General features: G+C 37.7%; 3 protein-coding genes and 1 long non-coding RNA gene across 6 annotated transcripts; 2 read left to right on the top strand and 2 right to left on the bottom strand.

Annotated features, from left to right (window-relative positions):
- The first annotated feature begins 1,222 nt into the window (after nt 1–1,222).
- Nucleotides 1,223–10,702, top strand: LOC137168361 (uncharacterized). The gene is made up of 8 exons (XM_067570906.1): nt 1,223–1,277; nt 1,372–1,686; nt 2,957–3,271; nt 5,161–5,454; nt 5,596–5,889; nt 7,282–7,605; nt 9,230–9,364; nt 9,492–10,702. The coding sequence occupies exons 1-8, from the start codon at nt 1,223–1,225 to the stop codon at nt 9,878–9,880; spliced, it is 2,121 nt and encodes a 706-aa protein (XP_067427007.1). The 3' UTR covers nt 9,881–10,702.
- Nucleotides 10,703–19,324: 8,622 nt separating this feature from the next.
- Nucleotides 19,325–32,028, top strand: LOC137201114 (uncharacterized). Of its 2 annotated transcripts, XR_010932123.1 has the most exons (5): nt 19,325–19,374; nt 25,725–25,779; nt 26,803–26,921; nt 31,027–31,158; nt 31,253–32,028. It is a non-coding gene; the product is annotated as an uncharacterized lncRNA (long non-coding RNA). The 2 variants fall into 2 exon arrangements; XR_010932122.1 differs by lacking the exon at nt 19,325–19,374 and having other exon boundaries at nt 25,452–25,779.
- Nucleotides 32,029–36,567: 4,539 nt separating this feature from the next.
- LOC137201113 (all-trans-retinol 13,14-reductase-like) lies at nt 36,568–47,794 on the bottom strand. The gene is made up of 12 exons (XM_067616008.1): nt 47,231–47,794; nt 45,417–45,599; nt 43,413–43,551; nt 43,121–43,223; nt 42,045–42,240; nt 41,756–41,953; nt 40,729–40,848; nt 40,444–40,582; nt 40,033–40,142; nt 38,776–38,942; nt 37,967–38,126; nt 36,568–37,877 (listed from the first exon to the last, which is right to left on the bottom strand). Exons 1-12 carry the CDS (start codon nt 47,394–47,396, stop codon nt 37,750–37,752), a joined length of 1,809 nt encoding a protein of 602 aa, XP_067472109.1. The 5' UTR covers nt 47,397–47,794; the 3' UTR covers nt 36,568–37,749.
- A 4,807-nt stretch (nt 47,795–52,601) lies between these two features.
- On the bottom strand, nt 52,602–71,748 carry mpp2a (MAGUK p55 scaffold protein 2a). 2 transcript variants are annotated; one of them, XM_067615994.1, is made up of 14 exons: nt 71,190–71,748; nt 66,210–66,258; nt 64,582–64,682; nt 64,219–64,374; nt 63,879–64,049; nt 63,526–63,633; nt 62,731–62,850; nt 62,509–62,640; nt 60,393–60,495; nt 59,775–59,843; nt 59,415–59,576; nt 58,418–58,620; nt 56,881–57,009; nt 52,602–56,722 (listed from the first exon to the last, which is right to left on the bottom strand). In XM_067615994.1, exons 2-14 carry the CDS (start codon nt 66,238–66,240, stop codon nt 56,546–56,548), a joined length of 1,662 nt encoding a protein of 553 aa, XP_067472095.1. In that variant the 5' UTR covers nt 66,241–66,258; nt 71,190–71,748; the 3' UTR covers nt 52,602–56,545. The 2 variants fall into 2 exon arrangements, with proteins under 2 accessions (XP_067472095.1, XP_067472096.1); XM_067615995.1 differs by lacking the exon at nt 71,190–71,748 and adding an exon at nt 66,532–68,178.
- Nucleotides 71,749–72,089: the final 341 nt, after the last annotated feature.

Here is a 72,089-nt window from a genome sequence, read left to right as displayed (position 1 = left end):
TGTTAGAGCAGACAAACAAACTCTTACATTGCTCTTTCAGTTTTTGCCTTTGGAAAGGATGAAAAAAGAAACCTGTGGTGGCTCTGAGAGCTGCAACATAGAAAACACCAATTTGACAACACACATAACATTTAGAAAAAAAAGAAAAACAAACCAAAAAAAAAACAAAAAAAAAAAAACGCTGCAAATTGAGAAAACACAGCCAAAAACAGAAAAGTGTTACAAATACAGAAAGTTACCTGAATGACAAAAATGCCTAAAATGACTTCTTCTTTTGTAGTTCACTTTTGATGAACAATCGCTGTGAGTGCTAATTGTGGTAACAAACACATTGTGTTTCCTGTGGCTGTTTCTCAATAAAAGCCAAGTTGTGTTTTGCCAGTTGAACACTTTTAATGTGAAGCAGCAGCAGTAGGAATATATATTATTATTACTATATTAAAATAGCTCTGATATGAGACATACACAATAATGCTGTTATTAATGAGATAAACTTGTGCTTACATACATGCATTGTTTACTGTGAATCCCTCATGATATTGCCTCTGAATCCAGCGCTGCCATGGCAGACTACACCAATACCAATAAAAGCCACTATATAGAGAGAAAATCTCTGAATTTAAATATATTGAATGGCTGTTGCAGAAAAAAATGCAGTCCATAAATAGTATCAAAAATGAGGTTTGACTTCATTACAAAAATCTTAAGCATTAAAACTTTAAGTAAATATACTGTATAGTAAAAATGTGGAAGAAAAAATACACAAGACATAGGTAATATCTCAGAAGTATAGTGCTTGCTTAAAAGTGAGTTTTGTACACAAATGTGTTGCTTGAGTGTTGCAACTTTTGTTCCTTGCACATTATGGTTCCAGAATATTTAATGTGAGAAGAAGAAAAAAAAAGAAACAAATCACCAGAAAGAGACAGAGGAAGTGATCCAGGAAGGACAAGCAGTGTGAAATGTTTCTGTACAACGCGTTTTATTGTTCAGTTTTCTGTTGTCGGCTCTGTCTTTGTACAGAGAAACCGTTGCTATTTGACCCTGATGCATTTTCTAAAATGTCGTTCTAAAAAACTGTTTTTCTGTATACAGATTTTAGAGGAAGGAGGACTTTTGGAATTCACTTTAAAGTTTCTTGACTTTGTTTCATCAAAATAGGAACCTAAATCAGAAAAAGGGCAATTTTCATCTCAGCACTTTTCAGCTTATATAATGAGCCATGTCGTGTTTTTTCTTTCCTATAGTCTATCTTCTCCTCACCTCAACCGCTTCAGGTCAGTACATTCCTCTGTGTGATGCATTAAATCCTTTTTTAAGAGTTTACTTCATTTGTAAAATTTTGTGTGTTACGTCTTTTGTGCCTGATAGGTGATCAGATCAGATTAGCTGGGCCTGGGTCCACTTGGTGCTCTGGAAGAGTTGAAATCTATTACAACAACACCTGGGGAACAGTCTGTGATGACAGCTGGGACTTAAATGATGCTGAGGTGGTTTGCTGGCAGCTGGGCTGTGGGACGTCACTGGAGGCCCCTCAATCAGCCCACTTTGGTCAAGGAACAGGACAAATCTGGCTTGATGATGTGCGCTGTTCAGGCAGTGAATGGTCTCTAAATGAGTGTCAACACAGAGGATTTGGGACACACAACTGTGGACATGGTGAGGACGCTGGTGTCGTCTGTTCAGGTGAGAAAACTTTGGAATATAGCATTTAGAATAAATGTAAACCTTGATTTATAACAGTTCTGTCATCCAGTCGGTGTGACTTGTGATGTGTGTCAACACCATTTAGTGGTGAAAAACAGCTGGTAACCACTTTCTGCAGCATGTTTTCAGCATTGAATAGCAGAGTAGCAAGTGTGAAATGTTTCTTAATCTACTGTTAATCAAACTGTGATGTAAGTGTGGATCGAGCATTTGATAACTGTGAAAAGCATTATATCTTACTGGCAGTTGTGACTATAGTAGTTTGTTTCTTCAACAGTCTGTTTGAGTGATGCCAAGCAGGAAAATTAATGACAAGTTTTGCAAAATGTTTTCTACCAAAATATTTTCAGTCATGTACGTAGTACATACAGCCTGCCTCTCTCCTTTCCCACCAAACCAGACCTCAGGCTTCTTCACCTCTTCTGCTTTCTTCATGCATCAAGGCTGTAGCATAAGATGTGAGTGTGTGTGAAAAGAGCATCTGATAGCACAAACAGGACTATATAAGGAAACTCCCTTGCTACTTCTCTACAAATCTGTGGCTCTGGTCCCAAATACTGTTCATCTCTGACATGCTTGTGCCATATGAGCCTCCGCACATCTGGGGCTGGCCTACTGGCTGTCTCACGTGTTAGAACAAAACACGATGATCTTTCTATTTCACTTGATTTGAACTGCACTGGTTTTTAAGTACTTTGTCTTTTTTACTTTATCTTTTATACTTTTTAAGTATTTTATCTTTTGTATCTCTTGTATGTGCATTTCCACATTTTGATTGTAAATCTTTTACCTTTACTGTATTTTTATTACTCTGTAAAGCACTTTGACTTGTCCCAGTGTATGAAATGTGTTATACAAATAAAGCTGCCTTGCCTTGCTTTTCATTAGAGCCTCTTTTCAAAGCCCTGCTGGTTCAAGGCTTCTGACATAAAAAAAAACAAGTAACAGTGACTCCGACAGTGTTTCCCTCCAAGATTCACCAAACTCTGCCACAAGTCTCAGAAAACCAACTTGTGAAATGGATAATATAATATCATGTATTGGAATCGTTTGTGCATGTTCATATTACTAGTGGTTGGTTTAGTGTTGATAATGTATCTGCATGTATCACTTTTTTTTACTGCTAATAATGTTTGCTGTCATTTAATAGAATCAATAATAATGGTTTTGGTAAAACTGCTCCAAGATACACACACAAGAGATACTTGTTCTATCCAGCATTAATTTGTCTTCTGTGTTCTGTGCCTAGGTGTTCAGATCAGATTAGCTGGGCCTGGGTCCACTCGGTGCTCTGGAAGAGTTGAAATCAATCACAACAACACCTGGGGAACAGTCTGTGATGACGGCTGGGACTTAGTTGATGCTGAGGTGGTCTGCAGACAGTTGACCTGTGGGACAGCTGTAAGTGCCCCTAAATCTGCTCTTTTTGGTGAAGGAACCGGACAAATCTGGCTTGATGAAGTGAGCTGTTCAGGCAGTGAAAGGTCTCTAACTGAGTGTCGACACAGAGGATTTGGGACACACGACTGTGGACACAGTGAGGACGCTGGTGTCGTCTGTTCAGGTGAGAAAACATTTTAATCACTTACATGATATACTGTATGTTATGATAATATAAAAACAGACTGATTGGCAGTCTGAAGGGCCATGTGACACAATACTGATCACTTTAATCTCAAAGTGTTACATACAAGGAGACACATGGTTGCAAAATGACTCTTTTCTAATTTAGCAGAAAAGCTACACTGACAAGATATTTATAATGTCTGCACAATGTTAAGCTGATGTTTGGGAAACCAAGCAGTTTCCCGAAGTGGACGAATATAGAAAGTGTTTTTCATTGTTACTGTTAAGAGACACTGTCAAAGGAATTCTCCACTGACAGTCTATCCTTGAACTATCACCCAAAGAGCATTTTCTCCAGTGCTGCAATTTAATTAAAATAAAGTAATAAACAGTTTGAGACTCAAAGAGGAAAATTTCATAAAAATTTCATAAAAAAGTAAATATTCAAAAAGTTCAAAGGTACATATTCTGCTTTTTGTGATTTTCTGTTATTTATATACTGTTGTGGGATGTTTATGTTAAACATGGTCAGAGTTCCAAAACTGATGAACATAAGTAAAAAATACTCCCTGTAAGTCAAAAGCCAGGGCTTCAACCTGCCCTGAACACTTCGTCTGCATAGTTACCTCTACTTCCTCCTCATGATGAGGTCAGACTTGCCCACAAATGGCTGTCTGTACTGTAGCCTTTCCAATGTTACTGCTAAGGTCTTTTCATGTGTTGTTTATGTTGTCCACTCTCATATTTTGGAATCGCATTCCAGCTCAAACAAGTATGGATGTAATTGAGAAGTTTCCATTTTGAGTAAAGAACGAGAAAAAGAAGTGAAATCCTACTACTACTACCACAGCATGTGTATAACCTCATGAACCACATGAAGTCAGTCAAGGCACAGTTTTTGGGAGCTAACCAATCAGAACAGAGTGGGCTCATTGGGAGGGGACCTTAAAAAGACAGAAGCTAAAATGGCCTGTTTCAGACAGAGGCTGAAGTGAGGGGCTGCATAATCAATCAATCAATCAATCTTTATTTATATAGCGCCATATCACAACAGAAGTCATCTCAAGGCACTTTTCACATAGAGCAGGTCAGTAAAGGGTCAGTATGAGATAAATTTTAAAAAAAGAATATGTACAAAAAAGAATATGTACAAATGCTTCCAAAAAGGGTCAGTGTAAGACCTTTTTAAACTGTAAATCATGCAAAGATATTCCAGGAGAGCCCTAGAATATAAATATAGTATGTAGTAATATGTCCCCTTTTAAAAAAAGAAAGAAAAGAATATCATTTGTGTGGCAGAACTTTGTTTTTTCTTCTTTCCTCTCCCGTTAATCATGCCATGACCCCTCAGATTTATATGATGACCTATTGGAGGGGGCTGACCCCTAAGTTTGGAACCACAAGAATAAATTACTTAAATGTGTGTAAAGTAGATAAAATTAACTGCTTACTTTAAGTACATGTACTACTTGTTTAGTTTCACTGAAGTTGGATTTTCAATGCAGGACTTTTACGTTTTATATGTTTTTATTGTCACTGTATATAAAAAGTAAATGATCACGACTCCCCCAGTCAGAACTTGTTAAGAGGCTGAAATATAACAAAGCTAAAAGAGAAGGTAGTGCCTTATACATATGCTTTTTTTAAATTATTTTTCATAATTTATCATGAATCCAATTTAAGGATTGGATAAACAAAGCTTGTGACTTGGTGATTTGTTAGTTGATGTGTGTCAAATTCTGCCCACAATAGTTGCCTCATGCTAGTTGTGGTTGTTTCACCACTACATGCTCACTGAGCTCTGAAATAAAAGGAAAAGCAAATGTGAATCAATGATGTAACACTGAATGCTGTGACTCACATTGATTACTGTGCTATTTTTTTCAGTGGATGTCCCAAAGCCCAACATCTCCATGAATCCTACTGGTGAGGTTAACTGGGGTCAGAACGTCAGCATCACTTGTTCAGTCTCAACTCAGCTTTCAGGTGGAACATTCATTCTGAATAATAACTCAAGTTCATTCAGAAAGAATCAAACATCAAGTACCAACTCTGCTACCTTCAACATGACTAATGTGAACTTTGATGATGAGGGATCGTACCAGTGTCAGTATGAGACAAGCATTTCAAATCAATCATTCAGTTCCTCCCCGAGTGACTCTGCCACACTCTCTGTTACTGGTAAGATCTAAGTCCTGCACTTGATGTTTTATTCACTTGTTTATAATAAATGGAAATCAAGCAACTTCATAAGAGTGCAGAATATAAAGCTCAGCTCAAAGGCAACACATTTAATACTCTAATATTGTGTTGATTTTCCAGTGAGCTTCCCAAAGCCCAGCATCTCCATGAATCCTGCTGGTGAGGTTAACTGGGGTCAGAACGTCGGCATCACTTGTTCAATCTCAACTCAGGTTTTAGGTGGAACATTCATTCTGAAGAAGACCTCAAGCTCATTCAGAATGACCCAATGGTCAAGTACCAACTCCGCTACCTTCAACATCCTTCAAGTGACCTTCAGTAATGAGGGATTGTACCAGTGTCAGTATGAGATAAGGGGTTCAAGACGAAACTTCAACTCCCCTCTAAGTGACTCTGTCAGACTCTCTATCACTGGTAAGAAAAGCAAATTAATCAATACATTAACTCATAAAACAAAACAAAAATCACACAACAGTAGTGCAGTGACACCATCAAATCTGTCTGAAAACATCACAAGATAAAAGGCGTTAGCGTCATAACAAAACAAATTATGATGCAATTTGGTGTGTTTTTGCTGTCATGTTTAAAAATTGTGTTTCAAAAAGTTATTGTTAAAAAAACTCAAAAATACTATATAACCAGCACTACAAGTAATTAGTATTAGTAAGAGTGAAGACAATCTTAAAATCTCCCCTCAAAATATTTTATGTAGCTGCTGAAAAACTAAAGTGACATGTCATTAAAAATATAAAAACCTAAAGAACAAGAGGAAACGGACATGTTTTAGTATAAAGTGAGAAGTCAAACTACAACTGGAATATCGCTTAAGTTTCAAAATAGAAATCTTAACAAATAACCAGTCAAATGGTTTCCAAGAAGGTTCATTGTTATTCTTCATTGCTTTGTTTTCTGAGGTGACCCCAGAGATTTCACTGTTTTCCATTGATAAGTGGCTCCCTTTCTGTTGCACATTGCAATATGGAACAATAATGTCCATAAACACCACACACACAAAATCGCATTGTCTTTGTCTGCATTCTGGCAACAATTATATTTGTTTTTTTACTGTTTTGAGTTCAACGAGAAGACTGATCTCATTTTCACCTCTCTGTACAAAGACTTGGAAGCAGTCAAGCTCTATGAAAAGCGATAAAAAGGAAAATTCTTATTCTTTATTTTGATCCTCAGTAGCTGCCTCTAAGGTAGCAGCTATATACCTATAACACATAGTTATTTAAAAAACTAAACATTACAACAGATCAGGTTGGTTAATTATTATTAGAAGAAGGCATGTTAGTAAATGGAACAGCAAGAAAAAATATAAAAGCCCTCTGAATATGTTCAAAAGTATGTTTTTTTTTATTAATTCTGTCAATTTTTTCTCCTTTCATTATTTTATTAGAATAATAGTATTGTAAAATTCTTAATTGGCATTTAAATGATAATTTTAAGATGTTTTGCCAATATTTATGAATACATAAGCAAACTAATTTTATTTAACATCATTTATGTCTTTCAAAGCAAATCAGTGTATCGAATAATAATAATCATCAACTAAAAAGTCTATAATTATTCCAGTGCTACACCCCAGCTCCAAGTGAAAATCATGGTATCATCACTTATCCTCGGTTCTTTGTTTTTACCTTTATTTTTCTTTCATTTTTAGAAAAATGCATTGAGATTAGTCCTGTGAAATGTTTTTCTAGAATAATATAGCTTGAATATGCAGAATTCTGAATAAATCTCATCTTTGCTGATTTAAAAATGTATATTTTTTAAATCCTGTGTACCCTTTTTTCTACCCAGTGAGACTGCAGCAGCCCAATATCTCCCTGACATCTCCTAATGGAGAGCTGGTCTGGGGTGCTGAGGGTGCAGAGGTCACCAGGAGTTCCAGCTTTGTCTTCACTTGCTCCATTAACTCCATCTATCGTGAAGGCCATTTCTCTCTCATCTTCTCTGGCTCCAACGTTAATTACACAAAGCCAGCAGTCAACCTCTCAGCCTCCTTTAACTTCCCTGAGGCTGAGTATGAACACCAGGGCAACTACAGCTGTGTGTATGAAGTCACTCTGTCTGGGCAGAAGTTCAGTTCAACAGAGACAGCACCGATTACTGTCATCATTAAATGTAAGTAGACTGTAGAATTTAAGCTATGCATTGATATATTTTATGAACAATAGCTGAATGATACATTTGCCAATGTACTAGAATCACATAAGCTATTTATATTGTTAACTTAAACACAACTAAATATGACCCACTGGTGCTAATTACTCTCCTTACCCTTTCACTATGCACACTGGAAGATAAAGGTTGTGGGTTCACATACATACTGTAATTATCAACCACCGAAGTTTTGGTTCAGGCATGATCTCCTTCTATTTATCCTCCCACCACACAGAAAAGCCTCGATATAAATTAGAGACCAACATAGAGACACACACGCACAGAGAAACAGGAACACACAAAACAGAGCGTGGGCGAGCATAAAAACTAAACTAAACAAGAAACAGAAACTGAACTTATGTGGTCTGCATTCTATTGTGTTTACTTACTAAATTAAAAAAAATACAAATAGACCTTTCAGCAAACAACTGGCTTTATACTGATTTCATGAACTGCTGCGTGTGTAAAGATGGTGGTGACAGTTATTGTTGTTAGGTGAATGGTTGAGTAGTGATGAGAAAAAACGCAGACTGTGCCATGTTCACTGAACCTGGGATAGAGGGTGTCATGTGCTATACAGATTGTAAAGCCCTTTGAGGGCTGACTTTAATTTACTTGACTGTAATGTTACATAATTGTTTTTCATTGTTTTTTGCCCCAAAACCCCAAAATATTATTTCCTTGTGACCTGGTTGCAAATGTTTGATGGTCTGGCACTGGTCCATGGCCGGGGGACTGGGAGTCTTAACATCATACATAGTTTCAATGAAGAGATAAAACAGATCGGGGACCCTTGGTCAAACTCTTATTTAATGGAGGTCCATGGTCTATTTTGTGTCAGTTTAGGGGTGCTTGACAGCAAAAAGTTTGAGAACCACTGGTATAGAGGACCTGCCTGCAGACTGTTCTGGAACTAAAATGCAAGTGTATGCAGAAGATGTAGTTTTGTATAGTCATGAAAGAAGGAAAAAAGAGCAAATAAATACCATATAAAATATCTCTAAATGGTTGAGTGCTTCCTCATTGCACCCAAACACTACATTACATTAAAATTTTCTAAATGTAGGCCTATGTATTGTTGTTAAGGTGTGTTGACATACAAAATGAGTTTTAGACGTGGTACATTGAATACAGTGTCAATGGAAAGATGTGAGTGGATGCAAAAACATGCAGGCTCACTTCATGCAGCACTAATACAAGCAAAGAAACTCAGTTCTACAAAAAAAAAAAAAACAAACAAACAAACAAAAAAAATCATTCATATACAACTGTGTGAATGACCCAATGTGTTCATCCTGAAGAGGGTTAATGCCTGGGACTCCCCCCAGTCAGTCAGAACTGAAAAAGTCTTTAGGATGAGAGATGATTGGTTTTCAAGAATGTAAAGCAAGTCCAGTTGCGTTTGGATGACTGAGAATGTTGACAGACAACTACAGGTGAGCCAAACAGTAGTGAAATACTCTCATAAAAAAGTGTTTATCTTAAATCTTGCAGCAGTTACTTGTGGAGTAAATTATACTTGTAAGAGTATCAGGTATGTTTTGAAGAACGAACATAACCTTGACTATGTTTTGTCCTCCTATAGTGCCGTTGTTGCTGCTGATGTCTTCAGTAGCTGCTGGGAGTCTGCTGCTGCTCCTGCTGGTCTTGTTGGTGGTCTGTCTGGTCCGCAGGAGAAGACGACAAGCCAAACAGCCCATAGCTCTCGCTCTGACTCCAGGTCTGTACTCACCAGGATACACAATTTCTCAGTTTTCACTACACACTTTCAACCAAAGAATTTTGTGCTTTTAACAAAATGATTTCACATTCATGACACATTTTTGTTCCAATGATCGGGTTTCCAGTGGCTTTCAGTGTTAAGAATCATAACGGAGATGATGAGGATGAGGAGGAGGAGGAAGACTATGAGAACGTTGAGCCAGTGAACACCAAGATGAAACTCAAAGAGCAAGCAGGCGGAATGGAGGAAGAGGAGAGTGATGATTATGAGCAGCCAGAGAGTGATGAAGGTCATGATTATGAAGACGTGGACAGTGATGTGAATTACATAAATGCCGAGGAGTTCTGCCACAGTGTAGAGGACGAAGGTCATGATTATGAAGACGTGGACAGTGATGTGAATTACATAAATGCCGAGGAGTTCTGTCACAGTGTAGAGGACAATGGAGAGGAAGAAGATGAAGAAGAAGAAGAAACCAGTGATGATGAAGATGACTATGTAAATGAAGGCTAAGCCAGTCATTTTGTGAACAAACTGTGGATATTTACAGAGAACAGCAGAATATTTATCAAAATTTCTGAGGTTACCACAGGTCAACATTATTACAGTGGTTACTATGGATAAAGGTTGAAGGTTGAAGTGCACAGACACTGAGAATGGACTTTTCAGTGAAGCAGGAGACATCTTACGTGCAGCAATTAAACCTTTTGAAATGAAATATATTTGCATATTCATTGATTGTGGATTTTTCAATGAGAATGAAGGAGTAGATGTAATTTTAAGGATTTTTTAACATGGTAACTGAAAAGTTTTTGTGAACAAAACATGACAATTTATTATTTCAAGCCCATTAGTATTTTTATATTTCCTCCTCAACATGTCTGGGGGGGATCTTTAATCTTATGTGGAATTGCTTGTTACTGTAATTATTGCGTCAAATGACATTTTTTTTATGATGCATGGCATGATGTTATTAGGGTTTCAGTTTGAGGTGTGGAGAAGTGGATCAGTAATAAAAAAGTGTTATTGTTTTTTGTTTTTTTTTGCTGGGGAATATCTTTGTTGTTGTTTTACACCATTTGAAGACATAGCAGATGGTCGTCCACCAAGAGCTGGGTTCTGCTTGAGGTTTCTACCCGTTAAAGGGGAGTTTTTCCTTACCGCTGTCGCCAAGTGCTTGCTCATGGGGGAATTGTTGGGTCTCTGTAAATTAAAGAGTACGGTCTTGACCTGCTCTATGTGAAACGTAGCTTGAGATGACTTTTGTTGTGATATGGCGCTATATGAATAAAAATTGATTGATTGATTGATTTATAATTTACATACATAAATTGTACATTTTTATTTTGAAATATTGTTTTAAAGGCTACATGTAAAGTGATTAATGTTGAAAACATAGCTTACTTATAGATACGTATTTCATTTAAATAAATTTCTTAATGAAGTCATTTGTTTTCTTGCCCATCTCTTTGCACATGCAAATACTCACACATAACCGAGATATAACCATGGGGAGTCTTAAGCAGGATGGTCTCATACAACCATGAATACTGACCAGACTGGGTGGTGTAATAATAGTCCAATAATTTATAGCCGAGGAAAAGGGCAGCCATCTTGAACCTCCCTTTCTATTTCTGTTCCTGGCATCCCTTGGTTCACTGACACACTTCCTTATTTTTGCAGTAGCCCTCTTGATGACTCAAAGCTGACTATCTATCTTTTCTTCAGATTGATGATGTCGTTATCTGTCCCACTTTAGTCAAAATCTTTGTATCCACATCATGACCATAAACAGATTCCAGTACAACTAAAACACAAAGGGCCCTGTTTTAACGATCTAAAGCGCATGGTCTGAAGCACATGGTGCAAGTGCATTTAGGTTGTGTCCAAATCCGCGTTTGCTATTTTAACAGTGGAAAAATGGTCAATCCACTAGGCGCATGGTTCAAAGGGGTTGTCCTTAGTCTCTTAATTAATCATGGGTGTGTTTTCGGCATAACATGCAATAAACCAATAAAAGTGTCATCTCCCATTCCCTTTAAGAGCCAGGTGCACTTGCACCTTGGTGGATTGCTATTACGATGGTGCATTTGCCAAGTAGTAAGAAGGAGTTCTCTGCAGAGGAAACAGATCTGCTTGTGCGCAAAGGGAAAGCGCACGATCCATAACGTGCACACTGGCCCCTGCTGCTCCTGAACCCTCCCGTGGCCAGCCTCAGACCACCAGTTTAAGATCCTGTTCATTAATTTGTTGAAATTTATTTTCATTTGTTTTTTGAAAAGGTTTATTTATTTAATTACAGCTTTGGCTTCTTTAAAATCGTTTTGCTAAGTCATGGAGTAACAGGTCAAATCAGAGGGGTTTTAATTGCTGAAAGTATGGAAACCTGATCACTGTACTCTCAAAAATGTTAAAGAATATTTGTTAAATATTGTTTATAAATTAAATCATTAATTTTAATCATGTTAAGAATCATCAACAGTTATCAGGACTTGATGAGCTCTCCAAGGTTCTGATCCTGCTGCTGGCAGCAGCTAGAAGCTGTGATGTAAAATTACATTCAAATTACCCTCTAACACCCATTAACGGTATCTTGAAAGCTTTAGGCTTTTATTTTATGTGATTATCCAATCTATTTACAGTAAATGCCTGGTAAATGTTGGTTTTATACAGTAAACAATAGTTTACACAAACATGATTTTAATAATCATTATTTTATATAAACATTATTTGACAGTAATTACAAGCAACTCTCCCAGTATATTTACAGGCTTTTCCCATAAATGTATGGGGTATACATTATATAAACATTTTTCGACGGTAATTAAAATCAACTCTCCAATATATTTACAGGCTTTTCCCATTAATGTATAGGGTTTACTTTATATAAACATTATTTGACAGTAATTGCAAGCAACTCCCCAGTACATCTTCAGACATTTCACCTTAATGTGTGGGGTTCTGAAAGTACAAAAACCAGAAGGTCTATGTAAAAGTACCTTTATATCAACTTCTTTTACACTGAATCATTAAATACATTTTTCTACTGCCATTTTCCAATCCATTCAATGCAGATCCCCATTTGAGATGTTTGAGATTTCAAGATGTTTAATAACCAGAATGTATCGTAAAATTACCTTACTTACTTTACAAAGTAATTTACTATTTTTACAGTGTTATCCTGTTATAAGTTTCAGAATTAATGAACCAATAAACGTAAATAAAAAATAAATGTGGGTCTGACGCTGATCAACCCAATAAGAGCTCAAACAGAATACTTTACTAGAATGTATTTATTTTTAGAAATTCATACATGTTGTTCCCATGCTCTAAGATGGTTCAAAATGATTGAAAATGACTTGAATGTATGCAAAATCTTGAACAGAGCAATGTACTTGAATGTGTTTGTCTGAGTTCTGTCTTTTGTTTCTTCCATCGTTGACATTAATTTTATAAAACACTGGTAATTTGTTTTTTTTTTCAGATCCTTTAGTTATTTTATATTTATTTTGGTAAAATGTCAGTATAGGCAAAGATAATGAATACACTGAGATAAAACAGAAATATTATCTCAAAAAGCACAGGCTTACCTCATGCAACTTTTCATCCTTTTTCAGCATTCTAATTGTATTGTATGACATTTTCACAGCATGTGAGTTATTACATAAAAATGTTTGGTCCATGCTGAAATGATACTGAGAAGACAATGACTTTATACCTGTTGTAATGGCCTTTGCTCAACCATTGTGTTATCTCTCCCTGTGTGTGGCCTATGAACCATTGATAGGGGCAAGTTTATGCATGTGTATGTACTCTGTCACACACACACACACACACACACACACACACACACAGAGGACCAATTTGAGTTTTAGACCTGTGTGTCAGTGCATGTGTGAAGGTGTCTGTTTTTGTGAGGACCAATTAGAGTCTATATATCTGTGTGTGTGTGTGTGTGTGTGTGTGTGTGTGTGTGTGTGTGTGTGTGTGTGTGTGTGCAGGAAGGTAGGTAGGTGTGTTGCCTTGTTCGTTCTGTCAACGTCACGTTATTAACTAACATTTAGATTTAAATTGATTTTTGACATTTGTGAATCAATGCAGAATAATCCATGTCCACATCAAGTTTCCACACCTCCAGAACTCACCAATAGTGAGTTACAGTAACCAGGATGTAATAAAAGCCTGAATGACAGTTTCCAAACTGTTTCTCAAACTAATATTTCTAGATATTTTGAAGGTGCAGAAAGCAAGACTGAAAAACAGACTTCACCTGGTGGTTTGATGCAAGAGGACAGAGAACCTAAGTGGCGGGAAATGTGCTCATTGGAAGAGTCTGAACCTATGATAATAGCTTCTAATTTATCTGAGTTTAATGGAAGAAACTTCTGAGAGAGCCAATTTTTAACATCTGTAAGACAGGATTGTATTTTGACCAATTGTGTTGTGTTGTTGGAGTCAAAGGAGAAATAGATCTGGGAGTCATCCATATAAAAATAGAAACTGATATGGTACTTCTGAAAGATTTGTCCTATAAATGGACAATAATAAAGGGTCAAGAGAAATGGGAGGTGGAGGATTTATTTATGTCACATAAATACATTGTTCTGAGTAGTTGCGGGAAGGAATATTGCATTTTTTGCAGGGTCCAACAAAAATATAGATATAGCTGGGGAGGATCTTGCATCGTTTTAATAAAGTGAAATATAAGATTCAGCCCCCCTCCCAACCCCAATAACTTTCGTACTATCCCTTAGAGCTTGAGAGAATGGTTGATACCTGAAAGATGACTTTGGGGGCATCCCAAATAGTGCCAAATGTGAATTCATGTCTTGGGCTGTTGAGTTAAACATTGCAGCTGTTCTGGAAACATAAAACAAATTCCAAACTCTACTTAAAATCTATTTAAATCAGTAACAGAGCTGACAAACTCCATCATCTGCGCTTTCAATACAGAGATAGTTCTGAGATGTTCTTAATTAGTTATTTTAAAGATTATTTTAAAATATTTTACTGGTGTGATTTGGTATAGATTGTATACTTAGATTAGATTATAGACTAATTTATGTTATATGGAGTGGACCCAAATGCAGGAGACTGCAGGCTGAGCAAGGCTGAGGATTAACTTTATTTTAGGCTCATGCAGGCAAAAACAATACTGGCAGATCTGGAGTGGCTTGCATAATAAGGCTGCATGAAACAACATAAATTGAACTAAAAGACAACTGCAGCTCTGAATAACATAACTAGTGCTAAAGTGAACTTTAGCACTAGTTATGTTAGGTGGAGTATTAATATTCATCACCTGAGTTTTGAAAGTGTTGAGGAGACGCTTAGAGCTGGTGGCATTATAATACACAGACATCATGCACAGCCCGCTGGAATCAGCACAACTTATTCTCTCCAGTGAGAGAAGTGTCCTAGTCATCATATTTAGTGAGATGATGATTGTAGTTTGTATATCCATGGTTACAGTGCAAACAGAAAGTGCTAATAGCTCATGCAGCATCATTTTCTATGATGCAGATTTGCCAAAATTAAAAGGTGAAAAACTAGCAGCTCAGGTGAGGCCCACACCTACGTCACCTGCTCCATGGCACTTCCTGTTTACATCATCCGAAGCATGATGGGATAACGGATGTTATTATAGATAAACTGTCAATTGTTCTTGTGTTTCTTATGTTTCAGTGACTGTCAGGAACCATTGTGAAGATGAGGAAGACAAGGATGAGGGAGTCTGTGAGAATATTGAGCAGGAGGAAGCAGAGGAAGCAGAAAGAAAAGCAGGAAGAGTAGAGGAAGAGGAGAGTGAGAATAATTATGTAGAAGCTGAGGAGGTTTTTGTTACTGTTGACAGCAACAGACCAGAAGAAAATGATGAAAGTGACTATGTAAATGTTACCCAGCTTTTAGCTGAACAAACTGTGGATATTTTTTGAGAACATCAGAATATTTATCAAAAGACTTAGGTGTCTTCATGTCGGGCGACGTCCTTTCTACACTGTTATCTATTTACATTCTTTGGTCATATCAGCAGCTAAGCAAGTACATAATGTTCAGTGAATGAAAACCTTTTGATATAATCTGGAAATATACCAAGACAAAGGAAATGAGTGACAACTAACCAGTCAAAGGAATCAGGCAGATTTCTGTGTTTTTGAAATGCTGAATGATGTTGAAGACAAGACAAGGTGCAACATGAGCACAAAGTTTTGTGAGCCTCAAAAGTGTTCCTAAGATGAAAATTGACACACGAAGCCCTAAAAAAGGAAACATGCACCCACCAAAACACAACATCAACAAACTTCTCATTCAGCCCACATACAAAACAATTGAACACTAACAGGGTCACTATTCACCTGCTTTTAGCACCGACACGTTTCACTAACCATGCGTTCCCGACGACATCAGACATTAATTAACACTTTTCACTATTAACGCCCGGTCACATGCTTTTACGCGATCAGCCATTTATAGCAAATAGTGATCCTGGTGGTGTTCCATTCAAAACACAGAAGCACACCTGCACTCAAACAGAAAACAGAAGAATGTCATTTTACATGAGATCAGAGAGTTGTGATAGATCTCAGATCTTCAGGCTTGTCATTAGGTTTACTACAGAAAAGCAAAATAACGAAAAGCATCCTCACCAGATGTGAATCTTATACAGTGTGTACAGTTAGAAGACCATCACTTAATGAATTGTAGTCTGTTAGCTGGTAGGAAATGTACTGAGGAAACAAATTTTAATTGCTAGAGACTATTATTAGAAGTTTGAACTGGATTCATTTATTGCACTCTGAGCCAGTGTTGTAGTGCTCCAGTCCAACTCAAGTCCTAATTTTCAGGACTCGTGACTCAACTTGGACTTGAGCACTGATGACTCAGACTCGGACTTGTTAATTGATAAAGAAGTAAAAGTTTTTTTTGTTTGTTTGTTTATGTTAGTTTTTTACTGTAGCTTTCTCACCTTGAACCCTAATAAAGAATGTTTGTGTTTTTCAGTTACATCAGACACTGAAGGACAACGACCTGAATAAAGACATGAAGCTGATATGGAGGAAGCAGCCTGATGGAAAGGTTTTCCACATGGAAGGAAAAGAGGAGGGGAAGGAGAGCAAGGAGTTCAGCTGCAACCTTACATGATTTTTCTTTTCAATTTTGTGTGATTTAACTTTTGATTTAAGTATTTTTCAAATAGCCATGACATGTTGGTCATTGTCCACATTTATTTCATGTAGCTTGAATCTGGTAGGTGTGCAGTTTTGGTGATTAGCAAATGAAGACCGAAGCACTTTGATTGATTTGCAGACTTTAATAGTGCAAACAGAGTAATAACGCTACTGTGTCGTCATCAGAGTCAAGATGGACAAGACATAAAGCAAACATATAAATGGTGCAAGTTTGCATTTGTCATGGAATTTCATTTAGCTGGTATCAGAGGTAAAAGTTGAGGTAATTTGTGTGTTCAAGACAGTTATTTCTGGGCTTAAAATAGTAACTTGTGTGAATAAATTATAAATTATTAATTTGTAACATCATGTATATGAAATTTGATTAACTGCAGAGGCAGAAATACAGTAGTTCAGGTGAACCGTAAGATACCCAGTTTTTTGGGATTTGGTTTGATGATTGATATAATTTTCAATGATTTATTTATTTATTTATTCAGTGTCTGTTTTGAGTTACTGTTTGGTCTTTTCTTGTTCAGGTTTTTTACTTTTTAAAAAACTTTTATGGGTCCTTCTTGGTCTCAGGAAGTATGGTTCTTAAAGGGGCCCAATGGAACTTTCTTGTAAACAAACAAAACACTGTGTGTATCATTGAGATCTAACAAAGGTATTGTACAAAACATAAACAACATAGGGACCCCCTTTTAAAAACATTGCTCCATAGCGCTACTAGTAGTCAGAAACTTCACAGGGTGCCTTTAAAGACATAATTTTTGTTGTCGTTACGTGATAAGTAGTGTTAAGACAGCACAATATTTATGGTATCTAATTTATTTTCTTCAATCTGTTACTCACAATTCATTTGTTTTCATCTTGTGTTTGGTTTTATTTAATGACAGCTTTTTAAAGGAAAACTACAGTTTATTAAAAACCAGTGTTTTATTTTCGTAGCCGTGATAATACTGTACGTACCAAAGTAACTGAGATCTCAGAACACCACAACATTGCTTAAAATGGTCTAACGTGATAACTGGTGCAACAATTATAGAATTCAATGTGTGCTAAATAGAGTCCCACAGTCTCAAAATGCAACCAAAGAGAACAGGAAGTCCCTCTGAATAAGGAAAGGCTCTGCGTTCACACCACATTCCACTAACTCTCATCATGTTAATTCTTTGAAATGGAGAAAGGGGAAGGCTTCTTTAGCTTATTTCATTTTCTCAGAAGATAGCTTGAGAACTTCATCTTACCTCACATGACCCTGTGCTGTGACACTATGAAATATACTGTATTACTGCTGTATGTATAAGAGGCTTTACAGAGTGATTAAAGCAGATGGAAATGGAAAAGTAGAGATACTATATATATTTATGTAAAACCAAAACATTAGTGAAGTCATGGGTGCATCATTTGGTTATGCTTTATCTTATTGGTCCATAATACTTGATAATTTCCTAGTAAACATATTCAAATGAAGAACAAATGTTTACTTGGGTGTAAATGGAACTTTTATTTCACAGTAATTCTTCTGGAAACCAACAACTGCTTTTAAACAACAAAAAATTACAGTCTCAGAACATGATGTCCCTTTCCCTGTAATCAGACGAAATTACGTGGCTTTTTTCTATGAAACTTCTAAGAAATTAAGGAAATAACAGACCTGTAAAATAAAATGTTGCCCATAATTTTATCAGATTTGGTAATGCAGTCACAGAAATGATGATGAATATGTGTTTGTTATCATTAAGCAGAAATAGAAACACTGTGTGTATTACTGCATGTCTAATCTGTCCCTGCATGCTGTATCTGTTATTGTTGGAGATATTGTAATTATCAATTAATTGTGAGTTTGATGATTGTGTGTTTGATGATTCGCATAATTTTCAATGATTTGTCTGTTTGTCTGTCTGTCTGTTTTTAGTTACTGTTTGGTCTTTCCTTGTTCAGGTCTTTTACTTTTTAAAAAACTTTTATGGGTCCTTCTTGGTCTCAGGAAGTATGGTTCTTAAAGGGGCACAATGGAACTTTCTTGTAAACAAACAAAAGTTATGTTTACATTTACTCACCAAAAAACACTGTGTGTATCATTAAAGTCTAACAAACGTGTTGTACACAACATAAACAACATGGGGACCCCCTTTTAAAAACATTGCTCCATAGCGCTACTAGTAGTCAGAAACTTCACAGGGTGCCTTTAAAGGCATAATTTTTGTTGTAGTTACGTGATAAGTAGTGTTAAGACAGCACAATATTTATGGTATCTAATTTATTTTCTTCAATCTGTTACTCACAATTCATTTGTTTTCATCCTGTGTTTGGTTTTATTTAATGACAGCTTTTTAAAGCTGTCATAAAGCTATGGTATCTAATTTATTTTCTTCAATCTGTTACTCTCAATTCATTTGTTTTCATCCTGTGTTTGGTTTTATTTGATGACAGCTTTTTAAAGGAAAACCACAGTTTATTAGAACCAGTGTTTAGAACCGTGATAATACTGTACGTACCAAAGTAACTGAGATCTCAGAACACCACAACATTGCTTAAAATGGTCTAACGTGATAACTGGTGCAACAATTATAGAGTTCAATGTGTGCTAAATAGAGTCCCACAGTCTCAAAATGCAACCAAAGAGAACAGGAAGTCCCTGTAAATAAGAAAGGCTCTGCATTCACACCACCTTCCACTAACTCATGATGTTAATTCTTGAAATGGAGAAGGGGAAGGCTTTGTTGGCTACTTTCATTTTCTCAGAGGATAGCCTGAGAACTCATGACCCTGTGCTGTGACACTACGCAATACAATGCTGCTTGAAAGTTTGTGAATCCTTTAGAATTTTCTGTATTTCTGTATAAATATGACCTAAAACATGATCAGATATTTACACAAGTCCTAAAACTAGATAAAGGGAGCCCAATTAAACAAATAAGACTAAAAAAAGTCTTTTTTTTTTTTCATTTTTTTCATCTATTTATTGTGGAAAATTATCCAATCTTACATATTTGTGGGAGGCGAAAGTTTGTGATCCCTTGCTTTCAGTAATTGATGTGACCCCCTTTTACAGCAATAACTTCAACCAAACATTTCCGGTAACTGTTTAGCAGCTCTGCACATTGGCTTAGAGGAATTTTAGCCCATTCCTCCTTACAGAACAGTCACAACTCAGGGATGTTGGTGGGCTTCTCAACATGAACTACATGCTTCAGGTCCTTCCACAGCATTTCTTTAGGATTAAGGTCAGGACTTTGACTCAGCCATTCCAAAACATTATCTTTCTTCTGCTTTAACCATTCTTTGGTAGAAAGACTTGTGTGTTTCGGGTCGTTGTCTTACTGCATGACACACTTTCTGTTGAACTTCAGTTCACAGACAGATACCTTGACATTTTCCTGTAGAATTTGCTGGTACAACTCAGAACTCATAGCTCCATCGATGATTGCAAGCTGTCCTGGTTCAAAGGCAGCAAAGCAGCCCAAACCATGATACTACCACCACCATGTTTCACAGATGGGTTAAGTTTCTTATGCTGGAATGCAGTGTTTGCTCATCGCCAAACATAACGCTTCTAATTCAAGTCAAAAAGTTCAATTTTGGTCTCATCTATTCACAGAACATTGTTCTAATCACCTTCTGGCTTATCCACGTGGTCTTGAGCGAACTGTAGACAGCAGCAATGTTCTTTTTGGAGAGTAGAGGGTTTCTCCTTGCAACTCTGCCATGCACACCATTGATGTTCAATGTTCTCCTAATGGTGGACTCATTAACATCGACTGTAGCCACTGCAAGAAAGACTTTAGTTTCCTAGACGTTACCCTGGGGTCCGTTGTGGCCTCCCGGACTATTAAACACCTACTCTTGGTGTGATCTTTGTTGTTCGATCACTCCTGGGGAGGGTAAAAATGGTGTTGATTGTCCTCCATTTGTACACGATCTGCCTGACAGCTGACTGGTGGAGTCCAAACTCTTTCGAAATGGTTTTGTAACCCTTTCCAGCCTGGTGAGTATCAGCAACTCTTCTTCTAAGATCCTCAGAAATACCATTCGTTTGAGCCATGATACACTTCCACAAACCTGTGTTGTGAAACTCAGAGTTTGACAGTGAAGACCCAGATTTTTCTTCATAAAATAAGTAAGGCCTCCCAGACTCACACGTGATTGTCATCCCACTGATTGAAACAACTGACTGTAATTTCCCCTTCAAATGAATTCATAATCCTAGGGTTCACATACTTTTGCCACACACAAATATGTAACATTGGATCATTTTCCCCAATAAATAAATGAACAAGTGTAAGGTTTTTGTCTCATTTGTTTAACTGATGTCTCTTTATCTAGTTTTAGGGCTTGAATGGAAATCTGATCACGTTTTAGGTCATATTTATGCAGAAATAGAGCAAATTCTAAAGGGTTCTCAACCTTTCAAGCAGCACTGTATACTGTATCACTGCTGTATGTATAAGAGGCTTTACAGAGTGATTAAAGCAGACAGGCAAATGGAAAAGTAGAGATACTGTATATATTTATGTAAAACCAAAAACATTTAGTGAAGTCATAGATGCATCATTTGGTTATGCTTTATCTTATTGGTCCATAATACTTGATAATTTCCTAGTAAACATATTCAAATGAAGAACAAATGTTTACTTGGGTGTAAATGGAACTTTTATTTCACGGTAATCCTTCTGGAAATCAACAACTGCTTTTAAACAACAAAAAATTACAGACTCAGTACATGGTGTCCCTTTCCCTGTAATCAGACCGAATTACATGGCTTTTTTCTATGAAACTTCTAAGAAATTAAGGAAATAACAGACCTGTAAAATAAAATGTTGCCCATAATTTTATTGGATTTGGTAATGCAGTCACAGAAATGATGATGAATATGTGTTCGTTATCATTAAGCAGAAATAGAAACACTGTGTGTATTACTGCATGTCTAATCTGTCCCTGCATGCTGTATCTGTTATTGTTGGAGATATTGTAATTATCAATTAATAGGACTGTGTGAGTTTGATGATTCGCATAATTTTCAATGATTTATTCAATTATTTATTCGGTGTCTGTTTTTAGTTACTGTTTGGTCTTTCCTTGTTCAGGTCTTTTACTTTTTAAAAAACTTTTATGGGTCCTTCTTGGTCTCAGGAAGTATGGTTCTTAAAGGGGCACAATGGAACTTTCTTGTAAACAAACAAAAGTTATGTTTACATTTACTCACCAAAAAACACTGTGTGTATCATTAAAGTCTAACAAACGTGTTGTACACAACATAAACAACATGGGGACCCCCTTTTAAAAACATTGCTCCATAGCGCTACTAGTAGTCAGAAACTTCACAGGGTGCCTTTAAAGGCATAATTTTTGTTGTAGTTACGTGATAAGTAGTGTTAAGACAGCACAATATTTATGGTATCTAATTTATTTTCTTCAATCTGTTACTCACAATTCATTTGTTTTCATCCTGTGTTTGGTTTTATTTAATGACAGCTTTTTAAAGGAAAACTACAGTTTATTAGAACCAGTGTTTTATTTTCATAGCTGTGATAATACTGTACGTACCAAAGTAACTGAGATCTCAGAACACCACAACATTGCTTAAAATGGTCTAACGTGATAACTGGTGCAACAATTATAGAGTTCAATGTGTGCTAAATAGAGTCCCACAGTCTCAAAATGCAACCAAAGAGAACAGGAAGTCCCTGTAAATAAGAAAGGCTCTGCATTCACACCACCTTCCACTAACTCATGATGTTAATTCTTGAAATGGAGAAGGGGAAGGCTTCGTTGGCTACTTTCATTTTCTCAGAGGATAGCCTGAGAACTCATGACCCTGTGCTGTGACACTACGCAATACAGTGCTGCTTGAAAGTTTGTGAATCCTTTAGAGTTTTCTGTATTTCTGTATAAATATGACCTAAAACATGATCAGATATTTACACAAGTCCTAAAACTAGATAAAGGGAGCCCAATTAAACAAATAAGACTAAAAAAAATAATTTTTTTCATTTTTTTCATCTATTTATTGTGGAAAATTATCCAATCTTACATATTTGTGGGAGGCAAAAGTATGTGATCCCTTGCTTTCAGTAATTGATGTGACCCCCTTTTACAGCAATAACTTCAACCAAACGTTTCCGGTAACTGTTTAGCAGCTCTGCACATCGGCTTGGAGGAATTTTAGCCCATTCCTTCTTACAGAACAGTCACAACTCAGGGATGTTGGTGGGCTTCTCAACATGAACTACATGCTTCAGGTCCTTCCACAGCATTTCTTTAGGATTAAGGTCAGGACTTTGACTCAGCCATTCCAAAACATTATCTTTCTTCTGCTTTAACCATTCTTTGGTAGAAAGACTTGTGTGTTTCGGGTCATTGTCTTACTGCATGACACACTTTCTGTTGAACTTCAGTTCACAGACAGATACCTTGACATTTTCCTGTAGAATTTGCTGGTACAACTCAGAACTCATAGCTCCATCGATGATTGCAAGCTGTCCTGGTTCAAAGGCAGCAAAGCAGCCCAAACCATGATACTACCACCACCATGTTTCACAGATGGGTTAAGTTTCTTATGCTGGAATACAGTGTTTGCTCATTGCCAAACATAACGCTTCTAATTCAAGCCAAAAAGTTCAATTTTGGTCTCATCTATTCACCTTCTGGCTTATCCACGTGGTCTTGAGCGAACTGTAGACAGCAGCAATGTTCTTTTTGGAGAGTAGTCGGTATCTCCTTGCAACTCTGCCATGCACACCATTGATGTTCAATGTTCTCCTAATGGTGGACTCATTAACATCGACTGTAGCCACTGCAAGAGAGACCTTAGTTTCCTAGATGTTACCCTGGGGTCCGTTGTGGCCTCCCGGACTATTACACACCTACTCTTGATGTGATCTTTGTTGTTCGACCACTCCTGGGAAGGGTAAAAATGGTGTTGATTGTCCTCCATTTGTACACGATCTGCCTGACAGCTGACTGGTGGAGTCCAAACTCTTTCGAAATGGTTTTGTAACCCTTTCCAGCCTGGTGAGTATCAGCAACTCTTCTTCTAAGATCCTCAGAAATACCATTCGTTTGAGCCATGATACACTTCCACAAACCTGTGTTGTGAAACTCAGAGTTTGACAGTGAAGACCCAGATTTTTCTTTATAAAATAAGTAAGGCCTCCCAGACTCACACGTGATTGTCATCCCACTGATTGAAACAACTGACTGTAATTTCCCCTTCAAATGAATTCATAATCCTAGGGTTCACATACTTTTGCCACACACAAATATGTAACATTGGATCATTTTCCCCAATAAATAAATGAACAAGTGTAAGGTTTTTGTCTCATTTGTTTAACTGATGTCTCTTTATCTAGTTTTAGGGCTTGAATGGAAATCTGATCACGTTTTAGGTCATATTTATGCAGAAATAGAGCAAATTCTAAAGGGTTCTCAACCTTTCAAGCAGCACTGTATACTGTATTACTGCTGTATGTATAAGAGGCTTTACAGAGTGATTAAAGCAGACAGGCAAATGGAAAAGTAGAGATACTGTATATATTTATGTAAAACCAAAAACATTTAGTGAAGTCATAGATGCATCATTTGGTTATGCTTTATCTTATTGGTCCATAATACTTGATAATTTCCTAGTAAACATATTCAAATGAAGAACAAATGTTTACTTGGGTGTAAATGGAACTTTTATTTCACGGTAATCCTTCTGGAAATCAACAACTGCTTTTAAACAACAAAAAATTACAGACTCAGAACATGGTGTCCCTTTCCCTGTAATCAGACCGAATTACATGGCTTTTTTCTATGAAACTTCTAAGAAATTAAGGAAATAACAGACCTGTAAAATAAAATGTTGCCCATAATTTTATTGGATTTGGTAATGCAGTCACAGAAATGATGATGAATATGTGTTTGTTATCATTAAGCAGAAATAGAAACACTGTGTGTATTACTGCATGTCTAATCTGTCCCTGCATGCTGTATCTGTTATGGTTGGAGATATTGTCATTATCACCAGACAATCCAGTAGTTTGGGTGAACTATTTCAGGACTGTGTGAGTTAGATGATTCGCATAATTTTCAATGATCTATTTATTTATTTATTCAGTGTCTGTTTTGAGTTGCTGTTTGGTCTTTCCTTGTTCAGGTCTTTTACTTTTTAAAAAACTTTTATGGGTCCTTCTTGGTCTCAGGAAGAATTGTTCTTAAAGGGGCCCAATGGAACTTTCTTGTAAACAAACAAAAGTTATGTTTACATTCACTCACCAAAAAACACTGTGTGTATCAAACGTATAAAGTCTAACAAACGTGTTGTACACAACATAAACAAAATGGGGACCCCTTTTTAAAAACATTGCTTCATAGTGCTACTAGTAGTCAGAAACTTCACAGGGTGCCTTTTAAGACATGATTTTTGTTGTCGTTACATGATAAGTAGTGTTAAGACATAACACAATATTTATGGTAACTAATTCATTTTCTTCAATCTGTTACTCACAATTCATTTGTTTCCATTCTGTGTTTGGTTTTATTTAATGACAGCTTTTTAAAGGAAAACTACAGTTTATTAGAACCAGTGTTTTATTTTCGTAGCCGTGATAATACTGTACGTACCAAAGTAACTGAGATCTCAGAACACCACAACATTGCTTAAAATGGTCTAACGTGATAACTGGTGCAACAATTATAGAGTTCAATGTGTGCTAAATAGAGTCCCACAGTCTCAAAATGCAACCAAAGAGAACAGGAAGTCCCTGTAAATAAGAAAGGCTCTGCATTCACACCACCTTCCACTAACTCATGATGTTAATTCTTGAAATGGAGAAGGGGAAGGCTTTGTTGGCTACTTTCATTTTCTCAGAAGATAGCCTGAGAACTTCTTCTTACCTCACATGACCCTGTGCTGCGACACTATGAAATATGCTGTATTACTGCTGTATGTATAAGAGGCTTTACAGAGTGATTAAAGCAGACAGGCAAATGGAAAAATAGAGATACTGTATATATTTATATAAAACCAAAAATGCAATTATCAAATAAAAGTTGCATAGTTTCAACTTGTCAATCTCTTTTTCAAGTCAGCTGTGAAGTAAGTGATTTCAGTTATCAGTTATCAGAGGGAGGGAGGGTACTAAATAAAAAGGGTCTAACCGCAGCCATTTTCTTAAATCCTGCGTCGACATTGGCAGAGTTAAGCCTGACATGACAGCTGGAGCAGCCATCCTTCAGAGGTCTTCATTCCAGGTGAGAATAAATAATTTAAATAGCATACTAAGGAGGATAAAATCTGCTTACACCCTGACCTTTTGCCTTAAACCTTTTGTAGCTGTTTATATCACACCACTTTCTCCATTGCTGTTTATAAAGAACAGTCAGTATTTGTGCCACCAGATAAATCCTTTTTCAGGAAAATGTAAAAACACAGAAATAAGACTACTCTATTACCACGTTCAATAACAACATTCTTTAACATCCAATGCCAATGTTTTTGAATTTTTTTTTTTTTTTTTTTACATTATCTGTGCACGACAATTACAGTATGATTAAAGTTAGAGAAATATTGCAGTTATGGCAAATATGGTTAAAGTTAGGCAATTAACACTTGGTTAAGGGCAAGGAAATTACATCTATATAGTTTTGTTTTCCAGATTATGTCAACTAAGAAACATAATCTCTATTCGGATTATTTTCACAGGTAATGTTTTTTAATGAATAAAGTGTTACATTTACTGTATGTACACCACTGAAGTTGTAAGGAGGCCAATACAACAATTTTTCCCAATCTTAACCAAGTGCAGTGAGTGCCTTAACATAACCATAACAAAGTTTAACAATGCTGTAGTTAGCTGTTACAAGTGCATGTTATATTGCAAGAGCAGATTTTTTAGGTAAAACAAATACACTGATACACTGATATATTCAGTATTGACATTTTGCAACTTCCCAGATACGTTTATTAACAACGTTTCCTCATTATGTTGATAAAAAAAACATTATCTGTGTGGCACTGTGTTTCCTCCATGACATTTTTGCTGGAAGATTGTAAAGTTGCTATATAAATGCAGTCCATTTACCATTTACAATTACAGTCAGCCAACACATCAGGCGAATGATTCCGGGTAATATGACACTTGGTAAAGTATATTTGTATTTTGAGGGTGATAGGTAAAACTTACACCAGTTACTTTTGCTATAGTGGTTTTACAAATTTAGGACCTGAAACCCTCAGTGAACTGATCACTGAAGCTGTTTCTATGTTGTATTTAGAGTGAGCTACAAGGAGCCACGGTGTGTTTGTCTGCCGTCATCTGATCATATCTGATCATCTGTGCTCAAGAGATTCCTTCATCTGCCACAGTGAGAGACACCAGTATCTAACCCTTTTGGTAAGAATGTTGTTCTGACACAGAACGCCACAGAAAAGCTAGTTACGTTTTACAGAAGTGACAACATCAATCTGTTAATGAGAAACCTGTCTAGTTAACATGGCAAATAATTCAGTATTGGTTAATATTGGTTGACATTTAATTTAATAAACTACAAAATCACAAGACCTGATTATTACATGATTTTAAGCTCAGCCAAGTCCAACGTTTGGTGTGCTGTCACTACTTGCACACAGTGTAATATAAGACAGATTTGAACACTGTCTTGTTAATTTTTTGCAACTTTGATGAAGTAGTAAAAACTTTTGAAAACAATCCACCTTTTTTTAAGTGCTAATTTTGTTTGATATTCTTATTTGTGAGACAAGTTTTGCAGAATGTGGCATTGACTGCAGCCTAAATTTGTATATCCTGCAAAACCAGAGCTTCTAGCAGGTTGACATGGACAGCCAACGATTCGATATAGACATGTGGAAGGCATCAGCCTTGATTCTGCTATGATGTAGATTACTACATGGAACATGAAATGCAAATGGTATCTTTAGCATTCAAAGCGGAAATCTGTCACTTTTTTAAGTTTATCATAATCTATACATCTACATATTCCTAAACCTAACCCTAAACTTGTTCACCATTCATCCATCTACCCCACACTATATATATATAGATGTATACATGTATGTGTGTATATATATATATATATATATATATGTGTGTGTGTGTGTGTGTGTGTGTGTGTATAAATATATATATACACAGATGTGGCTGAAATTATTGTATTTTAATAAAATAATGAACCATTTGCCCTGAACAGTGTTAAGTTAAAAGATATTTTATCATCAGTGCATGTCTATGTTTGGTTTGCAGGGGAACAAAACAAAAAAGTTGTTAAAACAACTGAATTCATGCTTATTCCACAAAGACATTCTAAAATAGCCTAGACAAAATTATTGGTAGCCTTTAGAAGTTGTAAGAAATAATTGATTTGTAGTGATACTTTAAGCAGACTATTGTGTTTTAATTAGTATCACAGGTGTTTTCAATCTTATAATCACTCACGCAGCCAGGAGAAAATTACTCACTCTGCTGTTTTGTGGCACACATTAAACATGGAAAACAGAAGAAAAACTAGAGTGGTCTGAAGACATTAGAAAAAAGGTAATAGCCAAGCATGGTCAACGTAAAGGTTACAAGACCATCTCCAAAGAGCTTGACGTTCCTGTGACCGCTATTGCAATATTATTAAAAATTTTAAGGCTGATGGAACTGTTGCCAATATCTCTGGATGTGGTTGCAAGAGGAAAATTGGCCCGAGATTGAAGAGAAGGGTTGCTCGAATGGTTGAGAAAGAACCAAGAAAAACTTCAACACAGATTCAAGCTGATCTTCAAGTTCAAGGTACAATAGTTTCAAGTTGCACCATCTGTCACTGTATGAATGTAAATGGGCTCCATGGTAGAAGACCCAGGAAGACTCCACTTCTAGTAGGGAGACACAAAAGAGCCAGACTGGACTTTGCCAAAATGCATGTTGACAAGCCACAGTCCTTCTGGGAGAATGTGCTTTGGACAGATGAAACAAAATTAAAGCCTTTTGGTAAATCACACCAACCCTATGTTTCCAGAAGAAAAACTGAACATTGAACTCAAACCCACTGTGCTGACTACGCCAGCAGACACACTCTGTTTTAAAATGGTATAATTTGGAACAGCATTTTTTAAAAAAAAAAATCATGCAAGCTTCAGTGACAAATTTCCACCTGGCTGCAACCTGAGGAAGAGTAAGAGCTCACTACTCTTATTAAATACCATGGAATCATTGCACTTAATTTTTAGCTGCGTCATTGTACAAAGAGCAACACAGGATAACAGCACGGCAGGCTGTAAACATTTATCTCAAAAGACTCAACTACAAAACTAACTGTAATGGCAGAAGGGACGGGTAATGGAAATGAAGGGAGGTGCGTCTTGTTTCTGTTTGCTGCTATTCACTGGTACAACCTTGAGTGTGTGGATGCAAGTAAAGAGGGGGTTGGTTCTGGGATGCTTTTTCTTTGGTAAGACAGGTCAAGGGACATTATCATGAAAAACCTCTCATAACAGAGTGATAGTGGAACTAGATACACAATCTAGTACCAACTATCTAGTTCCACTAGATAAACACTGGTTGGACAACTGAGTGGGCCATGGCATTCAGAAGAAGCTGCCCATCAAGCCTAGATAAGCCTAAGCAGATCTAATGTAGATATCAGGTCAAGCTGCTGAGCATCGGCTCCAGCAACCATAGCCAATTTACTTAGATACTAGATACTAGATACACTATATCTGCCAAATATATATAGTCCTCATTCTAAAAACCTTTTCTCTTGTAACGTGTAAAAAGTGGAAATTCAAAAATAGAAACAAGCATATAAACTAAGCAGACAGATTAGAGTTACAATATGTTAAAAGAATTAATAGTCTGATTTTACATTGTTATCATACTTATGATTAGGTTTTACTAGCTCGAGGCTATACTACAATACAAGAACTATGCTTCGTCTTTTGCATGAATCATCAACTGGTGACGATACTACTTTTTTGTCAGGGAGATGTTTTTTTAGTACAATATCATGTCCATCAAGTGCATATTTCAGACCCTTTTACAAGAATCTCATTTTAAAGGAGTCAGCTGGAAACATTAATAAACAGTAATAAGGTGGAGACAGCATTTTCAACCAACTCATAGAGCTAACATTAGCTTAAGTAGCTACATAGTTTCAGCTGATAAGTGGCTAAATGTCATTTCAGCTGGTAAAACTGATGAGTGTTGACTAGAAATGAAAAGCTTGCTTTTTTCAGCTGAAATCAAGGATCCATTGTTTCAAAAATGACTACGAATTTTGAGTGGTAACTGCATATGTGCTGTGCGAGAACCATATCAGTTAAGCATTCTATTCTGAGCACTTTATTCTGGATTTCAGAGCTTGTGTACTTTTCATTCAGTAATTTCTTCTAAAGTAGTTTTAAAAATTACACTTGTAAGAATCAGCAGTATCTCCATGACTCATCTGTGCTGTTTTCAGTGGCAGTCAATAGGAGAACATTTGCAATTGATTTTATACATTTGAAATTGTCTTCTACCCTGTTTTTATGGTTTAAGATCATCAGATCTAATATTCATGAGTTACTGTTGATGGCTCTGACAGGGCTTTCTGATATTGTATGAAATCAGTATCTAACTGACTGTAATGTAAGGCACTTTCAGTTGCACCTAGCAGGGAAAAATGCCTATAGGTATAACAAAATGTTGTGTCCTTGCCTTGAGTAGTCTAGCCCTGAATTGTCTGAGCTACCATGAGTTAAAATACTAAGTGAACATATAATTACATCTGCTAAACAACATCATGTTAACATGTCATTGTGAGCATGTTGACGTTAGGATTTAGCTCAAAACACTGTGTGCCTGGTAAAACTTCACAGGGCTGCTAGCATGGCTGTAGCTAGACTTGTTATAGTCTTGTTATAGTTTGTCACAATGAGTGACCTGTAGTCATTTGATTCAGTGTTAATCAACAAGTCAGGAAGAAAATTGTATGTCAATTACATGATGATTCATCAATTTAGTATCTTACAGTCTGTTCTCTAGTAACTCATTATCTACTATATACAGTACAGTCCTCAATTTTTTTTTTCAATTATTGATTCATCAATTATCAGGTCATTACTGATTAAATCCTCACTCATTCCATTCCAAGTTTAGTGTATTTATGAATGTCATTAATTTTATTCAGAAAATGTGTTCTACAACTTGAACCACTATCTGTGGTGTCAAAGTTATTTGTTCGTAAAGGTGAACCACCAACTCAAACCTCCACTTTAAGAGTTTGGGGATGATATAACTAAATCAAACTATGTCTTCTGTTGCTGCTTAGAGAGAGCATCCATTATCCAAACAACCGCAAGAGGTTATTTTTCAGTAAAAAAGTGATCATACTGTAGCATTTTAACCGTGTGAAGAAATGAGCAATGCTGTTGTTTTTCTGCTTGATGTAACACTTTCTGTTGATCTGTTAAAACAAAACTTAAGGGATCTACTCTGTGTCTTTGAACTGATCTTCTTCTAGCACAGACATTATGGCTGAATATCTTGAGACGGCAGTAACGGTCGGTGATGCAATTGCTGGACTTGCTCCCACACATCGCCAGTGCACCATTGAGATTAAGAATGAATGCGAATTCAGCCTTTGTAATCCCAGGTATTTTGCACATTTTTTCACACATCTATCTTAAGATAAATAGTCAACAAATATCTTCAATTCATAAGGACTGTTCTGCTGTTCCTATAACTAGGACACACATTGAGCGTGGAAGCTGTGTCATGCCTCTGCCACCTTTCATTGCATCTTCCAAATGTGGCAAGGCGCAATTCAGCAAGACTGCTCACACAGCATGTGGATCTGTTGGTGTCTTCACTTATGATGTCCTGGAGAAGGATACAGACCAGCCCACTGAGAAAATAGCTGTCATGTTCTCTGTGCCCTATGACTTCAATATGTACTCAAACTGGTACGCAGTGGGAATCTTTGAAAAGAGCAAAGAGTGTGATCATGATCTTTATTATGACATGTATTATAACACCAACCAATCATTTGTCAGAGGTGAAGCGAAGGGCCCATCTCTCAGTCATAAGGGTAATCGTGTTAAAATCATGGCAACAATGTCAGACTCCTACCAACCTATCATTAAGGTGCAAGTCATGGACTCAGTGACTAAATCGCAAAATGTCAATCAACAAACCAGATAAACCAGAACTGGCCCACATCCAGAATACACATACTTAAGAGCACCGCATCTTTACAAACAAAGGCCCACATTTGATTTGGGATATATGGGCCATATTTGCTATTTTACATGTGGGCCATTTCAGGCTCACATCCATTTTGTCCGGGCCAGAAGAAGTCTAGCAGTGCCGCATCATTGCCCACTTCTGTATACTGTCTGGGTATAGACATACAGTATGTAAACTGCAATATTTGCAATGTTTTTAATATGTGTGTCATGCATGTACATGTATGTAACTTGATTTGGATACTGTGAGAGACAGGCATCGAGGTTCAGCTGTTTAACTTTTTAAAAATAAAGGTTTTCAAAACTATTGTCACTGCGAAAATTTCTACCTTTTATGCACAATTTATGTGTCAAAATGAAGATCAAAGACATACTTGAGCTTCAAAGTGAAGTAAGGCAACCACTTCATTTACATCAATGTTATTGAACATATTTCATAAAAACATGTTCAAAAGAGTCGGTTAGCGCTTGTTCAAGTGGTGTTGTTTTCCATTAAAAACACAAAATGAGTCAGCACTTTTCTCCCACTGGAGCATTTAGTAGTCAAAAGAAATTTCAGCGTTTTTCAGCACTTGCTTCCTCATTGACCTCCAACTTCTTTCACTTCTTTCAAATCACCCATCCATTCAACTGCTTTAATTACTTACACTTCAACTGCCATTTCAACAGCCTCCAAAGATTTAACTGTTATTTTGATGAATGCTGTCATCTCTTTTACTTCACTTGAAATTTAAACATCATGTCTTCTTCAACTGACAGATCAACTACTTTCAAAGTTTTCACCTGTTACATTTGAACTGCAATTTCAAATGTTACTCTCAAACTGACAGTTCAGCTGCTCTCAACAATTACACCTCAACTGACATTTTATATGCTTCCAGTGCCTACATGTCAACTAAAACATTAACTATTTTTTACTCTCAAGCTGAAATGTCAACTAATTTCTGCTCTTACACTTCAGCTGTCAGTGTTGACTGAAACATCGGCATCTTACAATGCACATGCTTCATCTTCAATAGAAATTTCAACTGCATTTAGCACTTACACTTCAACTGACAATTCAACTATTTTGAGTGTCTACTCATCAGCTGAAACTTGAAGCATCAGACACTTCAACTGACATGTCTAATGCTGTCACTGCTTACATACCAACTGACACTTCAACCATTTACAGTGCACACACTTCAACTATCTTTGGTACTTCATTGTTTACAGTGCAACGGACAATTCACCTGCTGTCAGCTCTTACTCCTCAATAGTTAGTTCAACTACTTTCAGTGTTTCCATACAAAATGACAATTCAACTGCATACAATAACGACGTTGGAGCCCTTTCAGTGCTCCAACGCTTCAACTGCTTTGAACACTTCAATGGCATTTCCCATACATCTCACATGCAAACATTTAATATTCCCAGGCATTTTAATCTGTTCACAGTGTTTGCACATGCAATTTTTTAGCAGTGAGCACACTTAAATATTCATCCTTTTTATAGTTTACATACAGTTATGGCCATATATCAAATTTTGTATGACAGAAGTTAAATTGATATCCATCTGCTTACCTAACTCCTGGTAAAGCATCTAGAAACAGTGTCTGAGTATTCATTTATATGGAAAAAGGTGGAAAGAGGAAAAATAGAGATTCAATAACATAGAAACAGAAAGACAAAAATTAGTGTGTAGAAAAAACAAATACTAAACTAAGGCATAGTTTTGTTATTATTATTCTTTATATTTGGCTTTTAATCAAGAATCATAAAGTGTTAATAAGTGGTGGGTAGTTCGGGGGGCCCGGGAATGTGGAGTATATCTACCAAAGAATTGGACCAGCTCTGTCTGTTTAAAAAGTTTGAAATCTGAGGTAACTGAGGAGTGACTGATACTGACTAGCAGTATTTGTGAATCTCTGTAAGTAAAATTTCAGTAAGTAAACTAAACTAAGTAAACTATTACTGACTGCAATTTTAAGCAAACTAGTCATTAATGAAAAGAGATCAAAAGAGATTACACTATTTATCAATTTATCCAATTCTACTTTTTTATGAGAAATATTTCAAGCAGATTTCTTTATTGTGTAGGTGTTTGTTCATTCGTTCATTCATTGTCATTAAAATCAAGAATGTGTGAATTGAAAGTAATGAAAAATAGACGTGTGTGTGCATGGATTGAAAGGAATAGGTGATGACAGTTGTGTAAACTGATATTCATTTTTTTTGAAGGGAGACTTTCTGCAGAAACAGGTTCTGTCCACCATCAGCTATATAAGTAGGGCACTTTCATGCCTGACAGCCAGAGCTTCCAGTCATCCCTCAGAGGTGTTCATCCCAGGTAAGAACAGCCAGGTAGGTCCACATACTGCATATTGCTGTATGATTTTAAATATTTCAGATTTCTGAACATGCAACCCTGGCTCACTGGAAGATCTCGAGGATAAATTAAGATATTACAGTGAACTCCATTTAAAACATTGTTTTGTTTGTTTAAATATTATAGATAAACAAATACCTGTGCATATTATGTGTAGTGCTGGGTAACCATGGTAATGATGAAAGTAGAATCCCCCACTACCTTTTTTCATGAGATGTCCAAAAACACAAACACAATGTTTGTCAGAGGCAGTGCAAAGGGCCCCGATCTCACCCATAACAGTGACACTGTTACCATCATGGCCACAATGTCTGACTACTACACACCTTACATGCCTAGCTTCACTGCTGTTTCTCCTTAGCACCATAAACATACAGTAGATATGTTTCTTGTCTTATATTGTCTTGTTGTCTCTGTATTGTTGCAACTAAAACTAAAACTGTGTTGCTGAAACTTCACACAACTTCAGTGTGAATCACTGATATAACCTTTCATGCTGTGAGTCCTTAGCTGGCTTTTCTGAAAATATGCATACATGTTCTGGTTCAGTACGAGACTCTGAACATTAGTTCTGTGTAAAATTTAAAATGTTTGATACACCTACAAAACCAGCCTGTTTATGTGTTTGTGAGCACACTTGCTGTTGGGTGAACTTGAACTATAAGAAGTGTAAAGTAATTATGGGTCAGTATCAATAAAAATAAAATAAATAAATATTCTATAAGTAATAAATGGCACATAATGTTCAGGTATCTATCTCCATCATTAATTAATAATAACAATATTGTGATTGATAAATACTGCAAAGTTTCAATTTAAATATAATGTGTATTAACATCACCACAGTTTCTATTAAATGTAATAGATCATTTGTAGAAGAAGATAAAAATATTTGTGTGGGGAAATTTTACCAGAGTAAGTTTGACAAGGCTATGACAGATATGAACATAATAAAACTGTGGTCACCATAAGTCATATGTTTCCAAAATGTGTAACACATGACTCCAGATTGTAAGAGCTTCATAAACTATTTGTTTTATATAACATTATATCTATATAATGTGATGTGATGATAAAGACATAACAAAACAATAATAATGAAATTCTCAGTGCTGCATTTATCTTCTGCTACCTTAGTTTCCTGATCATTTAAAAAGGATTGCCTATATAACTGTAAGCTAGTTTTCTGAAATAGATTATATAAAATCACAAGGCATAATAAGAAAAACTACACAAATTGCACAGCTAAGATAAAAAATTACAGTAATTTAAGTGTATAAGAAAATCTATGATTGTGTAATCACATAGGAAATTAAAGAGGTTTATAAGAAGCTGTTAACTGACGGATGAAGAACAAACAACAGTAGCTTTCTGTGTAATCTGTTCAAGGATGTAATTATGCTTCATTATGTTATATCTTGCCTCTCCTGTTTCTTGTAAGTCCACCCCTGCGCTTTAGCTCTGTGCCAGCTTTGCTGTAAGCTGAGGTGTTGCTGTATATACTGCATGTGCATGATATTGCTAGTTGTGAATGGTATGTGGTCAGTTCAAATAGTGGAGGAGATTCATGCAGTTGGTGGAATTCCAAATGAAACAAAGAATACAAATAAATAAATGAGCACTATTATTGGATCAAGTTCGAATCTCCAGACCGCTTCATGTTCTAGGTGCCAAAAAATTTAGAGCGTGTGGCATTTTGCAGATAACAATGTAAGTGAAAGAGAAACAGTAAAGGTTTCAGGAAGTCTGCCAATGATTGTTTCTGTATCTTATCTCTAAAAGAGTCAGCTCAACCAAATTACAATTCTAATATACAGTTTAATAGGTTTTCCCATTTGCCCTAAGTGGTATTTAGCCATGCAGATAATAAATATATCATCTGTATTGGTGGTGCTGTGGCAATGTGTATAGGTATAGGGATGTATCTATACATTTGTGAGTTATAAAAACATATTATCTCTTAATAAACAGTGTCAAATTAATAAAAAGAAAATGTAATGTGGATCACAGGTTAATGACTTTTCACTGGTTGTATCATTGCAGCAACACAGTAGAGACAGTGCCAATATTTTATACAGTGTTACTGTTTTTCTTGCGTATGTTCATGTTAGGATTCAACAGTTTGTACAGTACATGAATGCACAGGTCAGAAAAAAACTTAAAATACCATGTCTGGACTGGATTGTTAAAGTTTATCCTTCACCTTGTGAAGTGGAAAAAACACTTACTAGCTAACTACTGTATGAGAAAACAATGTCTTTCGCTGATGGAGATGAGGTGCTGTTGAAAGTGCTGCAAAAGCTTGTAAGTACACTTTGAGTTAAGATTATTTTGTCAAACCATGTATGGCCTGTTTGCTAACAGACAAAGATTGTAAGTCTGAGGTCTGGTGGTAACTCTAATTGTAAGAAATGAAGACTAAACACATACTCTTTCTATTCATCTCAATACCTTTATTTATGTTCACACATAACTTTTACCATCTATGTTTGTTCCTATTTTTGATCACTGCATTAGCAGCCATGTAAACAAACCTATGGTTTTCATGGGACTATTTAAACAATTTCAGATACTGTGGAAGCACCATTTTATAGTCTGGTGAAGTCATACAGCTAACCACGGTTGATTTTGGCTCTCAACCAAACTATGTACCCATGTTTTAAAATCCTCAAGAAAAACACGCTGCAAAATGAAAGCAGACGTGGAACCTGGCTTGACTCTTTCATTGGCAAATGGATGACATGCATTACAAGACTTCGTTTCTCTAGGCTATACTCAAACAATGACTTTTTGAACCCAAAAGCAAGTGTGGAACATGGAAGTATGGATGAGGGTATAATTGACTGTTGGCCACCCCTTAGTTACTGTCGCTAAGCCTGTCAAGCTTTCTGTTCTCACATGGCACATATACAGTACATAATAATGGTGGTAGATTTAACACACAAAGTTCTTTTTAATTTTTGAAACAATGGGTCCTTGATTTCAGACAGATGTAGATAAAAGCAGCTTCTTCAATTGTCACTGGAAGGTAATGTTCGCTCTAAGAGTTGGTTTAAAAGGCTGTCTCTAACTGGCTAATGTTTCCAGCTGACTCAGTATAAAACAAGAAACTTGTAAAAAGACATCCCAAATATGCACTTAATGACTACATACATGATTTTGCACTAAAAGACTGAGGCTATGCTGCATGCCCCAGGCACATTCTCACCAGCTGATGATCCATGTAGAAGACATTGAAATAAAGAAGAAAACATTGTTCTTGTATTGTAGAGTAGAGATTGTAAACATTTAAGTATCTAATGTAAGATCAGACTGTTTTTTGTTCTAACAAAACCCTGTTTAGCTGCTCAGCACATAATTGTTAGTATTTTCACAGTAAGTTTCACTTTAATCTTGCAAGAGGATGAGGAATAACCACTGTGGAACGTTTGCGGAACAGATTATTACACTGTTTAATCTACTCTTTACACTTGCTATTGTGTTTTTGATTTTGGCCTCATGGACACCACTTTGGCATGTGGAGAAAGCTTGACAGGCTTGTCATGTCTAGTTATAATTATTAAACTATGACTGGACAATTGCTGTTTGGGGAAGGGGTTTGGCGAACAAATTATGATGTCCTATGATTGGCCTATTTATTTTTGAGGCGGGTCTTCAGTGCTAGAAGGTCAATATAGAGGATCTGATTGAGGACAGCCGAGGCGCAGAGCAGTCCACCATGCAGAGCCCCAGCCATGCCGTTACAGAATACATCCTGACCTGCGCACAAACAAGCACACACACAAACAATGAGCACATGTGTCAGTCTTGGTAGCAATCAGACCAGATGAGACTGTTGGTCAGGTCACCTGTTAGGTAGAGCCCATTGATCGGTGTCTGTGCTCGTGTCCTTGCAACTGTTTCTGGGTTGAAGCGCTCCAAGTTGTGCTCAGCACCATACATCTCGCCTCTTGGAGCGCCCAAATAGTGGACATTAGTTAAAGGGGTAGCTGCGTCCACCATGACCACCTTAACAAATACACACACATATACATTATATTTGTAGACAAAAGTACATTTGCAGTAGATGATATCAGTCAAGAATTGTAGCCACTTCTTTTTTTTTGCAGCAATATTTTACATCGGTAATTGCTTTCCAACTGTGTCACATTGATTTGGTTTGGATTCTTTTCACTTCAGTAACACAATAAATTAAAACTGGCTCCTTGAGGGTAGCAGAACAAACGGAAAACATGACATTCATTGCCACCCTATTAACTTGTTTAGCAAACAACTGCTTATATATACATCCAGCAGACACAGGGCAACATAAGATTTCATTTAGAATCAGGTGTTCTGGCCAACTGACGAATGTTAGTCAAATATTCACCCCTCTTTTGCTCTGTTTCAGTTTTCAACAACTCCTGAGGGAAATATCTGGCTCTATAGCTGCTAAATGCTCCACTGTGTTCAGTTGCTAGTTGCCAATTTTATTTGTGTTCTGTTTGGTGCTGAACAGGTAGCATATAGTGAGTTTATCAGAGCTTTTTCACAGAAAACCACTGACTGCTGCTGCTGGAAACAAGGTTTATGAGAGTGGTGAGACTGAACCAGAACAATAATGGTGCTGGCCAGAAAACCAAAACAAAGAGCTGACAGATGCTATAAAGCTACACACCTTGTCTCGCAATTGAGGGAAGATGGTTAGGGCCCAGTCCAGCAGCTCTTGGGCCATGCTGTTTTTCAGATCCACGTACTCCTGTCCCCTCTTGCCAAGCTTTGTCCCCTCCCATTCCTCAAACCACTCATAGCGAGCCATGGTTAGCAAAGTCATACAGGACTTACCTGCAGGGAGATAGGAAGGTCAATAAATGAAAAGTGATGCAGATGTTTCAGTATATTTATATCTTCTTGAAAGAACTACTGGGTTATCCTTCAAAAAAGTTGATTGTGGGATTGTGGGTAGAATAACTTCCTGCGTAATTGTGCTAATTTACCTAAGTGTTCAGGCAAAGGAGAAGATTATTGCTGCTGTACTTTAAACTGTAGAACGGCCTCAAAGAAGTGTAACTTCTGTGTATTTTGGCATCTAATAAGCCTTCAAACTGGGTCAGATTTAATTTTCTGGCAATACCTATAGGATCTCACCCATACCAATGGAGTATTTTTGGCGCAATGCTATTTTTGAACAACGAGAAAGATTGTCAATCCAATGGGTTGCCTGCTGTTGGAAAGGCACCATCCACAGCCGCCAGAGAACATTCTCCAACATAACCTTAACATTAGTTGCATAAACTGATTGGACAAGCTGTCACACCCCACAGTCATATCAAGGTATTTGAAAGCTTCCATATACTGTAGGATGCCTCCAACATAAAACTGGAATTATTTACTTGTGTGTCTGACATCCTAAAATCTGCAAGAATATTTAGTCTGGCTGATAATATCCAAAATCTACCACACCGGGTAGAGCTTCAAGACAGATCACCCTGCAAGATCCTTTACAGGCAACTGACCCGTCATTAAACCCCAACCCTGAACAGTGATTGTCCAGTCATAGCTTAGAAACCACAACTATACATGACAGGCCTGTGAAGCTTTGGACTTCTCCACATGTTGAATCAGAGTTCTGGGGCTCTCTCAGGTGCATTACTCGGACAAGTTTGGAGGGTTGTATCTTGTCTTATAAAATCAAGAAGCAAACAGAAGTGTAAGATATCGATTAAACTGAGTGTTTATCTGCTCTAACCTAAAATTGCAAAGATTAGCATGCCCAACTAACTAGCTACCTACAGCAGTAACCTTGTGTTATTTCTCGAGGCATTAGCTAACTAAAATCTTTTGTTGGGTGACAGGTAATGTAAAAACACATGCTCAAGACTGGAGCATCCACCCTGTGGGAACCAGCATTTGCATACATGTGAAAGTGTGTTACCTGGGTGTCTGATGTTGGCTGTGGGATCTTTGGCAGATGGAAAGGTAATGAACATCATGGGAATGTTCCCCAATACCTGCTCTCTGCTCAGAGAAGAGTATTTCTCCATTCTGCACACAAGCAATCCGACACACACATACATTAATTAAGCAGAACATCAGCTGCTAAATCCATACAATTTGAACGGTACTAAAATGGAGACAATAATGTATTAAAGTAACATGAAATATGTTGTTGAAATGAAATGGAATAGATAAATGGGTGTAAAAATTAAGAATATCAGATGTAGATGGATTGAACCTTGTAGATACATTTGGCAAAAAGCACCATGAAAGTCTGTAGTAGAAATGAAGATGAAGAGTATAAGAATACAAGGAGAGAGAGAGCAATGAAAAGAAATAAAAAGCTTACAATGAGTCCAAGTCATTGTCTTTATACATCCAAAAATTGGTGGAAACAATGTCAAGCTCCTCTTTGGTTCCATCCAGACCAACAAAGACCAAGAAGGAACCCATACCATGGCGCACCATACCCAACAGTGACTGGATCTCTACACACACATAGACAGTCAGGAGAAAGTGCAATAACCAACAGAGAGATGTTACAGGAAATATGTGCTAGAAAATGACAACAAATGAGAAAAAAATGCAGTGTACAGACGAATGGCTGGAGTCAAATTAGTCCATGGTTGAATACCTGGTTTGTCCTGTATGTGCTGAGGCAGAAACTTCTGGAAGGTGTTGAAGATTCCAGCGTTGGAAATGACAACAGGGGCATGGACCTCAATCTCTTCTTGTCCTTTAAGCACTGTCACACCTATCACATCCACACACACACAGCAGAGGCATTCAGCATTGCGAGGTAGGGAGTCAAAATTTTTATATTAGAGCACACATAGAAAGCTTCTTTTTAATGTTCCTTGCTTGGGGTAGCTTATAAGGAATCATAGAGTGGTTCCTTACATACAATAAAAAATTCAAACCTAAACACCTTTAAACATTTGAGACAGGTGTCTTAAAGATGGGGATAATGGATGGACTTGTCAACAAAGTTAACCACTCCTAATTCATGCCTGACCACAACCAGCCTGTCACAGTGAACCTGTCAAAATCCCCACTTCTGGCAACATGTGTTCTGATTACTGTCAACATGACCAAGTTCCAGAGATGCCAAAAGTTCTCCATGTAGAAATACTTTTAACATCCACCAAAATAATGGAAAGTTCCCAGTTTATTTTTTGTATCCAACAAGTAAGAAGAGCTAATATTTTTGATCACACTGGTATTTATGGTGCAGCAATATTGTCAATACTGCATAGCCAAAGCTCACTTTTTGGTGGTTATATTAACAGATTGTGTAGTATCCCCCACTAATTGGTTATAGTAACATGACATAGCTGTAGACGGGAGTCATACTTAAGTCACAAAATTGAGGCATGAGACTTGACTTGGATGGGACTACTGACTTGACCACCTAATGACCTGGTTGAAATAAAAAAAAAAAAAATCAAGTTTGACTTTTGTCGAATCCTGGAACAATAAAATAGGTCTTCAAAGAACTGAGAGACTTGTGACTGACTTACAATTTGCTTATGAAGGCTTCTGACTTGACTTGGACTTGCCCCAAAAGACTAAGATCTAAACAATGAGTCAAAGACTTCCATGAACATAACAAGCTGTGCACACTTTTCTTTCCACAATCAGTCTCCCCCTCCCTGTCTCACCATAGGTCTTCCCTTGCTGGTTGAGCAGGATGCGTTGTACAGGGGCCCTGACCAGCACAGCACCGCCTGCCTGCTGAATGACAGGGATGATGTGAAAGGCAAACTCACTGGCGCCCCCCCGTGGGTAGTATGCACCACGCTTGTAGTGGTGAAGAAGGAGAGCATTGATGAGAAAGCTGGACTCTTTAGGAGGGACACCTTAAAGAAAATGACATGATACAGAAGAGTGAAGAGGGTGTACAGCATGTGTGTGATCTATGATGCTTATGTGTTTCTGTATGTCCAGCACCATAGAACAGGTAGGCAGATAGTGCCTGCAGGTCCTTGTTGTGGGTGAGGCGGGACATTATTTCTGAATGATTGGTTGCTGCTAGGCGGAACACTGAAGATATGCAATATAATAGGCCAGTCCGGATCAGGAAGTTAACCAGCCAGTATGGTATGATCTTCAAGGTGGCGATAAGTGGAGTCCTCTGCGAAGCTAGCTGCAAGAGGAGGGCATGCAGGCACATTTAAAAATCATTATCATGATGATATACTTTACTTACATAACATCTTTCATATGAGATATGCTGCTTAAAGTGTTTTACACTAACTGTAAACAACTTCAAAATGATTAGAATGTAAAGGCAAAAAACAGTTACCTATATAGAGTTGAATGCTGTCTGCATATGAGTGAAAATAAATACTGTGAAAAGTCATGGTTGTAACGTAAAGACTAAAAGTCGCAGACCCAGACTTAAGCCTTGTGGGGCTTTTCATGTTTATCCATTTTGTCAAAGGAGACATATTGGATTGTCATGAATTTTTTTGGATTGGACCAATTTCTGGGAATGGCAATATCTGTCAGTTGGTCCACCACTTTGGTCCAGATTGAAATATCTCAACTATGATCCTCTTAATTTTTCACTAATGCCACCATGACTGATGAATAATTTTGGGGTTTTTTTGGTGAAAAGTCTTGACAACTATTCCATGGACTGTCATGAAATTTAGTACAAACATTCAGCGCACTCATCAACACTCATCTAGCGCCATCAGCAGGTCAAATTTTTAATTTGTCAAATACTTTGATTTATCACCACATACCTACAAAGCTTAAGACATTCCCATCAGCCTCAGCTATATCTTGTGTTTAGTGCCAATTAGCAGAAGCTGGTATAATGACATGCTAAATTAAGATTGTGACCATGATAAACATTATACCTGCTAAATGTTTAGTATTTAGCTCAAAGCACCGCTTAAAGTATCAGATAGATGATACCATGGCTTTGACATAGATTCTGACAACTTTATTGATTTATCAAGCTCTTACTGTCTCCTTTGATCACATATCCATCCATAAGTACCTCCCTCCCTCTCTACCTTCATCAATCTCATGAACTCATCGATGGCCTCCTCCTCCCCTGGGAACTGTTTCTTCAAGCTATCTGCCATCTCAGTCTTCCCTGCATGGATATGGTACTCCCTGAGAATAACAGAGAAGAGGAGGATGGGTTAGAGATGGTGGGAATTGTTTTGATGAGGTTGAAGCCAGGTAGGATTAATAGCTCTCTGTTAACACTCTCAAATGTGTGGAAATGCAAAAACACATGAAGCAATGAATGAATTAAGAATGAAACTGAGCAATACTTATCATGTAAAAGACCTGCCCTACCTGCGCTGTTCAGGCTGACCCAAGACCAGCGTATCAAAGTGCTGCTCCAGTTGTGTGAACTGCAACTGTCCCTCTGTGATCTGATCCAGGGCAACCCTCAGCAGGCTGTTCTCATGAAGCTGGCCCAGGTAATGGATCCCTGGGTTAAATTGACAAAATGTAATTAACACTTTAAAAATGAATAACAGAACAACTTTCTGAGTATTTATAAGAGTAGCTAAATCAGTACCCTTGTATTAATTAGTTATTTCAGAGTTTCCCTTTCCATGTCTAATATGACAATTTGACAATGAAGCTAAGCTGTAATAAAGTTCATTGCCTTCTGTATTGTAGTAATATCTGCCTTTACTGTATACTCATTGTCCATTTTATCCCTATACAACATTTGTGTTGGTATTTTTGCAATATTTTTATTATAGCAATAAAGTTTTCCAAGACTCAGAATTTTCAGACTGTTCAACGATGAACCAAAGACCCCCCACTGTGAGAGCTGGGATAGAGCACCTTACACAGTGCAGTGGTTTTGCAGAGTGAATGAGTCTGTAAATATTGCCGTGTCTGCTAATGGCCACCAGAGGACAGAAAACTAATTGTTAATGAGTGAGGTAGAGAAATCTTCATTATCATTTATTTGCACAAATTATTTATGTGCACAAAGTAGGAAGTTGCACCTTCAGATTATAAAAATTAGTAATTTGAACTCTATAATTTGCTCCAAATTACTGTAGCAATAGAAAGTGAAGTTACAGATTGTGGGTGTTCTGGTCAGTATGGGAGGAGTATTCATTTAGGGAGCTAGCAGGTGTCATGAGAAAGTAGAAAAGATAGTGTGCATGTTACATTAAATTGTCTGTGGGTTGACAACTTACAGTAACTTAGTTATGGGTTGTTGTGGCTACTCTACTCTTAAACAGTGTTTTGGTACTGATGCGCCTAGAATACTTAATTGCTTCTTTCAGATCCTTGGATCATGGCATTTAACACATTTGTCCTTGACCCCTCTACACTTTTTTTTTACAGTTGTGATGCTACACTAATGAAATTTTGTTTCAGCAGTACTATATATACTGTACATGCTGCATATGCCACTATAGAGCACTAACCTTTAAGAAAGGCAGTATACAAATAACTTTGAATGATTGATAAACCAATTGAACAAATATGATTTTAAATTATGTTCTGTGCACAAAAGAGCACACATGTATTCATTTGTACCCATGAATTAATTTCAGAGCATGATTAATTACTTCATGTGGACAAATTACTATCTTTTTTTTTTCTTCATGATACCTGCCAGGCTTCAGTGTTTGGCGTTCCTAAACTGTGTTTCTGTATTTGTACTTTTGTTGTAAAAAAACAAGTCATTATTCCTGATAAGCAACTTACAAATCACATAAATCATAATCACATCCACATCCAATCAACTCCTGCAGTTGATCAAAGGCTGTACTTATGTTTTGACAGGCACAGCTTTGTGAGACTGTTCAGTGGGGTTTGGTTCAGACAGAAACAGAGCTTTGTTTGACACCATGAGTTTTAGCATTACAGTGAACTGCAGGACATGATGGTACAACATATTTGTGGTTTGAACTGTTACACTGTCCTCGTCACATTCATGGCTCATTATGCTCGGTTTTAACTCACAACAATAATGTATGTGTTCAAGTTCAATTGTGCTCTTTTAGTTAACAGTGCTTTGAGAAATTGAATGTCCTAAATGCAAATTTATAAAAATGTCAAATTTGTAAAAAACAAAACAAAACAAAACAACCCTACATATTAGTATACAAGTTATTCAGACTGAGATTAAAAAGTTGCAGTTATTCTTTTATTTAGTTGTCAGTCTTTTTTGAATATAAGGCAAAGATAAAACATGCATCATGGACCTTTATTTGAACACAGCATAACTATCTTCCACCAGCTGGAAGAGAAGGTGCACTGCAGCTCCAGGAAAATAAAAGATACGTGTTGGTATTTGTTTGTTTGTGTGCTTCGGCATCTTACCCACATCAAACTCAAATCCCTTATTCTGGAAGGTGTGTGTACAGCCTCCAGCCTGATCATGTTGCTCCAGAACTACAACTCTTTTCCCAGCTTTGGACAAAAGCGCTGCTGCTGTCAAACCTCCCACACCGCTACCAATCACCACAGCATCCAGAGCAGGGGGAACACGGTCCACATGAAATCCTGCAGGTGAGCAGAGGTTACAGTTCAAAATCACAATGGTGGAAGGTTTGACAAGCTGTGTCTCAAGAACCATTCATTTTTTCAATGGAATCACAACTCTCAGAGACTATATCTGCAGTCAAAAAGATCCAACAGAGAACTGACTATGTACAAATACTGTAATGGCTAACTTTAACTGAGCTTTCTGATGTAAGCATGGACAGATAATGACATAATGGGCCCCTGGGAACAGACATGTAGAAAGCCCCCTCCTTCCTAGCAGCAAGACTTCACTCAGAAACACAATGCTCACAGTCATTTTGCAGAAGAACCATAACTCTGAAGTATTAAAGGTCATCTCTACATTTAAATTGAACCCGTTGAATTTCCAAAGAGAAAAATTAATAATGGTCACTTCCTGCAAAGGTGCAGGCTTAGGGTCTCCTGACCCCTATCCTGTGCCCAATAGGCTCGTACAGTGATCCATAAATGACTGTGAGTAATATTTTAGCTGAGGCTTTTCTTACTTCTAACTCTGGTTAAAGAACAGGTTCAGATTCTGTAAAACAACTGTAATGTTTTTGTTTGTTTTTACTTCCCTTTATTTATAGGCATACGACATAGTCACTATATGACAGCCAGGCATGTCAAAATGACACCATTTTGCATGTGAGTAGTATTATACATGCTTTAGGAGACTTTTTATAGGAAAAAAAACAAAAATTGAAATTTTGCACTATCTTGTCTTTATGTCCAGAAATTTTCAATACAGCACAAATATCCAAATATGAATGGATAGAGGAGATTGTCAGGGTTCCAGGGATATAAGAACCAGGTTGACATTATTCTGATTGATATCAAGTTGTGATGACTTTGAGGAAAGAAAACAAAGTCTTTTTTTCACATTATGGTGAATCCACTCCACAGTCATGTGGAGTTACATGCTGCATTAGCTTCTCAACACAGTCAAAGAATTACTAGCTACTGTGATTGTTCGTCTTCATATTGGCCATGAAGTGATCCCTTCTTAGTGCAACTCCAAATGACGAGATGGAACACAAAATCCTTGTTCTACACTTGTGTTTATGTAACAGGTATGAATCTTCTAGTCATTCATTAGTTGGATGTTGAAGGATCATACATAGCTCTTGTAAACAGATTAAAGGATGGGGTCACAATTTTTCAAGTCTGCCCCAAAACAATAGTCAGGTGCTCAAATGAACATTCAAACAGGTTTTTCTTGCTGTAATCATTCCTCCTGTTCATACTGACCATCAGAAGATCCCTTCATAATGCACTTACAATCTAAGTGATGGGGGCCAAAATCCACAGTCCTCCTTCTGTCAAAAATGAATTTAAAAGTTTATTTGAAGCTGATATGAAGCTTCAGCTGTACAAATGAGTCAAATCAAGCAGATATCTTTCAACATTACAGTCTTTTTAGTGCCAGTGTCCCTCTTTTTGTCACTATACTTCCATTGGAGCTGAACAGAAAAACACTGTCCATTGAGATACAAGGGAGGGATTTTTCCCTAAAAAGACTAACTTCCTTTGGGCACCTGATTGTTGTTCTGAGAGACTTAAAAACATTGTGAACTCGTCCTTTAACATCCTCAAGAGACACAAGACTCTGTATCAGAAACCTTTCTTACCTCTCTTCAGCCTTTTTTCCCTCTGTTTGCTGTCGATGACCAACGGTCCTGGTGGCCTTAGGCACTTCTCGCTGAACACCTTGTAGCGTTGCCCGGTGGTCAGGAAGAAGATGACGACCACCGCCAGCAGCGCACAGCTCAATACACCCAGCAGCCACCACCACATGGCAGAGGAGAGCTGTGTGCCCACTATAGAGCACTGAGGTGGCTATTAGAGACAACAGGAGGGTGAGGAGAGGAACAAACAGCAGAGCAGAGAAAAAAACAACAGGAAGAAAGCAGTGAGGTAGATTGGAGGAATAGTCTAAATTGAGAAGGGATGAGGAGAAGGTATGAGTGAAGGATGAAGAGGACAGTGGGCAAGAGAAGCAAGAAGAAAGCTATCCTCCAGCAAGGCGTTCCATCAAACAGACCACTTAACTGCAGAGGAGGAGAGGGTTGAAGTGAGGGGTGAGGCAAAGGAAAGGGAGGATAGATGGTTATTAAGCTTAAGAACCAAAAATTAAAGGACATAAAACACATGACATTTTGGAAATTCTGATTCCACAAAGAGGAGAGCAGATAGCACATTCTCCACACCAAGGACATGAGACTGCCAGAGAAGAGAGAGACGGTTGTTCATCACTTCATCAGACTCGACTCAGAGCGGTGCTCACAACCAGTGCTAATTTGTTGCTCATTATTGAACTGCCTTGGGATGAATTTGTTTCTTCTAAACATCTCACCATTTAACTGAAACTGCATGCTTGGGAACAAAGATGCTTTCAGAGCTCAGATGCTGTGAACAGGACACTTTGGGGTCACTTGGCTTTCCACGTTAATGGGCTGAGGTGCATACATGTATGTTAGTATGACTATTTCACTTCAGCCTTCCAGAACCCACGAGGGTGGATGTTTCAGAGAATCAGGCTGTGACATTTTTCAAAATTCAAAAGGTTTAATTTGTCACATGTCCATACAACATGTGCAGTGAAATGCAGAGTGGCAGACTTGTGAGGCTGAGCTAACAGGCTAGTGTGCAAAAAGAAAAATAGAAATTAGAACAATAATAGAAAAAAGATAAATAAATGTGCTAAAAGTATCAAAATGCTAAAGTCAGTAATGGCCCAGTGTGTTGAAGTGGGCTTTTTCCAGTGTATAAAAATGTAATGTCTGTAATACTTAGTTTTTTGGGTGCAGTATTTTCCTATAATATACTAGAAAGGAACTGATATGTAACTGTATATTTATTGGAAGGTTCCTGGAAAAGAACTATGTAATTTGGTATTTATTGTATGGGGAAATGGAGACAGTGTCCAATTGTTACACTCAGTTAATTCATATCTAGATTAAACTATAGTCAACATGAAGTTTCCAATAATAAATGAATGATGATGAATAAATATTTGGGGATAAACAGGATGATTGGATTTAAATGGAGCAGTTCTTTTAAGGAAATTCCTCTGTAAAACAACTGCTCATATACTCAACTAACTGAACTAAAATCATTTTTTCAGAATGTCAACTATTTTCTCTTTAATTAGTTCCAAACTAAGTGTATGCTAAGGCGTTCGTTTAGAAAGCTGTACATTCTCTCACACAAAGTTTTCTTTGTTTTCTTAATTTAATTTATGGTTACAATTAGGGATGTCACTTTCGGTGAATTTTGCTTTAGACAGACCGACATCCATTAACCGATAACTATAACCAATAAATTTTCTCTAGCTGTTAGCCTTGGAGAAACGTTCCAGGACGTTTTGGACTTGTTTTCACTCGCCATGAATTTATTTCCTCCGTGGTGGAAAACACGTTACATGAGCCTTCAGAAACTCCTGCAGGTTAAACTGGATTAAGAAAACACTTTTAGGGTTGACTAACTCTAATACACTCACTATAAACAGACTTTAAGACACTCGCTAGCCTTGCAACATTAATGCTACAAACAACCTATAATGCAACACTCTGAGTAGAAGTTGGTTTTACGCTGGTACTTTATGCATTCAAAAAGAATATCTGATGTTGTGAACATGTAATTGTCTAGCTGCTAGCGGAGTGTGTATGTAAATTAACCCATAGACCAACATGTGTAACTGGTCAAAAATATTCTTGGCGGTTGATGGATTAACAGTTTACCGTTGACATCCCTAGTTCCAATATCAGTTGCCAAAGACAAAGCATTGTAGTTTATTTCTTAACAAGACAAAGTCACAACCTAGTATAAGGCTGGACAGTGTATGAAATGCTAGGGGGATTTTAATTTGTACATTGTCTGGTTACTATCAGACATAGACATTGCAAGTTTGGTGCTGTACAATATTACAATTAAAATAATAATTATTAAATACATTGCACCAGATTTTGGATGTAGACTATATAAAAAAATATATTTTATACATTTATACCCACAACATGAAAAATAGTTTTTAGTGCAGTAACTATCAAGTTAATCATTAATGCTGAGTGTAAATGACCCCAAAACAGTAGGTTCCATGTGTGTGAAGTTTGCATTCGTAAATGTATTTGTTATATTGCTTTTATTTTATTTACCATGAACATGGAATTGCTAAATTTTGAAAGACACTAGACACATGTAACACGTGGACATTAACAATAAGTTACGCTGGTGATGGCACACAGATCCTCTCTTCTCACGTAAATGTAACATGACACAAACAGGTTTTATTTTGATAAACTGACCACACATTGGGAATCTATGGTTACTTTCTCGCCTGACAAAATATTTAAACTTAATAAAGTGACGTATTAATAGCCCTACAGCACCCTGTTTACTAGTGCCACATGTGAAACATGACTGTGTCCGCGTATCTTCCACAGGTTGGTGCTCTCAGTGTCGAAGCCTCCGTGTGAGACGCTTCAGCCAGTAAATGTGTTTTTAAAACTTATTTTGGGAATGCACTTAGTCCCGCTGAGAGGCTGGGTGCCTGCAGACATGACTGTGGAAGCGCTGTAAATGCCCCCTGATGACGTAATAAAAAACTGAATCATTTTCGAAGAGCAACAGCCAGTGGGGAAATTCCAACACTCAGCCATCCGACCAATGGTGTAACTTCATCACTCAGTCAGTGAGTCAGTCAGAGTTGGACAGACATTTGGGGTTATAGGGCTGGTCAATGGCCAGTCCAGCCAAAAATATATTAAAAGACATGCTGTTGTCTGTCTTTCAGAGTTTCAAGTCTTTGTGTCTTTGTGGCCATTAGTCTGTAAACAAATAATATTGACGGAGGAGAGCCAGGATGATTCATAAAGGACGGATCAAGGGAGGGATGAAGGGGTGAGGGTTGAGGGTCGAAGGGTGAGGGATGAAGAGATGAGAGTCGAGGGGTGAGGGATGAAGGGATGAAGGTCGAGAGATGAAGGAATGAGGGTCGAGGGGTGAGGGATGAGGGTCGAGGGTTAGGGATGAAGGGACGAAGGTCGGGGGTTAGAGATGAAGGGATGAGGGTCGAGGGGTGAGGGATGAAGGGATGAAGGTCGAGGGGCGAGGGATGAAGGGATGAGGGTCAAGGGGTGAGGGATGAAGGTCGAGAGGTAAGGGATGAAGGGATGAAGGTCGAGGGGCGAGGGATGCGTGTGAAACGGTAAGATGTGCGGCTCATAGACGCAGGGATGAAACAAAAACATGAGGCAATTAAGACGTAGGGAGCAGGCATGTGGGGATATACGACCTGGTCCTAGCTAGGGCTGAAGCAGTCTGTTGCCGCATCGTAGTGGTGGCAGGATGGAATCATCCGTGTGCCAGTGCGGGGGGCGAGAACCCACAAGCGAGTCGGCTGGAGCGGTGGTGGAACTGGAGGCTGTGCAGAACTGGAAAGCCTGGCTTTATAGGCCGCGGAGGGGCGGGATGGCAGAGGCCAGAGTGAGAGTGCTTGCGGGCACAGAGTTAACAACGGCTGGAGCAAGGGGATCAGTGACGGGGGTTGCTGAAGACACAGAAAAAACATTTGGGTGTTGGGGAAGGGAGGGGAACAGGAATAGAACAGTAGGAAATTGAGTGGGTCCATCAGAGGGATCTTGCATCAATAGATACCCAAACAGCCTACAAGGCAGACTATCAAATTCCATCCACATAGGTGTGAGACCAAGTATACATATTATAGGAAAACATGAATAGTATATTCTGTATGCCTCCATATTTGACATGCATCAAATAAACCAATCTCATATTGTGTGTGTGTATTATTCAGTCTAGTTTGCCTAATGTTCCAAGCCTTAGAAATGAAACTAGCCCATACTTTGCCACTCAGTCAAACTTCTCATTTTCATCAAACCAAAATAATTCAGGATTTTTGTTCTGCTTTCTTACAAAGGTGCACACAGGTTATCATATAAAGTAGCCTACAATAAAAATAACTGCAATTTATTCTCATCATCTCCCAGGTCACAGACCAAATGCACTCTACCTTCCTCATTTACATACTTATATTGCCAGGGGTAATATAAGTTGATATTAGGTGGACATAGCATAGAGTTCCACACCAAAAGGTTTCTGTTCTATCTATTTGAGGGTTTGGGAACTCCTCACCAAACTGCATTTCAGTTGGTGCAATCACCAGAGGCAGTGCATGTTCTTTGGGTCTCATAATTTGGATATATCAGTGTTTGTCAATTGTTGATGTTTTGTCTTACACACGCATCACCATGCGACCCTGGACCTCAGCTTATAACAGACATAGTTATAGAAAAATGATTATGTAGTCACAAACCTGTAAAATAAAGTGTTACCCATATGTCACTGTTGGTAAACTATATAGTAACATGCTTTACATGCTTGAGTGCAAATATGCAGGGCAATGTAAAGGTTGGAGGATGAGGATGAGGATATACAGAGGACAGAGTTCAGCATCCCGATGACCTGAGGAGAGAAGCTTTTTCTCATGTTAGACTTGTGCTGACAGAGATGTTTGTCTGAGCACAGAAGCTTGAATAGTCCATTTTTAAGGTGATGAGTATCCTTCATAATCATACTAGCTCTGGTTCTGCACATTTTGCTGTTTAAGTCCTGCAGAGTGTGTAGATCTGATGGTACAACGCTCTCTGTAGGGCTCTCCTTGTTGGTGATCTGGCCTATCAGTATCAGCAAACCTAACAATGGACTTGAAGCTGTTCCTGACCACACCGTCATGCATGTACAGGTTGTGCAGGAGGAGGATGAGTATATAACCTTGGTGGTGGCTCTTGCCCAAGCTGACCACCAGAGTTCTGGCAGTGAGAAAGTCCAGGATCCAGCTGTGTATATTTTAATAATATATAATATAATATAATATAATAAAATAATATTTTTTCCTTCCTTTTCTTTATTTAAACCTGTGTATGAGTCTCTTCTGATTGTAACCACATTCAGAAAAGAAATTCTGTCTACAAAAAAGAAACAGAAGATCAAAACTTATTTAATTCAATTTGCGAATCAGTCATTTATTCAGTATAGACAGAAGCATCAACAATGTCTGATTCTGCAACCAACAGTTTGACAATAAAAATTTGCTTTGAAGAGAGGCTACTAATACTGTGTGTAGAGCACAAGTGCCATGTCTTTCTGCACAACCAGTTAAAAACAATACTCGTCATTGTACACGAGAGCTTTCTGGGGATTTCGGTCAACCTCCCAACAGACCAGAGATGAGAAAAAAGTTGCAAGGTAAAACTTTTTACTGTTGATTACAGAATTGCATTCCAATTAGACATTTGAAACTGAGTCCATTTACAGTGATAGGACTAAGCTAAGGAGAACTCCACAAATGTTACACCTCAATACGTACTTGTCATGGGGAGTACTACTCAGTCTGTGAAAATAGTTACATAATGCTTTTTTTAAAATTTTGCTCTAGGAGGATCTTTCTTAAGTCTGATGATGTCATAGTGACATCATCAGGCTTGGAGACAAGATTTAAAACAGAAAACCTACATTAAAAACTGAGGATGTTGAGTTTGAAACACAGCATTTAGGAGGCATGGAATTGTTTAATGAAGAGATGCTACTGACTTGCATTATGGGAAATGTAGGATGTAGTGTTTTTGTAGCATACTAGCTCCTAAAATCAGGATATTTCAGCCTCTGCTTCTTCAATTTTGACCATACTTCTTAAAGTATCTTCTGAGTCACTAAACATTATGACGAGCTGTACTAAATTACCAGAGTACCTCTTTAAAGTAACAGTTTTTCACCCCAGCATTTTGAAATGAAACCCTTCAGTGGTACATATTTAGTGCATATACAGTATACACATGATGTTACGCTGTTGGCTTCATATTCTATGTCTAAATGACCAGGTTCCAAGCTGTTTATTCCAAAAGCAAATTGTCAATGTGCCATGTTTTTTAAGGAAGTGAATAAAAACTGCTAAAGCCAACTTACATGTTACTGTGATTATGTAAAGATACAGTGACTAAAATGGTTTTATTGCATTCATGAGATTTCATAGAAAAAGGACAAAGTGAGGTTTTGGAATGTCCAAACACGGCATATCTCAATACCAAACACTCCAGGTAACAGAGATCCAGATATAGCTGCCAGACAATTATCTGTTGTTTTCAAGCCACTTTTTTTTTTTTTACATTAATCACTAAACAATTTATTCTGCATCAAAAGTATTCAGTAGCTGCCACAATAAAAGAGTACAAACAAGCTGCTCAAGGAGCTTTCTGCAGTTGGCACCATGGACAGTGTTACATGTACAGTGGCCTAAGAGTGCACAACACAACATTTAATAAAAGCAAATTTGTTAAAATTTTAATTTGCTTTGTACTTTCACACTTTTATTTGCTTCATTTTAGTCTGTTTCTAGCACTTTATTCCTGTCTAAGTGCTCTTGTGTTATCTTGTTTCCCTCTCAATTATTGCTGTGTTGTTCACTCATAAGGTACCATGTACATGTCTTTACTGATGACATTCTCAAAGTTATCACTGAAGTGTCACATACTGTAAATACTAGGCAAGAATCTCATACATACTATATCAGTATCTATATATCACTGTGTATCTACATGCTATCTACAAACTGTTTACAATTGAGTTAATAAATACAACAAAGAGGTGAAATTATAAATACTACAAAATAAAAAGTGCAAATTAATAATGACAATGTGTGAACAGAATTACTCAATCTTATGAAATACAATGTTGTAATAAAATAGAGCTTCTGTACAAAGTTTTCTGTATATGTGTGTTTTAATGTTGAGGGGTTTCAACTATGTAATGTAATGCCACCTCTATTAACTATGCTGAGGGTCCTCAGAACTTGGGTAAAACTGGCTGTGTTCATGAGTATAAACTGATCTTTTTTCAACTGATGTATCTGACTGATTTCACGTTTAGATATTCTAAGCTTGCGTGTTGCTACATAACCTCAGAATCTACAGTTTCACACCTGGCGGTAGTTTTTTTTCAGCACGTTGTTGTTTGATCGCTTCATGGCTGACTTCTCCAGTACCAATAAAAGAACAAGGATACTGGTGGAAGGCAAATGCCATGTGGAATCTATGTTACTTAAATAAAAGCTTTGAGATGCTAATTTATGTTTCACAAACTTTTAAACCATTATGTGGTTGGCGACAGCCCAAAGTGAAAGCAAATGTTTTTGGCTTATGACCATTTAAAACAATGCAATGACCCCTCATCACTGTCTGCATTTGTCTACCAGCTGTGTCATTGTTTTATATAAATATTTTTTTTTTTAAAGTAGTACAATTAACAAATAAGTCACAAGGAAAAAGCAACAACTAGGAGAAATATGTACAGGTTGTAAACCACTGGTGTAAGGGATTGTTTGGCTATAGCCTAGCCTGAGTCAGCTAATCATCACTATCATCAATGTCAATACATATGTGATTTGCGGATTAGCTGCAATATGTAGCTGTAGTAGTTGCTGCCAGTAGTTGAATATAATTAAATTGTTATCATTAATTTTCAGTTCTTATTAACTAGGTTGCTAGCAAGAAATTGTCAGTTGCTTATTGGCTAGTTAGCTAGCTAACAATGGCAAAAAAGACACTATGAGATAGACCTAGAGAACCAAGTATCATGTGAAAAGCTGACACTACATTTGGGAACAACTCTCACACAGACTTGGTTATAATGATACAGATTTTAACAAGTCCTCCACTGTGACCTGGTTGTTAGATGTGATCACAGTACTTGCATACAACCAATTAGACCCCGCAGATCGTTCCAGATGTGGCTTTTTCTTCCTCTTACTACTATTATTATTAATATTAATGTGCATATTGTTGTGCTTTTGTCTTTTTATCACCTCTATAAGTTTTTTGTGTTCTTGGAGTGTCTGTGTGTGTCACTACAATAAATAAAAAACAAGAAAGGCAACCAACGCTTGCAACACTGACAGAGAGTGGATGAACTGTGAGGTTTGCTTGTCACTCGCCACTCGCTCACACTTAATTTGTCAAGTATAACATTCTCCAATAAGACCTAATTTTACATTCCTGTGGCTTCTGCATGATTGTGTTGCAGATAATCTGCTTTACACATAATTTGCTCACATGCACAGTGTTGCATGTGTACATGTATCAAATGTTCAAAAATGTATTGTGTCAAATGGCTTGCCTTTTTTATTTCATATTATAAAAATTGAATACTTTTGGGGTTTGTGGACTGTCAGACCAACAAATAGACAATTTTGACATCTGTTTGGGTTCTTATGATGGGTGTTTGTCATTATTTGACACATTTAATAGGTTTAAGATTTGGTCAGTTAAATGGAATAATAATCAGTAGATCAATGTTGATTGAAAAGAATCTTTAGTTACAGCCCTTGCCTCAGGTTTGCTAGTAAATGTTACTACCCCCCATAGCTTGCAGATTAAGGGTGCTGATCTGTCTCATGAAATGTAAACAATGACAAAGTCTGCTGATGATCAACAGTAATGGCACAACTCATTTAGAAACATACAAAAGTATTCACTCCAAAGTCCAGCCACAAACAGGGACACACATACACTCACAAACACACACACACACACTTGATGTGTCCAGGTAAAATCTGAATTTCTGACATTCAGGACTTCATTAGTGTTTTTGTTCTATTCCATCCTCCCTGTACTTTCTACACTGAAAAATAGAACCCTGTTTAAATAATGGATGAGACAAGAAAATATTCTGTATGTTATCCTGCAACACTGTTACTTTATAGCAAGAACATAGTTTTGTTCTGATGCTAAGCTACTGCTAAAGGCAGATTTAATCACTGTGGAAACTTATGAAAATTGAAATAAGAATATCCATTATTTACACAGTGGTATATTTTCAATGCGTCTTTCTTGTTCCTTACGTTCCCTCCCTCCTCTGCTCTCGACAGCCTCTTTCTAGAAAACCCAGGTGACAGGGACCCACTGGGGGTTTTTAGAAACTGTTTCCAGGGCGGCTTTGACAGTGCGGTAGGTCTCGTCCAGGTTGTCGTTGATGATGCTGAGGTCAAAATACTGACCGTAGGCCGCCTGGATTTTAGCACTCTCGTTGCATGTCCTCTGTAGCTCTTCATCCTGAGACAGAGAACACATGACTTGGCTTTACCCACTGTTGAGGATGTGAGAGTGAGAAAAGACAGAAATCACACTATCTCTAGTTGCTTGCTACTTCCACAATTGGCACAGCTGAAATTGTTACTTTTCTACACGTGTGTACAGTAAATGTTTCTTACCGTAAGTGTCTTATTAACCACCTCTGCCTCTACAGCTGAGTGATTCATCGCCTTGAGGACCTCGAAGTCTGGAGACTGAAGGAACACCACATACGGCAAGAACTCGGAGGTCCTCAGCACTTTGAGAGACTAGAATGGACACACATATGCAATATGAATACACACACATGACATTGAATGAGTAACTTTGTACTCTGCTACAGTGTCTGTTGTTAAGATGCCCTTGAGGACGGCACATGACACCAAATAAATACAACCATACTTAAAATGTTTCTGTGCTGTTTGTGAAGAATCAAAAATATAATACATCCCTAAAAAACACCACATGCTACAGGCTCAAAAATTGCCATAGAGTTGAAGAAATACCTCTGTGACACTGTGTCTACAACAATTCAAAAGAATAATTTTCTCAAAGGTAGTATTTTATAGCGGGATAGTTGTATTACATTACAGTGCACAAGGGTTTCTATTTTTCTGGTCAGTCAGTGTATGTGAAGCTTGAAGTGCCATGGAAAATAATGACTGAAGGAGAAGTTCATTTTGGTTCCTTAAAACTGCACTAATCAATATTTCTATATTATCAGTGGCTTAAATTATTATGTGTAATGTAAAAGGTCACTCATAGTGATCAACCCACAGAGAACTATCACCCGCCTCAGCGATTTTCCTCAGCTCTATGGAGTGTTTTAGCATTTTTTTACTTATTGCTTTGGCTTTATGCCCCAAAACTTTACTGTCTTGATTCAGTCTCACTGCTCTCATCAACTCTGTTTCTTGCAGCAGCTGCATTCACAGAAAAAGCTCTAATAAATTGCTATGCTCAGCACCAAACAGCAGACACACAAAGTAAGGGACTGGCTGGTGAACATAGTGGAGCATTTAGCAGCTGAAGAGATATTTTTCTCAGAAGTTGGTGAAGACCAAAACCGAGCTAAAAGGACAGTGAATGTCGGTCTTGCATGTGTAAGGTGGACAGAAACATGACATGACTTGACAAATCAGTGCTAATGTTGTGTCATGTCTGTTGGATGTGTTTGTTATAATGTTTACCATAACACCTTCATAAGGAGATGTTGCATTTATTCTATTGCACTGTATATTTTCTATTTTTATGTCTGTAAAGCACTTTGAAAACCATAATTTTGAAAAGTGCTATATAAATGAAGGATATTATACAGTATTATTATGTTGTGTATAGAGTGTGTTCTGCTGCCCCCATATGGCTAAAAATCAACCAGTGTAGGATTTGAAAAATTTCCAATTTTGGTGCTCCCCTGTGGTAGTATTAAATACACTGTGGCATAAACCAAAACTCACCAACAAAATAGTTGTTTAGATTTGTCTGGCAGTTGTTCTGTGGCCAAAATACATCACATCCACATTCTATACAATGACGTGGTAAAATGTTAATATAACTAATAGAAATTGTGGCCAGATCTAGAAAAATTTGAAGTTGAAAAAACACAATTGGTGCCACATTCTATTTTGTCTTTTGGTGATTCCATAATGTAACTGTATGTGTTTGTATGTGTTGAACCTGAGGGTTGGCATCCAGTATGCAGACACGTCCTGCCTCCACCACCTCATGTATGGAGTCAATCTTGATTCCATACAGGCTGCCGTCGTACTCTCCATGTTCAAGATAGCGCCCGTTCTTTATGTCAGTCTCCATCTTGCTGCGGCTGGTGAAGGCGTACATCCGACTCTCGCGCTCCCCCTTTTTGGGCTTTCTGGAGGTGTCTGGAGGACAGACACAAAAACCCGGTCGTATAAGCCTTTTGTTAAAGTCTTTGTCAGCATCACACATTTTACCTGTATCAGTATGTTCCTGCTATTAACTGAAGCTGTAAGTTCTTTACACAGAGAGAAATTTTCAAGACTCCATGTTTTTATGGCTGCATCATTACATCAAATAGAAATATTTTGGATGTCTTGTGCATAATTGTATACAGATTTTCCTAAAACATATTTGGTATCTTTGGAAACTTTTGGATCTCCACAAGAATTCAAAATAAAGTTCAGTGGGTTTATAAAAATATTTGTACTGAATAATCCAAACCCCGCTCTAGCCTGTATTACCACTTCAGGATTGTTCCATAATATAACTCCTGCTTATTGAGCAACACTGCACCAAAGCTAAAGCAAACGTCTGAAACAAGGGATTTATAGTGGCTGTATCTGGATAATTTGATAGTTCATCAAAACTTTAACATAGTTTTCAAAAAGTTCTGTCTGACAGGACTTTCCTGGGAAATTCCCTCTCGTACAAAGTCATGATACATTTTACATGTCCTAGTTATTACTAACAGTAATGGATGAATGAACAGAAAAAACATAACTATAAAAACTAAACCATGCTCAACGATAATTATAAGAAAACAACATCACACTTATGTTCACTCTGTTTGATTAATGCATAATGTAGACATTTACAGTGTTAACACTATAAAAAGAAAAAAAACAACAGGTAATTTAAGTGCCTTTCAAACCATGACTCTAGCAATGGACTACTTTAATATATTTAGATTTCATACATGGAATGGTGGTGCCGAAGAGTTGTGGATCCCTCAGAAGGAGATTGTTCTTCAGTCTCCGTCTCCCCACACCCTGGGCACCAATCAAAATCAGAGTTTTTCTCTTGAAAGGTGGGACCTTGGCCACCTCCTCGTAGAGCAATATCTCATGTCTGTCAAACTCTGAGAGAGGAATAAAGGGAGGAGGGATTACAGAAAGAGAAAAGCAAAGAGGGAAGAACACAGGTGAAACTACAGATGTAAACAGGGAAGACTTAGAAAGCAAATAAAGAGGAAAGCAATATAATTTAAGGCCTACAAGCACATACTTAAACCACAGGGCTATATAAGTTAATTAATATAGTAATTAAGTTTTGTTACCTGCATTTTTAGTGGTCACATACATCATCTTTTTCTTCTTCTTCCCTCCAACACCAGTACACAGATTTCCTATCACACAAACAGAAATTCTTAAAAAGGTTAGTATTATTATTAGCAAGATGAATTTGAAAAACATGACTGTGACATCTCTGGGCTTTCCTGTCATCTTGATATTCTTCAGACAACATGTGGTTTTGGAGCCTGTTTTCTCAATATTCAAACTATACTCAGTGCAGAGCAGAGACATTTGGAGTTTTGGTTAAATTTAGAAATGAAAGCCTTGGGTTTATGAAAGCTCCTCTGAGCTAAAACTCCCAACTAACTGGTGTCCCATGTGCTTCGATTTATATATTTTCCTGGGCATTTCTTTGCAGACCTGGTATTTCACCACCAGATGGCAGCATAACATAGCAGAAGACTAAAGATGTGAGCAGCAGCACACAATTTAGGGAAGAATCAATAGAACATAGTTACTAAAACCATAGGCTATATCTTTGACTCAAGACAACTATATTTGTCAACTTAAAGCACCTTTACTTAAAATTTACTTCATTATTAAATATTCTTTTATTTATTATCAAAGTCTTTAATTCATTTTCACTGTGCTATTTCAGTCACCTGCAGGTGCCAGTTCCACATCTCTCTTGACAAACGCTTTCCTCTTCTCCTCCAGCATTTGACTGGGTATCAGCCCCGCACTTCCACCCTCCACATGACGTGCCTGAATAGCACACACACACACAGAGAATGTATAGACGGGTGACAAATTAAAGGTAAACCAACATAAAGTGTCTTAGTAAGGTGTTGGGCCACCAGGTGCTGCCAGATTAGCTTCAGTGCACCTTGGCATTGATTGTACAAGACTCTGAACTCTACTGGAGGGATGACCACCGTTCTTCCAAAAGATATTCCCTACTTTGGTGTTTTGGTGATAGTGGTGGAGAGCGCTGGCTAACAAAATACAAAATCTCCCATTGGTGTTCAACTGGGTTGAGATCTGGTGACTGCAAAGACCATAGCATATGATCCACATAATTTTCATACTATATGAAGGATAAATCATCTGACAAAATCAATTTTTTCCACATCTCTGTAGACCAGTGCCTATGGTTTTTGCACCTCTGAACTCTCAAATGTGCATTCATCTTTGTAACGAGGGGTTTATGTACTGCAACCCTACTATAATACCCCTCTCTATGTAACTGTCGACACGATGTAATTGCTGACACAGTCTGATCACATCCTGCATTGACAATCTCAGTCACCTCAGGAAGAGCTGCTCTTCTGTTTTTCCTTATATGTCACACTAATGGACGAGCATGGTCATAAAATGTGCGCTGTCGACCACAATTTCCAACCCTATTTACTGATGTCTTTCCAATAGATCTAAATATATGGAATGAAATTAGGGTCATATGTAATGTAGTTGTGTATCACCATATCTGAGTGTGTGAAAACATTTTGATGAAATGAATTCAAATGTTTGAATGTGTAAAAAATATCTGAATGAATAGATTTAATTTTTGAATCTGTAAGAAGATCTACAGCTGTGCATGACATTTTGTGAACAAATGAAAAAGATTTCCACAAATAATTTCTCATGTGTGAGTGCATTAAGAAGATTTGCACAAAGGTTTGTTTGCAGTTAGAAAAAAAAGTTTGCAGTTGCACATTTATCTGTTTGTGGGTGAAAAAAAGTGACCACAGAACTCAATTGTATGTGTGAATCCCAAGTTTACAGCTACGAATCAAATCAATAAGTACAAATCAAACCTACGAGTACAAATACTTTTGTCTCACATTTGACGCTTCCTCCTGAATAGCCAATGGGATGCTCTGAAACACAGGGGGCATGTCTGCTGAAGGTCCTGAAAACATGCCCCGACTGAACAGCCTCTTAGCCTCTGAATTTAACAACACTCATGCCAAACTCCCAAATAAAAATACACAATTCAAAATAGGCCTTGTTTGTAGGTGTAAGACAAGCAACATAGATGATATTTTAAAAAATAAAGTAACGTTAGGAGCCACTGTTTAATTTGGCACCTATTTTGTGGGTAAATGTGGACTTTTTTCCATAAAAATGTAAGTTAAATGACTAGGTAACAAGTGATCCATCACCAATCATCGTTATGTTAAATTGTCGTTTTTTAAAAAAAATGGAGTTTGATCAAAACGTTTTTACACATTCACACATTTGGATGTATTCATACAGAAAGTTTTCACACATTCAGATATGGTGATACACAGCTATAATAAATGTGACCCTAATTTCATTCCATATACATGCAGATGTCACTTAAGTCACTGTTCCTATTGAAACACTAGCCAGTTGAGCAGTCTTTGTGACTGAAGCTCCTACTATCATCTTTTCCTCTTGCCATCTTGATACAAAATCAGAATCAAATGGGCCTGCTCAGCATTTGTATACATGCCACAGAGCATGATCGGATGTTAATTGCTTAATTTTACAACGCAGTGCACCTGTGTAGAAGCATTTGCATTCGTTATACTTCTCCACTCATTTATTCAGGTTTTTGCTTTGATTCGTCACCCATCCATATTCACCCGTCTCCCGTTATTTTCACAACAAGCATTTGAATTTGAATCTGAAGGAAATCAGAATTTGAACATCTTTCTATCTGCTGTAGAATCCACAAATTAACATAAAGAAGTGAAAATTGATGCACACACATATTTATATACACAGACACACGGTGCTTCTGTACTCCACCTGCCACCAGTTGACGTCATCCTGGTTGACTATCTGCAGGATGTCCCCTGTCTCAAACCTTAACCCCGCTTCCTTACAGGGAATCAAGTTGTCATTGGCCGGATCGTAGTCATAGTGACACTTAAAGAACACCTGGAAAAAAAGTGCAAGTGAAGATTCACAATTTATGCCTGTAATTATCATGTATGTCTGCTGTCTGTCTGTGGTGTTTATATCTGTCACCTGTCTGGGTGGTATTGCTTCATGGTAGCTGGGCAATATCTTCAATACCACACTTCCACTGGTGGCTTGCAGCTCCTCCTGCAACACCCTGGGGTCCTGGCCCACCTCTCGTCCATTCACCTGTCAGCACAGTGGATGAAAGTTTATGAATTGACACGCAAATTAGTATATTTGTGGCACCAGATTCAATGGAAGATGACAATTTACCCAGGAAAAAAAGAGGGCCCAGGACAGAGCATTGAGGTACTCCACAGTTAAGATTGGACAAGGATAAGTGATTACATATTCACTTTTTCTTTGGACAGAGCAAGGCTAGCTATCTCCCCCTGCTTCCAGTATTTATGCTAAGCTAAGCTGTAGTTTAATATTTAGCATAATACATGAGAGTGGTATCAGTCTTCTTATCTAACTGTCAACAACAAAGTGAATAAGCATATTTCCACCCAAAATTGAACTATTCCTTTAAAAACCACTGTCTCAGTTAAAGAAATATAGTGTTTATTGAGAGATCAAAACTTCCTGGTGAGTAAAGGTCACACAAGGTGCCCTGTGGAGTTTTGTAAACAAAGTAAAGTTCAGTACCTGTCTTCTTCTTCACTGCCTTTGTTGGTGTTGTGCTACGTTTGTTGGTGCATTATTGCAACCAACTGTTGATTAGCAGAATAGTTTGACAGGATATGAATCTGGCTGAATACTCGTGCGTATGTGTCCTCATGTGTGTGCATGATACTAACACAACGGAAAAAATGCTAGTGGTCAAAAACACCACATGGTACCTTTAATGGTCTACCTTACCTCTTTGATGATATCTCCGACATGCAGCAGTCCTTGCTGATCTATCATCCCTCCATGGAGGATGCGGGCTATCACCAGCTCACCACCCTCCACCTTGAATGTCACACCCTGAAACACAATTCATGTAGGCTATTGTTCCAATCATCATGATGATAAAATCAACATCTACAGTAATAAGTAAAGACAAACTGCACATGTCCTGGAATTGGAGTTCAGTAATTTGATTAAAATATAACTACTGCATTTTTGATGCACAGATTAAATGCACTAGGAAAGTTTGGAGCAGAAACTGTGCAAACCTACTTAGAATGAATCAGCTGTGTCATATATGTTAATGCTATAATGTTACCTACCAGATGCTCCCCTGCCACTTTGCGTATGCCCACCATGCGGATCGCATCAGGTGGCGGGTGCAGGGTGTGTGTGTGGCCATCCTCCAGATCATTATCCACAAAGTCACATGGGCTGGGGGGTGGGCTTTCACAGACCTGGGACGCCACTGAATCATGAGTCTCCAGTAGAGACTGACAAACCAAAAGAAAAAAAAAATACAATGTTAGTCACAAAATATAAAAAATGTATTACTATTAAGGCTTTTTTGCTGTTTTTATTTTAAGACATTTTGACAGTGGACCATATTTTAAATGTAATGTAATAATACAATATGTTGTACTGTGTGTATGTGTTCCACACCTGGAAGTGAGGCTGTACGAGTATGCGGGAGAGCTCAGCTGCAGTGTCGGAGCGTTGTGTGAAGGGGTCGAGGTCTCTGAGGATCTCCTGCAGGAGCTCAACGTTGTTCTCCCTCACCGCCGACAGACGTGGCTCCTTCAGGCTTTCCTCCTGCTCCTAACACACAAACACACACACACACACATACAGTTATATACATAAAACATGGATACACACAGACACAACACCATGATAGAAATGCATCTTTAAGTACAGTACAGACAGATAAAGACACATAAGTGTCTTTACTAGTGAATATGCTTGTACATACACACAGTTCTGTAAGTGTGTGTGTGTGTGTGTGTGTGTGTGTGTGTACCACACCAGAGGGCTCTCCATGATGCCTTTGAGGTAGATGAGGTCCAGGTCATTGGCCGTGGTGGAGCTATTGGTGCTGTCGCTCATTGCGTCCAACATCTGGGGCACTATAACACATACACACACATGCACAGCCACGCACACACAGAAGAGGGAAGGGACAAGGGAAATCAGACACTGATAAATGAGACAGAGCTCTCATGGCTGTAACTGCAGGGCTGTTTTAAAAGTCTGATATGTAATATCAATCGTTTTGGCTTTATTTGTACTCACAAAAAAACCCAAAACCCCACTAGTGCCCTTTTCCCTTCAAATTTGAAATGAAAGCCCATATGTGTAAATTTTTTGTGATCATAGAATTTTCCAAATTATTCTGCTGGAATAGGTTTTTGTTTGTAAAAGTGCTACTAATAATAAAATAATCAAAGTCCAAAATGGTGCCGTGTATGTGTTGGTTTAAGGTCTTCATTGTCAGTGTCTAATTCAGAACCCGAATATATCAACCAGCATGAATTTCTGCCACTGTGCCTTTTTTTTAATGCTACCACTGGGAGTGCCTGGGAGGTGCCAAACCACACACACAGGGACTTGAACTAAATTAACCTTTTTGTAAAAAGAAGTAGATAGTTAAGGCCAGGGCTTTAATAGTAACTAGTAACATAAAGCTAATTATAGCCTACTAACTAACAGCTATGTCCTTGTAGCCAGATACTAGGCAAACAAACAAATACATATTTTTTAAAAATATAAATAAAAGTTGATTTGATTTGGCACATTAAGATTAGTTTACCCATTATGTGGAGTACTACAAAGCCTGCTGAATTAATTGTATCATGTTTATCGAGGATATTGCTAAAGTCTGAGAAAACAACCTTGATGATGTCATAGTGATGTCATCTCTGCTTGGGCTTTTGGGCTAATTTTCCACAGAGCAATACTTAAAGGGCAACATGAAATTAAATAATTTGACCAACAGACCAATTTAGTGTGTTTTAGTTTGCAATTCTTACACAAATCACAGACTTCTTTTCTTTTTTTTACTCTTCTTTATATTTAACTTACCTTAAATGTGAAATGTGAAATTTATTTCATGTCCTCACCTTTTCAATGTTGTTTATTAAAATATTGATGTTCATAAAGTTCTTTAAAAAAAATCAACAGAGAGCCTGGCAAGAAGTGTAGATTTTGAAACACATGGGGATTTACCCAGCATGGAGGCTGTGATGAAAGATGCTATTGATCTGCATTGCATTGACCTTGCTGCTTCAATTTTGACCATTCTTTCTTTTAATCTGTCTCTTGTGAGTCCCTCAACTTTATGGAAATGCAATACTATGCAGTGCTCATTTGAGTTTACTTTGAACCTCTTTTCCCTCAGTCGTCTACAAAGAGCAGCCTTGGCAGCTACTATTACCTGAGTAGAGTTCAACAGGATTGATCCAGCTTTTTCTAAAGTCATATTTAAAAGAAATAGTAGTTCTTCTACTAAAGTCAAATATTCTTGTACTCTTATCCATGTTTTTACTCATTGAAGAGGCTTTAAACTGGATATTCAGGCATACGTGTATACAGAAAACATACTGAATAGACATATGGTGATAGGAGCTAATGAGGAGGAATGTGTGTGGTCTCACCAGGCTCTGTCCTGGTGGAGGCCACAGGCATGGTAGAGCTTCAGTCAATCTGAGAGAGAGAGGGAGAGAGAGACAGAGATAGACAGATAGACAGACAGATAGAGTAAACCGAGTGGAGATTTTTTTCTGTAACAGTGAGGTCAGCAAACAGGAGGAGAGTGACGTTTTTTGTTTAATCTGCTGAGAAGGTATGTTGGAAATACAGTTTTCACCCTCAAGTGACAAAGTTCAGTAAAAACTCCTGGATGCACACGCAAGAGTAATGTTCACATTAGATCAGACACATATTTTAACCAGTGCACCCTTTCAAAAAATGAATTACCTCAGCCTTTACTGTTTCTTTCCATTGTATTTTCTGCAACCACAGCCTTCTACTGTTGGGTTTTGCAGCTGTGCTGGAGAAGTGTGAGGGTTAAATGTCTTGCTTAAGAACACCTCTACAGTGCAGTTTCTTCCTTTTCTGCCTAGACTGACCCTGTCATACTACTGCCTGAAAACTTCTTTAGCCAACCTCTTCCAACCTCAGGTCTCCAGGCACTGAGCATTCTGCTAATCACAGATTTTTCAGCAAAGAAAACACAGGTTACTATTATAATTCCTTCAGTGTGTACTGAAAATCTGCAGATTCTTCTTGTGATGAATGGCTTTGAATGTGCGTGTTTGTATTACAGCCCTGCAGGAATCATATGCAAACTCCTCCCAACACAACACACAGCACAACAATCACACACACACACACACACGGCAGGCAATGACGTCAGCAAGGGTGGATGGAGCTCCAGCGATTGTTCTGGAATTGAACATCCATACGGAGAGAGCGAGAGAGAGGTTGACAAAGATAGGAAAGTAAAGAAAGAGAGAGAGAGAGAGAGGTAGGGGAGGGGGGCATGTGGGCGTAACTAATCTAAACATCGCCATGACAACATACACAATACAACAGACGGACAGGAGAACAAAGAGGCACAGCCTACCATTTAACTATATTTGACATTTCCAGCTTTAACACTATCTATCTATCTGTACGTTGCTATCATAAAGCTGCTGCTACAGCTCATTGTGGCTGCCATGGAAACCTGCCCTCCTTCAGTTTTGCCTCCACACACACACACACACGCTTACATTGCTGCTTATGCTAGAGTAGGCATTACACAACACCTCAGGCAAGGGAAGAGTGGAAGAGATGATGACGTAGAAAAGAAAACAGCTCACTTCAGACAGATTTAAGAGCAGTTTCTTTTTCAAAGGAAGTTTTCAAAGATGCAACCTGACACACGGCAGGAGGAGGAAGGTAAAAAATCAGAGCTGGCCAGTACTGGATTTTTCATGCTGTTACCAACATCAATATGAAAGTTTTACATATATGTCGGTGCTTTCTGGTGTCCCTAAAGTACCTCAAATATATCTTGGCATTTCTGTATTGCTGAAATATACACTGATACTGATATGTACTCAGTTGCCAGTTTTTTTTTAGCTTAAACTAATGCAAATTACATACATCAACCCTGCAGTAAACCTTCATAAAGGTTATAATGCTCCGTTTTTCTTGAACCCGTCTTACACAAATTGATTCACCTTATGGTTATTGTTGGTTCTGTGGTTTGTGCTGCTGTTGAATTGTACGGGGTTACATACTGAGAGGTGTTCTTCCACTCGCTGAAATAAATGAGGTGGAAGAAAGATGAGGAACTTCTGCCATTAGAAAGGAACAGTGTGCCTAATAAACTGGCAACTGAGTATGTGATAAACTGAAACTGGCCAATAATACAGTGTTAATGTGCCAGTCTGCCTGTACTAAAAATAAATCTATTCACATTCTATTCCTTCTGCTCTCAACACACAGTCATTGTACCCATGATCATCGACAATGTGTTATATTGCTATGTGCTATAGATTTTTAGGTCTGATGGCATATTTGCTGTATGTTCATTCGCTCTGTCTTTCAGGTGTTTCTTGGTGCATCTCATGTATAACACTATGTATATAGTGTTACAGTTTATGGGCAATGTTTACATATGTTATTCATACATTTAAAGGTGCTTTTAACCATTCTTTCTTTCTTTTAGGTGGCAGAAACTGTAAATCAGCTTGTCTCTGACAAAATGAATATCCCAAATAAATTCCATGATGTTATTAATTTGTTGAGTCTGATTACTATTACTACTACTATTGTTAGTACTGTTTTATTTTTCTCTCTTTTTGTTTTTTTGGATTAACTGACTGCAAGTGTGTGGAAAAAGCTGCTGCAGAGGGAAACTTATTAGATTTTATGATTTGTATATCATGATGTCATTGTTCTGTTGTTTCTTTGTTATTTTTTCATCCCCAGGAGCACCTTAAAGGACGGGTTCACAGTTTTTCAAGTCTGTCTTAAAACAACAGTCAGGAACTCAAACGAACATTGAAATAGGTTTTTCTTGCCATAATCATTCCTCCTGTTCATACTGACCACAAGAAGATCCCTTCATGATGCACTTACAATGGAAGTGATTGGGGACAAAATCCACAGTCGTCCTGTGCAAAAATGTATTTAAAAGTTTATCTGAAGCTAATATGAACGTTCATATATGATATCCATATGAGTCAAATCAAGTAGATATCTTTCAATGTTACAATCTTTTTAGTGCCAAAGTTCCTCTTTTTGTTACTATACTTCCACCACAGCTCAACAGGGAAACACTGTCCAAGGAAACACAAAGAGGGAAACTGATGCTAAAAAGACTGTAAATGTGTCAGATATCCACTTGATATGACTAACTCAGACTGATGAAGCCTCATATAAGCTTCACATCAACTTTTAAATACATTCTTGCACTAAATGACTATGTGGACATTAGGGATGTGCAGAGAGCCCAGTGCTTGTATTTGTATCTCTATTTGTTGAGGCAGCAAAATTATTAATATTTGTATTTATATTCAAATAAAAGTGGAAATAGCCGTAAAAATCCAGTTTTTGCTTTTATTATGCTTTTTTTTTAGGAGTCTTACGAAGGAGGTCTCAAACTCGAGTCTCCCAGATCATAGACGACTGCACTGACTACTGAGCTAAAGCAAGTGCATCCCAAATGCACAGACAGACCTCTACCTATTTATACACCCATAACACAGAGACAACACAGCAGGTAACATGTAGAGAAGAACTTTAGTGGTGATTCTTGCTTTGCACTTTTCATTTACTGCCTATTTTTTACAACTTAACTTTGTGGAAAGGAGAAGGAAAACAACAGGTTATGTAGAGTCCCTTGAAAGCACTTCGCTTGTGTCAGTAGCTCAGCTTTATCTCTGGGGAACACCCCCAACTCTGGGAGTGATGTCCAAATTAGGAAATGTACAGCATTCAGAAGGTGGATGTGACTCCCTTCAAGAGAAAAACAAATCATTTTTAAAATATTTGTACAAATTAAATGTCCGTAAAAAAACAACAAAAAAACGCTATTTGTGCTTTGCCAAATAACATATTTGGATTCAGACACACTCCTAGTGGACACACTGTGGATTTTGGCCTCCATCACTTACACTTAAAGCACATTTGAAGGGGATCTTTTAACAGCCAGTATGAACAGGAGGAATGATTACAGCAAGGAAAACCTCTTTCACTGTTCATATGGACACCTGACTGTTGTTTTAAGACACACTTGACAAACTGTGAACCCGTCCTTTAAAGTTCCCTGGACTTACTACATGTGAAACTAACTAGGCGCTTGGCCCTGTATTATTTTTTATAAATTAAAAAGTAATAATACAAACAAAAAAAGTAAAAAAGTAGTGAGTAAAATAGCTCCCAGTTGGGCTCATCACTATACACCTGAACTACAAAAACAGCCAAACATACACTGCTGTGAGCTCCATCTGCTACCCTCTTCCTCCTCACTTTGCCTCTACCTCCATCCTATTTCCCTCTTCATCTCTCTGTTCCTGTCCCACCTGCTATCCTCCCTCACTGTTTTGTCCGCTTCTTGCCTCCTCATCTTCCCATCCTCAACTCCCTCCATTGCCTCAGGATCCTCTCCCTCTCCTCTCTCCCTTTATACTTTCCCTCGCTTGCAGCCCCCACCCCTAATGTTCCCTCCTTCCTCTCCTCCCGACATCCTCCCCTCCATTACTCCCTTATTTATTCCCCCCCTCCTCCTCCATCACTGCCCCTCCTCCCTCCGTCTCCTACCATCTTCCATCTGCTCAGCTGCGCCAATATATAAAGAAAAAAATGTTGCCAGGCGCAAACACTCACACACACCCACACACTCATACACGCAACACACACACACACACACACACCTTACCTTGATGTGAAGATACAATGTTGTTCTTTTTCCTCTCATTTTTTTCTTGACATTTTACATGATTTCAAGTGTCCTGACATTATAAAACAATTATTATTATTATTATGCCCAATGGGGTGTAATGGGTATTATGTGTGTCTGTGTGTGAGGGGGTGGGTGTGGAGTGGGTGTCACTTGAACCACATCAGCACTGTTTGTGAGTGTATTTCATAAGCTCGTCTCTTCATTAAACGTTTGTAGCATGATAACTTTGATATCCCTGGCATTTTTCACCTAACACACACACACACACACACACACACACACACACACACACGCAGAAGGGTCTTCTTATTAGTCTCAGGGGTCATATATAACAAAGCGTGCTGAACACACACACACACACACACACACACACACACACACACACACACACACACAAAAGGCTGGCCGACAGAGAAAATGCTAACTCAACAATATTGGAGTAAATGCTGGTCGAGTAGCGCTATTATGAGCGTACTGTTTTATTTAAGTAGCTACACACATATTGTCACGCACGCACCTTTGCCAACCTGGTGGTCCAGTACAGCTGCTCTACAATAGACCAGTCTCAGTGGGAGGAGAGAGAGAAAAAGGAGTATAAGATGCTCTACAGCACCTGCAATACATGCCGCCTGTTAATAAAGCCACCATGTTTGTGTTGAATTAAAAGCCCTTCACCTACCTTTCAGCACAATGAGGCAGGCTTCCCGCTGTCTGTGATGTCTCGTGCGTTTCTTGTTGTCGTCTGGCTTCGTTTAGCCGTCAGCGGCGGCAAAAGTGTCAATTCTGGCAGTAACATACACATGACTTCCGACAGTATTTCAGAATAAAACCCTTTTGGCAACAATATGCAGTTTCAATTGTTGAAACGGCATATTGTTGCTTCGGAATAACATATATAGAATGGACCTTTAAGTACTAAAATATATACAGTGTGAATCAGGAGTTGATTTAAAATGTTAAACAAGTAAATAATCAGGCCTAATTCACTTAATTTTGAAGGTAAATGCGATATATTTCCGGTCATTCTCGACATATTTTTGGAACCTTGACACCAATCGACGCGGTATTAGTATAGGGCCAGTGTGTTGTTTTTCTTTTTGTGTTTTTCTGCCTTCTTCAAAAGGGGTAATCAAAGCAATTTTCCAAATCAAGATCAGTTTACTCGTCATGGGGAATATACAGCTGTATATTGCCTCTACAACCCAGGTGATGTCATAGTGATGTCATCAGAGTAGAATTGGGGATGTGGAGACGTCTAACAAAAACATGCTACTGAACTCCATTCTGATAAATTTAAGATCTAGTAACCAAAGGTCAGGATATCTCGCTTTGGTTTTGACCATTCTTTTCTGAATTTGTCTCTCAGAGGTCGCTAAAACTTTATAGAAGTGTAAATGTCTTTTGGGTCACATGAAGAGATTTGGTATAAATCGTAATCTGCTAGATGAGACAGAGAGGAAATGTTAATGTCCTGTGTCTCTCCTGTGATAGGTTATTATTTTAAAATTCAGCTCTCAAGTTTGTGATTGACCTACTACTGTCATTTCCTCCTCTCAAGTCTGTGATTCTGTTGTTTTGC

Source organism: Thunnus thynnus, chromosome 17 (genome assembly GCF_963924715.1).
Source record: "Thunnus thynnus chromosome 17, fThuThy2.1, whole genome shotgun sequence".
In the NCBI taxonomy this organism is placed as follows: domain Eukaryota; kingdom Metazoa; phylum Chordata; class Actinopteri; order Scombriformes; family Scombridae; genus Thunnus; species Thunnus thynnus.
This window is presented reverse-complemented; position numbering and strand designations above follow the sequence as displayed.

Bases quoted from the DNA above. Each gene is read 5' to 3' on its own strand.
- LOC137168361 (XM_067570906.1), top strand. From the start codon at position 1,223: ATGTCGTGTTTTTTCTTTCCTATAGTCTATCTTCTCCTCACCTCAACC. The intron at 5,890-7,281 runs GTAAGAAAAGCA...TTTTCTACCCAG, and splicing joins TGTCAGACTCTCTATCACTG to TGAGACTGCAGCAGCCCAAT. The intron at 9,365-9,491 runs GTCTGTACTCAC...TCGGGTTTCCAG, and splicing joins AGCTCTCGCTCTGACTCCAG to TGGCTTTCAGTGTTAAGAAT.
- LOC137201113 (XM_067616008.1), bottom strand. From the start codon at position 47,396: ATGTGGTGGTGGCTGCTGGGTGTATTGAGCTGTGCGCTGCTGGCGGTG. The intron at 38,943-40,032 runs GTAACACACTTT...ATCTCCCTGCAG, and splicing joins AGCCAACATCAGACACCCAG to GTAAGTCCTGTATGACTTTG. The intron at 38,127-38,775 runs GTGTGTAGCTTT...GTATTTGTTAAG, and splicing joins TCCCTCAATTGCGAGACAAG to GTGGTCATGGTGGACGCAGC.
- mpp2a (XM_067615994.1), bottom strand. From the start codon at position 66,240: ATGCCTGTGGCCTCCACCAGGACAGAGCCTG. The intron at 64,050-64,218 runs GTGTGGAACACA...TTGGTTTGTCAG, and splicing joins TCGTACAGCCTCACTTCCAG to TCTCTACTGGAGACTCATGA. The intron at 63,634-63,878 runs GTAGGTAACATT...ATTGTGTTTCAG, and splicing joins AAGTGGCAGGGGAGCATCTG to GGTGTGACATTCAAGGTGGA.